Source organism: Vulpes lagopus, chromosome 7, assembly GCF_018345385.1.
Source record: "Vulpes lagopus strain Blue_001 chromosome 7, ASM1834538v1, whole genome shotgun sequence".
Classification (NCBI taxonomy): domain Eukaryota; kingdom Metazoa; phylum Chordata; class Mammalia; order Carnivora; family Canidae; genus Vulpes; species Vulpes lagopus.
This window is the reverse complement of record NC_054830.1, coordinates 10,369,249-10,441,337: the sequence shown is the minus strand read 5'-3', so window position 1 is coordinate 10,441,337 and position 72,089 is coordinate 10,369,249. Positions and strand designations below refer to the sequence as shown.

Sequence of the window (72,089 nt, the reverse complement as noted above, 5' to 3'; positions counted from 1 at the left end):
TTCTCCTCTAGGATTTTGATGGAATCTTGTCTCACGTTTAGATCTTTCATCCATTTTGAGTTTATCTTTGTGTATGGTGCAAGAGAGTGGTCTAGTTTCATTCTTCTGCATGTGGATGTCCAATTTAAATTCCAGTTAGTTAACATACAGTGCAACACTAGTTTCAGGTGCAGAATTTAGTGATTCAACACTTCTATACAACACCACAAGTGTCCTCCTTCATCCCCATCAGCTATTTCACTCATCTCCTTCCTCTCTCCCCCAGCAACCCTCTGGAGGGTTCATAGCTAAGAGTCTTTTTCCTGGTTTGCCTCTATTTCCCCCAACTGTTTTAATTTGCTTTGCTTCTTAAATTCCACCCAAAAATGAAATCACATGGCATTTGTCCTTCTCTGACTTATTCACTTAGCATAATACACCCTACCTCTATCCAGTTAATTGCAAATGGCAAGACTTAATTCCTTCTGATGGGCTAAGTAATACTCCATTGCATATACATACTACAACTTTTTAATACATTTTTAGTTTATGGTCATTTGGACTCTCTCCATAGTTTGACTATTGTTAATAATGCTACTATGAATATCACGGTGCATAACCCTTCAAATTAGTATTTTTGTATCCTTTGGGTAAATACCTAGTAGTGCAACCTATGAAATGTGAGAAGATATTTGCAAGTGACAAATTAAATAAAGGATTAGTATCCAAAATCTATAAAGAACTTATCAAATTCAACACCAAAAAAACCCCAAATAATCCAATTAGCAATAGGCAGAAGACATGAATAGACATTTCTCCAAAGACATACAGATGGCTAACAGACACATGAAAAGATGCTCAGTATCACTCATCATCAGGGAAATACACATCAAATACACAATAAGATATCACCTCCCACCAGTCAGAGTGGCTAAAATTAACATCACAGGAAACAACAGGTGTTATCAAGGATGCAGAGAAATGGAAATCCTCTGCATTGTTGATGGGAATACAAACTGGTGTGGCCACTCTGGAAAACAGTATGGAGGTTCCTTAAAAGTTAAAAATATAACTGCCCTAGGATCCAGCAATTGCACTACTAGGTATTCACCCACAGAATACAAAAATACTAATTCAAAGGGATATGTGCACCCAAATCTTATTAGCAGCATTATTTACAATATCCAAACTAAGGAAACAGCCCAAGTATCCAACAATAGATGAATGGATGAACAAGATGTGACATATACACACACACAGATGTATATGCCCACATACATACAGCGGAATGTTACTCAAAAAATAAGATGAAATCATGCCATTTGCAACAACATGGATAGAGCTAAAGAGATTATGCTAAGAAAAATAAGTCAGTCAGAAAAAGACAAATACCATATGATTTCACTTATATGTGGAATTTAAGAAACAAAACAAAGTCCAAAGGTAAAAGAGAGAGAGAGGGGGAGAGAAACAAGAAACAGACTCTTAACTACAGAGAACACACTGCCTTTGCCAGAGAGGATGTGGTGGGAAGATGGGTCAGATAGATGATGCGGATGATGGAGGGCACTTGTGATGACCACCAGGTGTTTTATGGAAGTATTGAATCATTATATTGTCCACCTGAAAAAAATATTACACTGTACCTTAACAAACTTGACTTAAAATAAAAACTTAAAAATGAAAAATTATTATGTTATTTTTTTCTTTCCCTGTAGTCACCTCTACCACATGGAAGCAGACAATGACACAGGAATTTCAGAGTTTCTTCTTCTGGGATTATCAGAGGAGCCAGAACTACAGCTCCTCCTATTTGGGATGTTCCTCTCCATGTACCTGATCACTGTCTTTGGAAACCTGCTCATCATTCTGGCTGTCAGGTCAGACCCCCACCTCCACACCCCCATGTACTTCTTCCTCGCCAACCTGTCCTTTGTAGACATCTGTTTCACCTCCACCACTGTCCCAAAGATGCTGCTGAACATACAGACTCAGGGCAAAGTCATCACCTATGCAGGTTGTGTCACACAGATATACTTTTTTCTACTCTTTGCAGACTGGGATGACTTTCTCCTGGCTGTGATGGCCTATGACCGTTTTTTGGCTATCTGTCACCCCTTGCGCTATACAGTCATCATGGATCCATGGCTCTGTGGACTGCTGGTTCTGGTGTCATGGATCATGAGTACCCTGAATTCCTTGTTACAGAGCTTAATGGTGTTGCGGCTGTCCTTCTGTGCAGAGGTGGAAATCCCCCATTTTTTCTGTGAACTCAATCAGGTGGTTGGACATGCCTGTTCTGACACCTCTTTAAATAACATAGTGATATATTTTGCAGCTGTGCTGCTGGGTGGGGCTCCCCTGGCTGGTATCATATACTCTTACTCTAAGATAGTTTCCTCAATACTTAGGATCTCAGCAGCTCAGGGCAAATATAAAGCATTTTCCACCTGTGCATCTCACCTCTCAGTTGTCTCCTTATTTTATGGTACAAGCCTAGGAGTGTACCTGAGTTCTGCTGCTAACCACAGCTCTCACGAAAGTGCAGTAGCCTCGGTGATGTACACGGTGGTCACACCCATGCTGAACCCCTTCATCTACAGCCTAAGGAACAGAGACATAAAGAGGGCTCTGAAAAGAATAACTGGGGTTCCAGTAATGTAAGGGCCAATCATCAGGGGGCTGAAGAAGTGCCCATGATTGCAGGGCTCACAGCCTCAGAGCCAGGAACTGCCATTCTATGATTATATTGTGGAAGTAGAATCTGTTCCTACTACTTATTTCCTGGAATGTCCATCTTTTTGAATTCAACTTCTCCATACATTTAAGTCACTCATGTTATTAGATTTCTGCCTTGTCTGATTCATATACAGATAGTTTCCCCTTTGATCTATTTCATCCATTCCGATGTTTTCCTTTGGATCACAAATGCCTAGAAATTTCTGTATCTTACCTGAGACACGTTGGATTTCTTAAAACTAATTTCATTTCAAATGAATTATCTCATGCCATGTAAATTTTCCCTGTATTTCCCAAAAGAATAATCATGGGTTGTATTCTTCATATGGAAAAAAACTCCATTTGGCCACTAAGGCTTTCACATGACTTTATTTAGAGGAGATACAAAACCTCAGTTTTCAAGAGTTTGTCGATCTTTTTCCATCACTACCTTCACTACTGTTCCTGTTAATGTGGACTCTATCATTGTTCTGTTTATATCTCAGGCTACTTACATGGATACTCAGGCTAAGAAAGCCTGGGCACCCTCCTGTATATGTGTGCTTGTGGACATTCCCACAGATGGTTCCCTCACCAGAGCCTCTGCTGTGGCTGCTCCTGCCCTTGGGTTCTTACTGTGATTGCATGACACACCTCAGCAACACCCATCAGAGAACTCTAGCTACACCAGGTTTATTACTCACAGGTCTGGAGTGCACAGGGATGCCCAAAGGCCATTCAGGGACGTCTCAGGGCGGGTATAGAGAGGCATTGAGAGGTAGAGAGAGAGAATGCCACTGAGGGATCAACCTTTATCAGGGACCATGGGCAGAGTGGTTAGGGGTTTGTGGTTCATGTTATATTGGAGATTTTTATATGATTAGAATGTGGATGCTGAAGAGGAAATCAGGGTCACTTGTGCATTGGTATCAAGGTTACCCAGGGCTTTCTGAAGAGGTACTTCATGGCTGGGGCAGCCTGAGGGTTTATCTGGTAATTGTGTCCCACACCTGATACTGTGTTTACTCATTATGGTTGTCTCTGAACTGGATGCCTCAGAAATCAAAAGCTTAACGCCAGGCACTTATAGTCTCTTCAATAAATGAGGTTGGAAAAACTGGAAAGCCACATGCAGAAGAATGAAACTGGACCACTTTCTTACAACATACACAAAAACAAACTCAAAAATGGATGAAATACCTAAAGTTGGAACAGGAATCCATCAATATCCTAGAGATGAACACAAGCAGAAACCTCTTTGACCTCAGCCACAGCAACTTCTTGCTAAACATATCTCCAAAGGCAAGGGAAACAAAAGTAAAAATGAACTATTGGACTTCATCAAGATAAAAAGCTTTTGCACAGCAAAGGAAACAATCAACAAAACTAAAAGTGAAGCTACAGGATGGGAGAAGATATTTGCAAATAAAAGGCTAGTCTCCAAAATCTATAAAGAACTTATCAAACTCGGTGCCCAAAAAAACAAGCAATCCAATCACAAAATGAGCAGAAGACATGAACAGATATTTCTCCAAAGAAGACATACAAATGGCCAACAGACACATGAAAAAAATGCTCCACATCACTCAGGATCAGGAAAATACAAATCAAAACCACAATGAGATACCACCCTACACCAATAGCTAAATGGCTAAAACACAATTACTAAAACAAACTGCTCAGGAAGCAACACATGTTGGCAAGGATGCGGAGAATGGGGAATGCTCTTATACTGTTGGTGGGAATGCAAGCTGGTACAGACACCCTGGAAAAAAGTATGGTGGTTCCTCAAAAAGTTAAAAAGTAGAGCTACCTACGATCCAGCAATTGCACTACTAGGTATTTATCCAAAGGTTACAAATGTAGTGACTCAAAGGGGCACATGCACCCCAATAGTTGTAGCAGCAATGTTCACAATAGCCAAACTATGGAAATGGCCCAGATGTCCGCTGACAGACAGATGAATGGATAAAGAAGGTGTGGTATATATATACACATACACAATGGAATATTACTTAGTCATCAGAAAGAATGAAATCTTGCCATTTGCAATGACACGGATGGTATTATGCTAAGCAAAATAAGTCAGTCAGAGAAAGATAAATATTTGATTTCACTCACATGTGGAATTTAAGAAACAAAACAGATGAACATAGGGGAAAGGGAAAGAAAAATAAAAAGATGAAAATAGAGGGGGAGGTAAACCATAAGAGTTGCTGAACTCTAAGAAACAAACTGAGGGTTGCTAGAGAGGAGGTGGGTGGATAATTGCATAATGGGCATTAAGGAGGGCACGTGATGTGATGAGTACTAGATATTACATGCAACTGATGAATTACTAAATTCTGTCCCTGAAACTTATAATACAATACAGCTTGACTAAATTGAATTTAAATAAAAAATTAAAAAAATAAGTGAATCTTGTAAGAAAAGAATTTTGAAATGCAAGGAAATTAACTTTTTCCTCTTGAGAAAACATTCCAGTGTAGTGGTTGTGCCGTGTGTGTGTGTGTGTGTGTGTGTGTGTGTGTGTGTCTTATATACATTTTTCTTTCAAATAAGAATGCTCGCCACCTGTGTACACACAGATGATCTATGATTTCATCTTTTATGTTGAAAGGAAACTTGAGGGGAAGTTGGAGAAATTAGCACTGAAAAGAATGAGTGATGGAATCAACATGAAACAAAAGGATGCAGAAATGTAGACACAAAATTGTAAATTAAAGTGAGTGACCTTAATTTTGATCATGAGTCCCTTTCCTAAGTCCCTGCCTCAAAGGCCTCAGAGTCAGATCACACACACATTTACGCCATGAGGAATTCACTGTACCAGCTGATGGCACAGAATTTCTCCAAATCAATTTATTTTCTACTTAATGTGGGTTCCTAGTTTGATTGATTGATTGATTGATTGATTGATTGGTTTTTCCTTCAAGATTTTACTTAAATTCAAATTAGTTCAAATATAGTACAATATTACTGTCAGAGGTAGAATTTAGTGATTTATCAGTTGCATACACTACTCCGTGCTCATCACATCACGTGCCCTCCTTAAAACCCATCACCCAGTTACCCCATCTCCCACCCACCTCCTCTCCAGCAACCCTCAGTCTGTTTTCTATTGTTAAGAGTCTCTTATGGTTTCCCTCTCTCTCTGTTTTTATATTTTTAATTTCTCCTTCCCTTCTCCTATGTTCATGTTTTGTTTCTTACATTCCACACACTAGTGAAATCGCACGGTATTTGCAACCACGTAGATGGAACTAGAGTGTATTATACTTGGTGTGGGTTCTTTAAATATAAATGCCCTTCCCCAAGGGAAGCTGATGAATGAATTTAAAGGCTTAAATTCCATTTTCTCAAATAATTTTATTGAGTATGTCCATATGAGATTCCTCCAGCTGCTGTAAAATATCTCCACCCTACTTGCTTAAAACAAATACACACATGTTTTTAGGGTTCTGGAGTTAGAAGCTTGAAAAAAGTCTCATAAGGCTAATAGCAAGATGTCTGCAGGGTTGAGCTCCTTCCAGAGGCTCTAGGGAGAATCAGTTTCCTTTCCAATTCCAGTCTCTTTTGCTGGTCACCTGTGTTCCACGGCTAAAGATTTTTCCTCCACATTCAGACCCAGGAGGGCAGCATTTTCAAAGTCTAACACCGACTCTTTTGTCTCCTTCATCAACATTTGGAAGACCATTGTGATTACCATAGTCCCACCTGGACAATCATGGCTAATCTTTTTATGTTATTGATAGCTGAATAGCAATCCTATTCAATCTACTACCTTAACCCTTCTTTAATATAACAAATGACACCTTAAAGGAACTAGGGATTATAATGTGGGAGGGCCCATATTTGGGAGGATCTTCTTCAGTTTACTACTACAAAAGTTTTTTCCTATGTGTATTATTTTGATCACTTATGAAAGCAATAAATACAGACTTCACACAGCCTGAAGAATGAGAACATACACACTTCCTTCAAAATTCCATGCAATGACAATATTTGGTGCAGAATACCTAAAACCACCTACACCATCTCTAACAAAGGATCACAGCCTGACTAATTGAAGAATAGTCCACACATCAACATCTCCCAGGAGCTTGTTAGAAATGCAGACTCTCTGGGTCACCCAGGACCTGTGATTAAATTCTGTATTTGTAGTGGGATCCATGTGGATTCACAGGTATATTTATGCTGGTCTAGGTGGGTTTTTCACATTTTATGGCTGACGTTTGTGGAAAAATAATAATATTTTGGGGATGCTTTCCTTTGGATTGTAGTAATTCAGCAGCATCCCTTCAAAGATTGTGAGTTGTAACCTGAAGAAATTCATTTCTTGTTGAGAATCACTGCCTCAGAGCTTGAGAACTAGACACATCCTGATATAATGACACTCATGGCCCACCATATACTCATATATTAAATGTGGACAGATCACTAGATAACATCAAAGACCATTTCTAAAATGTAGAGGGAGGTCATAAATGTAATTCCTCAGGGAGAAGATGCTTACAAAAATTAAATCAAATAATCTCTATGAGATATGAAATTCAAGTTATAGTACATAAACAGATCTAAAGACATTTGTTAAAATAAATTACCATTTTATAATAAAGCTATAAATCACAGCTCTTAAACTATGTAGAGTAAAAATTCCTAATTGTAAGGGAAAATGTGTTTTGAAGCTAATGTGTGTTGTGGCCAAGGTTAATTATCAGAATAACACACTTCTCCACCTAACTGAAAAGAAGAATGGACCCTGTTGGAAATAGCAGGGCTGGGTCTTCACCACATGTCAATGCTTTGAAGATAAAGACACCTAATCCAGGTAGGATCCTAGAGCATAGACATGAAGAAAACTGTAAGTCAGAGCCAAGATAAGGTGCTAGGAGATTCACACATCAGGAAGGGGCCAAGTTCAGGGAAAACAAGTAAAACAAACAAAGAACTGGATTCACTTGACCTCTAACCCAGTCTTTTGGGTACCAAGACTCATTAGGAAAACATTTGTCACAAATGCTAAGGAATGGGAAATGAACAGTATTAACATCATCCATTTCCTATCTCCTTCCTGCTCAGAAATCCCTTCCCCCTACATGATCACAGGAGAGCTAGGCGTCCTGCCAGTTGTGTGGTTCAGGGTCACCAGGTCTTCTACACAAATGTGCATGTCCTCCAAACTGTCCCAGTGACTCTGAAGGTAGCCCACATAGAGTCACTTGTTCAAGTCATCAGAAATAAACTGGAATAACAGATGATCGTGACCACTCTTCTTATTTGTCACATCATATGCTACAAATTAAAAAGGGGAGGCAGCCCACAGAGCACCTGGGTGGCTGAGTCAATGAAGCATCTGCCTTTGGTTCAGATCATGATCTAAGGGTACTGAAATCAAGCTCCCAGAAGGGTTCCCTGATCAACAGGGAGTCTGCTTCTCCCTCTCTCTCTGGCCCTCCCTCCATTCATGCTCTCTCTCTCTCTCTCTCTCTCTCTCTCTCTATATATATATATATATATATATATATATATATATATATCAAATAAAATCTTTTTTAGAAAAGCAGCACATGCTTTACCTGCCTCAAGTCTGTTCACTTGGATTATTGTATCTGTCAGCTCTTGCTATAAACAAGCTGTCCTTGGCAAGTGGGATACCATCCTGATGCGGGGTAGCTGAATACAGTTGTCAAGAAAGAATTCTAAAGACCTTTTATGATTCAAAAAGATGCTTTAGAGACAGGACCTGTGGGCAGAAAGAGCTACACCGTGATTGTGAGAAGTCACTTATTCTATACTTTTAAGTTAGTGGAGGGATGGAGAAAAGACTACCCCAAGATTGCTAGAACTCATACAGCAATTTGGCAGTGTGGCAGGATACAAAATCAATGCCCCGAAATAAGTGGAATTTCTATACACTAACAATGAGACTGACGAAAGAGAAATTAAGGAGTCAATCCCACTTACAATTGCACCCAAAAGCATAAGATACCTAGGAATAAACCTAACCAAAGAGGTAAAGGATCTATACCCTAAAAACTACAGAACACTTCTGAAAGAAATTGAGGAAGACACAAAGAGATGGAAAAATATTCCATGCTTATGGATTGGAAGAATCAATATTGTGAATATGTCAATGTCACCCAAGGCAACGTACACATTTAATGCAATCCCTATCAAAGTACCATGGACTTTCTTTAGAGAGTTAGAACAAATCATCTTAAGATTTGTGTGGAATCAGAGAAGACCCCACATAGCCATGGGAATATTAAAAAAGAAAACCATAGATGGGGGCATCACAGTGCCAGATTTCAGGTTGTACTACAAAGCTGTGGTCATCAAGACAATATCATGGACTTCCTTCAGAGACTTGGAACAAATCATCTTAAGATTTGTGTGGAATGAGAAAATTCTCGAATAGCTAGGGGAATACCGAAAAAGAAAACCAGAGCCAGGGGGCATCACCATGCCAGTTTTCAGGTTGTACTACAAAGCTGTGGTCATCAAGACAGTGTGGTACTGGCACAAAAACAGACACATAGATCAATGGAACAGAATAGAGAACCCAGAAATGGGCCCTAAACTCTATGTTCAACTAATATTCAACAAACGAGGAAAGACTATCTACTGGTAAAAAGACAGTCTCTTCAATAAATGGTGCTGGGAACATTGGACAGCCACATACAGAAGAATGAAATTAGACTATTTTCTTACACCATACACAAAGATAAAGTCAAAATGGATGAAAGATCTAAATGTGAGACAAGAATCTATCAAAATCCTAGAGGAGACCACAGGCAACACCCTTTTTGAACTTGGCCACGCAGCTTCTTGCAGGATACATCCATGAAGGCAAGAGAAACAAAAGCAAAAATGAATTATTGGGACTTCATCAAGATAACTTAAGTTTCTTTTTTTTATAATAAATTTATTTTTTATTGGTGTTCAATTTGCCAACATACAGAATAACACCCAGTGCTCATCCTGTCAAGCGCCCCTGCTAAGTGCCCGCCACCCAGTCACCCCCACCCCCCGCCCTCCTCCCCTTCCACCACCCCTAGTTCGTTTCCCAGAGTTAGGAGTCTCTCATGTTCTGTCTCCCTTTCTGATATTTCCTACCCATTTCTTCTCCCTTCCCCTCTATTCCCTTTCACTATTATTTACATTCCCCAAATGAATGAGACCATATGATGTTTGTCCTTCTCCGATTGACTTACTTCACTCAGCATAATACCCTCCAGTTCCATCCACGTCGAAGCAAATGGCGGGTATTTGTCATTTCTAATGGCTGAGTAATATTCCATTGTATACATAAACCACATCCTCTTTATCCATTCATCTTTCGATGGACACCGAGGCTCCTTCCACAGTTTGGCTATTGTGGACATTGCTGCTATAAACATCGGGGTCCAGGTGTCCCGGCATTTTATTGCATCTGTATCTTTGGGGTATTTCCCCAGCAGTGCAATTGCTGGGTCATAGGATAGCTCTATTTTTAACTCTTTGAGGAACCTCCACTAAGTGTGGGTTCTTTAAATGCAAATTGCTCTGCTCCAAGGGAAGCTAATGAGTGGATTGATAGGCTTAAACTCAGTTTCCTCATATAATCTAATTGACTATGTCCATATGAGATTCTTCCTGGAGCTGTAAAATATCCTCATACTAGTCGCTTAAAACAAACACAAACCTGTTCTTATAGTTCTGGAATAAGAAGCTTGATATCTGTAGCTTTGGGTTCCCTCTAGAGGCTCAAGGAAGAATCTGTTTCCTTTCCAATTCCAGTGTTTGTGGCTGGCAGCTGCATTCCTCAGCTTATGGCTCTTCTTCCACTTTCAGAGCCAGCAGGGCAGCATTTTCAAAATCTCTCTGACACCAACTCTTTTGTCTCCCTCCTCAAGATTCCAAAGACCATTGTGATTACATTCATCCCACAATGAAGAAATGATTCATCTGCGATGAAAAAAGAAATGGTTTTCCATGTACAATCATCTTTTTATCTTAATGGTAGCTGATTAGGCACCCTGTATAATCTGCTACCGTAACTGTTCTTTGCTATAACAAATAACATGTTAAGGCTCTGGGGATTAGGGTGTGGACATATTTTGGAAGGTCTTCTTCTGCCTACTACAAAGGGTTTTATTTGGTCATTAGTGTGTTATTTGGTCACTTTTTATAAATAAATTTGCCAACATATAGAATAACAACCAGTGCTCATCCCGTCAAGTGCCCACCTCAGTGCCCGTCACCCAGTCACCCCCACCCCCCTCCTACCTCCCCTTCCACCACCCCTATTTCGTTTCCCACAGTTAGGAGTCTTTCATGTTGTCTCTCTTTCTGATATTTCCCACTAATTTTTGATAAAAGCAATAAACACAGACTTTACACAGCCTCAAGAATGAGTGAATACACTATTCCTTCAAAATTTCAGCAATGACAATATTTGGTGTAGAAGACCTAAAACTACCTATACCTATCTCTAATACATGATCACAACCCTGTTAATTGAGGATTAGTCCACAACCAGATGCTGGTCTAGGTAGGTTTCTCACCTTTTATGGCTGACATTTGAAGAGTGCTTTCCTTTGGGTTGTAGTTGTTCAGCAACATTCAATCAACATTGCCAGACATCCCCAGGGGTAAATTCATTTCTGGTTGAGAACCACTGCCCCAGAGCTTGAGAACTAGACACATCCTGACAGATTGACACTTAGTGACCACCACCTACTTAGATACTTAAGGCGAACAGATCACTAGACAGCACCAAGCATCATTTCTACAATGTACGATGGAGTTCATAACTGTAGAATCTCAGGGAGAAGATGTTTATAAAAATTAAATCAAATAATCCCTGTGAGATGTGACACTCATGTTATAGTACATAAAAAGATCTAAACACATCTGTTAATAATCATCAACCATGGTATAACAAGGGACTAAAGGACAGCTTTTAACTTGTGGTAAAGTAAGAAATTCCTCATTGTAATGGCCAACATGTCTTGAAGCCAATGTGTGCAGTACCCAAGGTTTATTATTAGAATTAACTTCCTTCTCTGCCTTATTGAAAAGAAGACTAAAATCTGTATGAAGATAGCAGGGCTGGGTCCTCACCACATGTCAATATTTTGAAGATAACGAAACCTAATCCAGGCAGAATCTAGAGCACAGACGTGAAGAAAACTGTAAGTCAGAGTGAAGATAAGGTGCTAGAAGATTCACACATCAAGAAGAGGGTCCACTCTGGATTCTCTATTCTGTTCCATTGATCTTTGTGTCTATTTTTGTGCCAGTACCACACTGTCTTGATGACCACAGCTTTGTAGTACAACCTGAAATCTGGCATTGTTATGCCCCCAGATATGGTTTTCTTTTTTAATATTCCCCTGGCTATTCAGGGTATTTTCTGATTCCACACAAATCTTAAAATAATTTGTTCCAACTCTGAAGAAAGTCCATGGTATTTTGATAGGGATTGCATTAAATGTATACATTGCCCTGGTTAACATTGACATTTTCACTATATTAAATATTCCAATCCATGAGCATGGAATATTTTTCCATCTCTTTGTGTCTTCCTCAATTTCTTTCAGAAGTGTTCTGTAGTTTTTAGGGTATAGATCCTTTACCTCTTTGGTTAGGTTTATTCCTAGGTATCTTATGCTTTTGGGTGCAATTGTAAGTGGGATTGACTCCTTCATTTCTCTTTCGTCAGTCTCATTGTTAGTGTATAGAAATTCCACTGATTTCTGGGCATTGATTTTGTATCCTGCCACACTGCCAAATTGCTGTATGAGTTCTAGCAATCTTGGGGTGGAGGCTTTTGGGTTTTCTATGTAGAGTATCATGTCATCAGTGAAGAGGGAGAGTTTGACTTCTTCTTTGCCAACTTGAATGCCTTTGATGTCTTTTTGTTGTCTGATTGCTGAGGCTAGGACTTCCAGTACTATGTTGAATAGCAGTGGTGAGAGTGGACATCCCTGTCTTGTTCCTGATCTTAGGGGAAAAGCTCCCAGTGCTTCCCCATTGAGAATGATATTTGCTGTGGGTGGAAGGGGAGGTGGTTGTGGGGTGGGGGTGACTGGGTGACGGGCACTGAGGTGGGCACTTGAAGGGATGAGCACTGGGTGTTATTCTATATGTTGGCAAATTGAACACCAATAAAAAATAAATTTAGGAAAAAAAGAAGGGGGCAAGTTCAAGGAAAATGAGTAAAACAATCAAACACACAAACAAACAAAAGAACTGGATTCACTTGACCTCTAACCTAGTCTTTTGGGAACTGAAGTTGATTAGGAAAACACTTTTTTTTCCTAGAGGGCTTTTCCACTTGGGAATCATGTGCTTAGCGATTGGAGTCCAAGAGGGAAATGTGTCTAATGAGCAGACAGGGAGGTGTAAATACCTCCTCATCTCTAGTCCCTCAGCCCCTGCAACCTTTGATGGGAAGGGCCATGCTTCTTGTCTGTTTATTCCAAGTCCTGATTCTTGCTGGGGGCTGATGCTTCACTCCTTCCTGCTGCCTTGGCTTACGACAGAGCTTGAGTCCATATCATCTGCTGTCCAGGGAGGAAGTCAGACTTCTACAAGGTGACCTTCCTGTCAAACACTGCAGTCAGGTGAGTCCAACCCCCCAGTGGACTGTGGATGACAGGGTCAGAGAGAATGGAAGCCAAGAACATGGACCCATCATCATCTGAGATCCAATCCAACTTAGCCCAGAACCAGTGATCACTGTGTTCTTCATTTGCTTGATTAGGTAATTAAAGTATTAATTCAGTGCTAATGTCAATTTCACGGAGTGACTGCTACTCACACTTTGATGGTATTTCATAGCCTTCATCATTAAATTGCTATTATAGCAATGCTACAAAAAGTATATTGAGATTGTTAAATTCAGTGTGTGGTTCTAATTGGGTGTCATTTTGTCCCCTAGGGCTCATTGATCACTGTCTGGAGCCACCTTTGCCTATCATGCCTATCATGGAGAGGGGTGGGTGGAGGCCAGGGATGCTCTAAATACCCTACCACACACAGGACACACCCCACTCCAGGGCAGGCTCTGGCCAGAATGTCCTTGGTGCAAAGACAGAGAAACCATGAATTAAAGACTGCCAGTATTTGGAACACAGCTGCCTTCAACCTTGTAATGCTTATTTTCTGCCAGAAAAATTCACTATAACACTTTGGCCACCAGTTTAAAAGTTCTAATCACAAAGAATATAACAGCTCTATTAAGTTTTTTTTCCCCAGACTGCTAGTGATAGAGATGTTTCTTGTTGTTTTCTTGAACTATCTTTCAGTTTTACCAAACTTTATATATTTATGACCATTCTGATTGGCTTTTATTATTATATGCTAACATATTACTCCCCTCCACCATCTTTTTTTTAAATAATACATTTATTTTTTATTGGTGTTCAATTTGCCAACATACAGAATAACACCCAGTGCTCATCCCGTCAAGTACCCCCCTCAGTGCCCGTCACCCATTCACCCCCACCCCCTGCCCTCCTCCCCTTCCACCACCCCTAGCTCGTTTCCCAGAGTTAGGAGTCTCTCATGTTCTGTCTCCCTTTCTGATATTTCCTTTTTTTTAAATTTTTTTAATTTTTATTTATTTATGATAGTCACAGAGAGAGAGAGAGAGAGAGAGAGAGAGAGAGGCAGAGACATAGGCAGAGGGAGAAGCAGGCTCCATGCACCGGGAGCCTGATGTGGGATTCGGTCCCGGGTCTCCAGGATCGCGCCCTGGGCCAAAGGCAAGCGCCAAACCGCTGCGCCACCCAGGGATCCCTCCCTTTCTGATATTTCCTACCCATTTCTTCTCCCTTCCCTTCTATTCCCTTTCACTATTATTTATATTCCCCAAATGAATGAGAACATATAATATTTTTCCTTCTCCGATTGACTCATTTCACTCAGCATAATACCCTCCAGTTCCATCCAAGTTGAAGCAAATGGTGGTATTCGTCATTTCTAATGGCTGAGTAATATTCCATTGTATACATAAAGCACATCTTCTTTATCCATTCATATTTCCACAGGCTCCTTCCACAGTTTGGCTATTGTGGACATTGCTGCTATAAACATCGGGGTGCAGGTGTCCCGGCGTTTCATTGCATCTGCATCTTTGGGGTAAATCCCCAGCAGTGCAATTGCTGGGTCGTAGGGCAGGTTAACAGCATTTCAAATGATTTCGTCAGATCATTACTTCTCAGTTGACTTTTGGAATATACTTTGACCAAAAAATTCTAAATTTTATTTAAATATACCCATCTTCTTACCTCTGAGCTTTTTACTTTATTTAACTGATGCTTCCCACCTGTAATTTTGTATGTAGTTTTCCTGATATTCTACTATATTGTATGGTTAAACTTACACTGGATTCATAATCGTCCTGAATTTTGTAAAATGCCTGAGAAAGAGGACCAATTTCATAGTCTTCTAGGTAGATGTCCCTTTATGCTAGCATTTATTTAGCAATTCAACCTTTCCCAACAAAATTGAAATACAATCTTGCCATGTGGTAAATGTCCTTATACATGGAGATCTAATTCTTGACTTACTTCACAAATACAAAATGAGCATCTGCCATGGGCCAGAACATTCTAGGAACATTACATGTTGTATTCTTTCATGATTAGGCCTTTACCAGTTGAATTATTAATCCAGGTTGATATCACTAATTATTGCTATTTTACATCTATTTCAGTTCGTTTTGACTTTTCATAGAATTTGGCTTATGACAGTTATTTTGAAACTACTCATTCCAATCTGGTTTGGTGATACCTTGATTCTTTTCATTCTATAACTTTTCATATTCTTATATCTTTTTATACTAAACATATTCAGATGACTTGGTGAAAAAACAAAAATGAACAAAGAAGGTGAGATCCTTGCTCTTTTGGATGTTGCATTGCAGCAGCTAGGATGGAGTACGATGAAATAAATGTGTGTAACCATATGGCATCATCATAAGAAGCAAGTAATTCAGCATAAAAGATAGAGTGTGATAATGTGGGCATGATTACAAAGCATGGACTGGGGAGGCCTTTGCATGTTGGATGAAATGCAGAATGAGGATTAGAGTGTGCTCAGTGGGTCTATCAAAGGAGAGATCAATATCCAAATCACAAGAATATCATGGAAAAGACACAACATAAAAGAAGGGAGGAAGGGGCTAACCTCATTCCCCATCAGACCACATAGAAATGAATCTGCCAAACAATGATGCAGGAGGGGCAGGAAAAGTAAGTCTTCTATGCTTGAAATAAAAATGCCCCCTTTTGTTCTGTTGTGTATATTTCCTTTTGTCAAGTGTTGGTGTATCCTTTGCTCATTGTCTAGAATTTATAATAAAAGTATATATGAGTTAGTATTCACACTTATTTATATCTTTATTGATATAGTTTTGTGTAAATATATCATAAAGATATCCCTAACTATCTTTTGAACAAGTTTATTCTCTTCCCTTGTTTTTGCTGGGCATCAGGGGATGTAATCAGAAGTGGAAAGTTGCCAGAACCAAGGGGGATTATTCTTCTACAATCCATCTCTCAGGGACACCTGAGTGTAATAGGTTATTCTTCTCATTTTTCATTTCATTCCCACCTTCATCTCACTCTGTGTCTCTTTTTTTATTGATTCGATTTCTATGTTTGCGTAAATCACAGCAGAAAATGGCCATCCCAAATGGAGCCCCCAATTTATTTGTCCATGGGAGGTGTAAGAATTGGCATTTCTGGGAGCCATTTCTGCACATTGCAGGGGAAGGATCACTGATCTGGCCTATTTGAGTAGGATACATTCCTGACATCACCAGGATAAAAGGGGCTAAGAAAGACGGGAATAACACAACCCAGGAGGCCACAGTATCCTGCAGATGTGTGACTTGTAGGGTGTCAACAGTCCTCACAGTACAGTGCCAGGATTCATAAATCCCATGGTGACACAATCCAGGGGCCAGAACTCAATCAAAGGACGCCACTAAGAATGGAGTCAGGATCAATACCTGGGATGTCTTTGCAACATGATGAACACAGTGGGAGAGGAAATGTGAACAGGGAAGTCCCCTGTGCCTTGAGGCTTCAGAGGTAGCAGAGAGGCCACTTTCCTCCTCAGCATGTCTGACAGTGTCTCTCGTCAGTCTCCCTCCTGCTTATTTCCCTTGTAACACTGGCTGTGCTTCTTCAACCTGAACATTGGAGACAACTATCTTCCTCAGAGCCTTCACACAGGCGATTCTCTCTGCAGGCACACATGTCCACATATAGTCTTATATCTACCTCTCTGTCTTAATTGAGGTCTGTGTTCCAATGTCACCTCATTTGCAGAATTTTTCTAAATACCCACAAAAAATACAATGTCTGATTGGCTCTCTGCTTCATCCTTGTTTTCCTTTTCTTCCTACCACCCTTCACCATCTCCAAGATTATATGACTCTCTTATTTCCTTATACATTCTGTCTCCATTCACTGCAGGGACTTTTGTCCTTTAGCACCCTATGTTCCTTGTGTACATAGTGCCTGAAACCTGATCATCAGTCAATTTATATTCCTGAAATACTTGAAAAATTTCTCAATAAAATTATAAAATATATGACTTCTTAGGAAAGAGGATGGCGAAAAAAAACTATATTAGACATGACACAGAGGATCCTCTAAAGAGGAACATATCCATGAACAACATATTAAAATGAATTCCTGGACTGCAAATTTAAAACAGTAACATTTCGGGGATCCCTGGGTGGCTCAGCGGTTTAGCACCTGCCTTTGGACCAGGGCGTGATCCTGGAGTCCCAGGATTGAGTCCCACATCGGACTTCCTGCATGGAGCCTGCTTCTCCCTCTGCCTATGTCTCTGCCTCTCTCTCTCTCTCTCTCTCTCTCTCTCTCTCTCTGTCTCTCATGAATGAATAAATAAAATCTTTAAATAAATAAATAAATAAATAAATAAATAAATAAATAAATCAGTAACATTTCAAATATGTGAGTAATACAAGTGTGTGTGAAAATAAGTAATGTTATTTCCCTTTTTCCCAGAAGTCACCTCCACCACATGAAACCAGGAAATGATACGCAAATTTCAGAATTTCTTCTTCTGGGATTATCAGAGGAACCAGAACTTCAGCCCCTCATCTTTGGCTTTTTCCTCTCCATGTACCTCATCACTGTGTTTGGAAACCTGCTCATCATCCTGGCTGTCAGCTCTGATTCCCACCTCCACACCCCAATGTACTTCTTCCTGGCCAACCTGTCCTTTGTGGATATCTGTTTCACCTCCACCACCGTCCCCAAGATGCTATGGAATATCCAGACTCAGAGCAAAGTTATCACCTATGCAGGCTGCATCACACAGATTTACTTTCTCATAGTCTTTTCTGTGTTGGATGTGTTTCTCCTGAGCATGATGGCTTATGACCGGTATGTGGCCATCTGTCACCCCCTGCAATACACAGTCATCATGAACCCTCGGGTCTGTGGACTGCTGGTTCTGGTGTCCTGGATCATCTGTGTCCTGCAGTCCTTGTTACAAACCTCGATGGTGTTGCGGCTGTCCTTCTGTGCAGTGGTCGAAATCCCCCACTTTTCCTGTGAACTTAATCAGATGATCCAAGTTGCCTGTTCTGACACCTTCCTTAATAACTTGATGGTGTATTTTGCAGCTGTCCTGCTGGTTGGTGGTTCCCTTGCTGGGATACTTTACTCTTACTCTAGGATAGTTTCCTCCATACTTGGGATCTCATCAGCTCAGGGCAAGTATAAAGCATTCTCCACCTGTGCATCTCACCTCTCAGTTGTCTGCTTATTTTTTTGTACGAGCCTAGGAGTATACCTTAGCTCTGCTGTTTCCCAGAGCTCCCACTCAACTGCAGTGGCCTCGGTGATGTACACAGTGGTCACACCTATGCTAAACCCCTTCATCTACAGCCTGAGGAACAAAGACATAAAGAGGGCTCTGAAAAGAACCCTTGGGATTCCAGTGATGTAAGTGCCAGTTGTTCTGAGGCTGAAGAAATGCCCATGATTGGAGGGCTCACAGCCTCAGGGCCAGGAACTGGTCTACTTGGATCAGACTATGTAAGTAGAATCTCCTCCTTCTACACACATTTAAGGAAATCACTATGTCTGTATCTCAAATAGGACAAGTTGAATTCTTAAAACTAATTACATTTCAAATGATTTATATCATGCCAAGTTAATTTTCCCTAGATATCTCAAGAGAATAATCATGAGATGTATTCTTCATATGGAAGAAACTCTACTTGGCCACTAAGCCCTTAACATATCTTCATTGTAAAGGAGAAGATGAAACTTTAGTTTTCACCTTGAGTCTGCCGATCTTTTTCCATCACTATCTTCATGCCTCTTCCAGACAATGTGGACTCTTACACTGTTCCCTTTACATCTCAGGCTACTGACAGGGATGCTTAGGCTGGGAAAGCTGGGGCACTCCCCTAAGCCCATGTGCTTATGGACATTCCCACAGATGCTTCCCTGGCCTCTGCTTTGGCTGCACCAGCTCTTGGGCTCTTATCGTGATTGCAAGATATGCCTCATCAACACCCATCAGAGATCACTAACAACACTTGTTTTATTAATCACAGGTCCTGGAGGGCACATGGGATGCCCAAAGGCCAACTGGGGAGGTCTCAGAGTGGGAGAAGGCATTGAGAGAGGGAGAGAGAGCACCACTGAGGGATCTGCCTTTATTGGGGTCCATGGCCAGTTTGGTTAGGGGTTTGTGCATTCACACATTATTGGAGAATTCTATATGAATTGAATTCAGCTGCTGTAGCATAAAAGCAGAGTCCCTCATGAGTCAGTAACAAGGTTACTGAGGGCTTTCTGAAGAGGTGTCTCATGGCTGGACAGCCTGAGGGCTTCTCTGGTGATTGTGTCCCACACCTGACAGTGTGTTTATTCAATATGGTTGTCTTTGAACTGGATGCCTTGGATCAAAAGCGTAATGTCAGGCACTTACTCTACAAACATGCTCTTGTGTTTCTTAACTGGTCTCCTTCGTTTACTCTGTGATTCACCTAGATGTCCAGAAAGCCTACCATAGTCCCTGCAAACACTGATTAGCAAGTATGTATCTCCAAGTGGAATCTACGGGGAGACAAATCTGAGTAAACAGATGGACCTGGTATGTTATGGACCTGGTATGTTCTTAGTGTCAGGATGACCATAAACCTGACAAAGCAAAATTTCCAAATACTCATTTTGTTACTACACAAAATATTTCATTTTTCTTTTTCCTTTTTTTTTTTCTTACATCAGAGTTCATGCTATGCATCTACTGGTTGAAGCATGGAAGATTGGTTCCACAACTGAGGAAGTTTATTCATTGAGGTGAAGGGTTGGTTAGTTCATTAATGTTTTATCACTGAATTATCTTCCTGTTTCTATAGAAAATTCACATGGTTACATGAGTCTTTCTATTGTTCATGAAATAATTCCTTTCCTAATATTTGTCACAAATGCTAAGGAATAGCAAATGAACAGTATCAGCATCATCCATTTCCTTTCTCCTTCCTGCTCAGAAATCCCTTCCCCCTACAGGATCACAGGAAAGCTGGACGTCCTCCAGTTGTGTGGTTAAGGGTCACCAGGTCTTCTGCACAAATGTGCATGTCCTTCAAACTGTCTCAGTGACTCTGAAGGTAGCCCATGTCACTTGTTCATAAAGCCATCAGAAATAAACGTGGATAACATGATCACAACTGCGCTCCTCATTTGTCACATCATATGCCACAAATTTTAAAAAAAAAAAAGGGAGCACATGGGGCACCTGGGTGGCTCAGACAATGAAGCCTCTGCTCAGGTCATGGTCTAAGCATTCTGGGATCAAGCTTCAAATCTTGCTCCCTGCTCATCAGGGAGTCTCTTTCTCCCTATAACTCTGTCCATCCCCTCTGCTGTGCTCTCTCTCTCTCTCTTTCTCTCTCTTTCTGTGTGCTAAATAAATAAAATCTTTAAAAAAAAAAGAAGCACAGGTTCTAACTGTCTTAGGTCTGTTTGCTTGGATTATTGCATCAGTCAGCTCTTGTATAACAGGCTATCCTTGTCAAATGGGATATCATACTGATGCAGGGTGGCTGAATGCAATGGTCAAGAAAGAATTCTTAAGACATTTTATGATGCATTTTATGTGCATTTTATTATAACACAAGGACAAGATCTATGGGTAAAGAGCTGCACTGGGATTGTGAGGAGTGACTGATTCTGTACTTTTTAGTTTGTGGAGGGAGGGGATAGAGATAACCCACATTTCTAAGAAATTTCTGTAGGTTGAAAATGAGGTTTACAGGACCTTGCAGGTCTGACTATTGACAAGATAAGCTTTCCATAAGTCTCTAATAAAACATCAACATTAAGGCAGCCATGAGTTCCTGGAGAAGCCTCATGCTAGGATTAAGGGCAAGCTGGCAGAGGAGTAGGGTCCCCAAGTCACCTGGCCCCACCAACTTACCTAGATTACTTTCAAACCATCCTGAAAACCTACAAATTCGACCTGAGATTTAAAGAGAGAACATAGAGATGCAGTGAAATGCCAGAACACCTGCACCCCGATGTTTATAGCAGCAATGTCTACAATAGCCAAATTGTGGAAGGAGTCTCAGTGTCCATCGAAAGATGAATGGATAAAGAAGATGTGCTCTATGTATACAATGGAATATTACTCAGCCATTAGAAAAGACAGATACCCACCATTTGCTTCCACGTGCAGGGACCTAGAGGGTATTATGCTGAGTGAAATAAGTCAATCAGAGAAAGACAAACATTATATGGTCTCATTCATTTGGGGAATATAAAAATTAGTGAAAGAAACTAAAGGAAAGGAGTGAAAATATCAGTGAGGGTGACAAAACACGAGAGACACCTAACTCTAGAAAAGAACAAGGGGTAGTGGAAGGGGTGGTGGGTGGAGGTTGGGGTCACTGGGTGATGGGCACTGAGGGGGGCACTTGGCGGGATGAGCACTGGGTGTTATGCTATGTGTTGACAAATTGAACTCCAATAAAATTTTTTTAAAAAAATAAAGAGGGAACAGCTGGAACGTGGCAGAGAGAAGGGTTTTCGCTTCTAACAAGGTAGGAAGGTGGAAAAAAATAAAAAAGAATCAAGTTGGGGAGGGGCCCGCGAGGAGCTAGGCTAAAGCCCTCCGGCGAAAGCCTCCGGGATGGGAAAGTGCAGCCCTGGAGAAGCAGCACTTTTAAAACATCCACACGGGATTCTTCCTGGATGGAAAGGCGCTTAGCAGGGAAATAGAGGAAGTGCGCCCGGGGGAGAGCGCCCCACACACCGCCAGCCGAGCTCGATAAAGGGCTGGAGCGCCCGCCAGGCGGGGCCTCGGAGGAGAAGCAGGGGGGTGGGGGGGACGGTTAGGAGGGGCCTCTGGGCGGAGGGGGCTGCACCTGCTGCCTTCTGGAGATGAGCCCCAGGAGCCGAACTCCAGCAGCGCAGACCCCGGATCCCAGGGCGCCAGGGGACACAACCCACGATCCTGTGCTCCCCTCGAGACAGGCAGAGGACCGGGAGGACACAGGACAGTGAGGACGCTCCTGCTACCCCGCGGCCAGGAGCTGTGCATACCCGCGGCCCCTGCCCCCGGAGCATCCAGGCCCTGCGGACTGAGAGCTGCAGTAGTTACTGCGCAAGCTGACTCTAGGTCTGGAGAGCTGGCCGCCGCCACTGTTGTTGTTCCTCCTGGTGTCACCCTGTGCCTGGGACTCAGCAGGGCCGCCAGGCAGCAGGGGCCTCATAGGATAAACAGTGGAGCCGTACACCGTGGCAGGGGGCAGGGGCAGCTCCCCCAGGTGCACACACCTGAGAATCAGCACAGCAGGCCCCTCCCCCAGAAGACCAGCTGAAAGGACAGGGGAAGAGCAAGGTCTTGGCCAAGCAGCGCTGGAAATCTCCAGGGGAAGCTGAAGGATTTATAGTATATAGAACAGAGGGTACCCATCCTATTTTTTTGTTTGTTTTTTGTTTTTCTTCCTTTTTCCAGTACAACTCGTTTTTATATCAGACTGTAAATTTCCTATTGTTTTTCTCTTTTCCCACCTTAACTACAATATTTTACCACCTCTTCATTTTTAAGAGTCTTCCTTTTTTGCTTTCATACTTCTGCAATTACAGGTCCTAGATATATTTTCCACTTCCAGATTCCCTTCAACATACTCAACTTAATTTTGGGAGATAAACAAGATATGGGTTTTTGTTGTTGTTGTTGTTTTGCATTTTTTATTTTCTCTGCCTCATTTTGCTCTACAATGGTGGAAGTTAATACTATCTAAAACACGAGCTAGGATAAGGTGCTAGGAGATTCACACATCAGGAAGGGGGCAAGTTCAGGAAGAATAAGTAAAACAAACATCATGGAAACAAAAGAACTGGATTCCCTTGTCCTCTAACCTAGTCTTTTGGGAACTGAGGTTCATTAGGAAAACACACTTTCTGTCTATAGGACTTTTCCACCTAGGAATCATGTGCTTAGAGATTGGAGTCACAAAAGGGAAATGTTCTTCACAATTATGGACTCAATGACAGCTCTTTAATTCCTAAGTATTTAGCAAATATGTCATAAAACTGATGTCTGTATTTCCTCAAAGTTCATCTCAAAGAAATAGTTTTCCTCACTGATGAAAAGGAAAACAGCAATTTTCTGTAGATGGCAAGGCTGTGTCTCTACCAAAAGTAGTTGAGTTCTGAAGAAAGAATAATTAACTCTGGATTCACTCACTTATAACCTGGTCTGTTGAGAACACACCATCTCCAGGAAGACTTTCCTTTGTGTCCAGACCACTGTCCCACAGGGAAATCATGTGCTTAGAGATTGGTGGAACAGGAGGGAAATATGCCTCATGAATAGACTGAGGAAGCTCTAAATATCCCCTGAGTGGCAGTCCCCCTGCCTGTGCTACCATGGGCTGGATGGAACCTGCTTGTTGCCTCTGGAAACTTAAGTTTGGCTAGGAGGTTAATGCCAGGACTCCTTCTTGCCATCTTGTGTGGGGACAGTTTAGTCACCATCATTCCCACCCAGGAGGAATTCAGACTGCCACATAGAGACTCCCTCAGAGTTCCTGTGCAGGTGAGTCCCAGAGCCCAGCAGGTCCTGTACGGAAGGGTCAAAGACAATCCAAACCTGAGGTCAGCAGACAGCCACCAGTCTTGGCCAGAACCTAGATATCTCTATGTTCATTTGCTTGCCTGATGAAATAATTAATGAATTCATTGATGATATTAAAGAAAAAAGTAGACATAGAGCTAGGAGCACATGGGTGATTATTGACAATGAAGTAAGGGGATAAAGTACTTCCATTAAAGTAGAACACAACCTGTGAGTATTACAATTAAAGGGAGTAGGAATATTAGGGATGGAGGGATGTTCAGTTAAGTCAAGGCATTTCTATTTCTTCTTTAAAAATGGGGCTTATTGGACTCTGTTTCCATACTGATGAGAAAGGCCTAGACAAATTCATTGCTTGCAGATATGACCTTGCAACAGTAATTCATGATATCCATTTTCACAGCATCCCCTGTTACTCTGGATATTCACATTAAAACAATTATGTGTTTCAAGTTTTCAAGTGAAAACTATGTGAAAGACTGTTGCTTTGCAATGATTTCATTACCAGAGAGCTGAATATACTTGTGGATTATTTATTCATTGGTTTTCTGTATTGTGTATTGTCTCTACCAGGTCTTTGCATTTGTACAGTGGGGCCCGGGGGGGGGGGGTTATTCCCTTTTATGATTGTATTATATCAGACAGGAATTGGAGGAGGGTTTTGTTTTTGTTTTATGAACTTTGCTGTTTGCATTGAGTTCTATTGTGTATGTGTATATATATGCGGAATTGTGTTTATTAGTAGTATGCTCAAACCTGTCAGTTATATAGTGTTCTCTACATTGTTTTTTAATTTTATTATTCTTACTGAAAAAATGAACTGTCACTTATATTCTTCACTTGCCAATCCTTGTGATAAGAAAATAGAAAATAAATGGTATTTTGTAAACTGATAATAACTCACTTCTATATATATTTCCCACTTCGTTCACTTCTCTGTCATTCCTCATGGATCCTTTTGGCTCTTTGTGATGAGATCTATTTCTAAAAGTCGTATCATCTTTATCCATCATCGCTTCTTTACATTTGACTGAAGATCACCTGTACCTTCCATAAGCATACCTGAATCCATATATCTTTATGTAAGAAAAATATTATCACTTAGATACTGCTTCCTCCCCAGCTATAAAGGTCATTCTCTCATATTCTTTTATTTCACATGTTTGGACATTTAGTCTGGAATTAGCAACCATCTTGATAGGACTCAATTATTCTTTTATGTCTTTATATACATTATTTTAGATCCTCATATAATTTTGTTTCACACAGTTGTTTTGAAGCCACCATACTTGACCTAATTTCATTCCTTCCAACAAACTTTCTTCCTTAAGTTTTTAGTGTCTTTTAAAACTTCTGCTCCTAGATGGTGCACACACATTCACATTCACACACCATACAAATGGATTAGTATCCTGTGCTCATCATGAATGCTCTTAAAGATCTGGGTCAGTCTTGTTTTCTACCTGTGCCAATTCCTACATCTTACTCAATGGTACCCCATGCACTTTCCTCAGTCAATGAGAGTAATGCTGATTTGTAATTTCAGGGTCAGCATAATATTTCACTATGTGGCTCTGCTACACATACTTTTGAAAGCTTCTTCTATTCTATCTCAATACCTTGATCGCTATTATAGCAATTCTACAAAAATATTTTGAGATTGTTATGTTAAAAATCTTGTTCTCCACGGGAGGAGATATTGTTCCCCAGGGGGACACTGAGCAATTTGGAGGTCATATGGGAGGTGTCAGGAGAGGCCAGGGATACTCTAAACATCCCTACAAAGCCCAGGACATACACCACCATGGAGAATGGACTGGAACAGAATATCAGTAGCACTGAGATTAAGAACTGCTGAGTTAAAGAATATGTGTATTTTAATATTTACGTCTGCCTTCATTTTCCCAACATTGTAACAGTTCGTGTTTCTCCCAGAAAAATTAGAGAAACTTCTTTTGCTACCTGTTTAAAAATTCCAATCCAAACAGTGAGAGAGATATTTAACCTTGTCTCACAGGCTGATGGATGTGCAAGTGATTTCTTGCTGTCTTCTTAAACCATTAATAAATTTGAGCAAATATTTATATATTTGATCACCAGGTTCATTGTTAGATACCTATGATTATCATATGTCCATAAACTCTATGCATATTCTGCAGCTAGCAGCATTATTGTTCAATGACTTTTGGTTGTATATATTGTCCATAAAATTTTTAAATTTTATATAGTTAAATATGTCTCTCTCCTTACTTCTGATTTTCCTGTCTTAATTACAATGGTTTTATTCACCTGTAGCTTGTATCTGTATTTTCCACCTTCACCTGAATGAACTGTTCCCATTTACACAGAGGTCTGTAATCCCTCTTAATTGTTTTTGATGTAAAAGTCTAGGAACCACTTTATTTTCTTTCAGATGGATAGCATATGTGCCAGCTTGTATGAAACAAACTTTACCAAATAAATTGAAATACAACCTTGTCATATATGAAATGCCCATGTGCACCGAAACCTAGTTGCTGATTCCCTCAACAAAATGAAGATAGCACCAGCTAAGGCTAGAGAGTTCTAGGAAATTTCTATTCTTTATTCCCTAATGTCAAGATCATTGCTAAATTAATTACTGATCCATGTCAACATTGTTCAATTACTGCTATCGCACATCACATCTTAGTTCATTTCAGTGTTTCACTCAGTTTTGTCTAACATGGTTGCATGAAACCACTCTACATAGCTAGCTTTGATGCCTCTGCCCATCCTTTTAGGTCAGAACTTCTCATTTTCTCAATTTGTTTCCCTGTGAGTGTGCATATGCTCACATCTCATTTTGAAATCTACAGTGAACAATGTTGGTGAAGGCCCTGCTCCTTTGGTGCTTGCATAATGATGGTGGAGTCACAGTACTAGAGTTTCAGGTGTGAATCTTATGGAGATGGTCATTTAGAGCCAGAGGACACAGATGGGTGCACAATTTTGAACAGTGAGGTCTGAACTGGACTTTGGATATTGTGCAAAGACCAGAAATGGGGCCAGAGTGCACACACTGTGTCCAAAATCCAGCAGAATCCAAATCCCAGGAAAAGCCAAGAAAAGATGCTACATAAGGAAAGGGAGATGGAAGTCCCCACCCCCTTGAAGATCCTAAAAGGCATCTTGGTCAAATAAATTAGAGAGAGACATAGACAAAACAGTCTCCTCCTGCTCATCCTACCATGCTGGACCATGCTGTGCTTGGCCTGTTTCCTCTGCTAAACTGCTGGTTTCTCCCCTTAGCACAATTTCCTCTCAGCATATTCACTCTCTAAGGCAAATGACACCATGAAGATACCACTACTTTTGTCTTCTGGCTTAATTTAATTTTGCTCCTCTATTATTTTTTCAGGGGCATCTGGGAGATACAAGAGTTGGAATGTTGTCTGAACCAGGGAGGCTTTCTTTCTCTTGGTCTCTCAGGTTTCAGCAACCACCTGAACCATTAGATCTTTTTGCCACCTTTGTTTGATTTCTCTCTCTCTCTCTCTCTCTCTCTCTCTCTCTCTCTCTCTCTCTCTCTCGTTTTTGAGCAGATTGTGTTTCTTTAAATACAGTATAGAAAATGAGTATTCTGGGATGATTTGTCCATTTTTATGTCCATGGGAAACTTGCCAATTGGACTATCAGGTAGCATTTTGCATTGTTTAAGGGAATAATCACTGACCTGGCCAGCTTGAGTTACCACTGCTCCAGCTTCATCATTGGAACTAGGGATGAGGAGTCATGGTAAGAACACAACCCAGGGAGTAATGATCTGGAGTTGTGTGTGTGCACACATGCATGGCAGCATATGTACTTGCGCATGCATGCATGCCACTTGTGGAGTGAGAACAGTCTTCAGAGTGGGGGTACATGGTCTAATATATTCTAAGGTGACTCTTACAATACAGAGTCCAGAACTCAATTGCCTAATGGTATTCAGGAGGGGCTCTATATCAATTTACAGGACTCTTTTGCAAGTAGATTATAAAATACAAGAAATATGTAATGTGCGTGAGTGATTCTTTTTATTGAAGTTTAACCAGCAGCACTGTTGACACCAGCTCTGATCGCTCTCCTGCTTATTCCCCTTCCCACACTTGCTTCCTTTTTTGGATTTGAGTAGTTCAAAGTAATATAGTCCTCAGGGGCTCTGCAGAAGCCAATCCCTCTGTCTGCACACATTTCACCAGACATGCTCATGGCTCCTGCCCTCTCTTCCTTGGGGTCTCTGTTCAAATGTCACCTTGTTTACTGGTCTTCCCTAAACACCAATTACAGAATAATAGTCATATCCACTCTCTCCTTGATACCTACTCTTGTTCTCCTCATAGCACTTGACACCCTCTGATATATTATTATTTTATTTGTTTCTGTTCTTTTTTCCATAATTGGATTATAGTGGTTTTTAGCTTTCAGTGTCCTGTACTTATTGTCTAGACATAGACATTGCCTGGAACATGTTTGACACTCAATACATACTCCTTGAATGCATGAAATATATTCCTTTTTTAGGGAGAGAGAGAGATAGAGACAAAGTGTGAACAGGGGAGGGACAGAGGGAATGGTAGAAAGAATCTAGAGCAGACTCCACACCCAAAGCAGAGCCTAATGTGGGGCTCGATCTCACTACCCTGAGATCATCACCTGAGCCACAATCAAGAGTCAGATCCCTATCTGACTGAGCCCAAGTATCCTGAAAGATACTCTTAATAAAACAGTAGATTGAATGACCTGTTGGGGGCAATGGGGAAAATGAAAACAAAAAGCCTAACTAGAGATGGAACGGGACAGAATCTCTTCAAGGGCACAATCCCTACACAAGATACTGAAATTAATAATTGACTGAAAAATATAAATAGTAGCATTTCAACTATATAAGCAATGCTGTTCATGTGAAAACAGATCATGTCTTTTTCCTCTTTCCTGGTAGTCAGTGCAACCACATGCAACCAAACAATGATACGTGGATATCAGAATTCTTTCTTCTGGGATTTTCAGAGGGACCAGACCGGCAGCCACTCATATTTGGGCTTTTCCTTTCCATGTACCTGATCACTGTGTTTGGAAACCTGCTCATCATCCTGGCCATCAGCTCTGACTCCCACCTCCACACCCCCATGTACTTCTTCCTCGCCAACCTGTCCTTTGTAGACATCTGTTTCACCTCTACCACTGTCCCCAAGATGCTGCTGAACATCCAGACTCAGAGCAAAGTCATCACCTATGCAGGCTGCATCACACAGATGTACTTTTTCATAATCTTTTCAGGGTTGGACATCTATCTCCTGGCTGTGATGGCTTATGACCGGTTTGTGGCCATCTGCCATCCCCTGCACTACATGGTCATCATGAACCCCCGGCTCTGTGGACTGCTAGTTCTGGTGTCCTGGATCATAAGTGTCTTGCACTCCTTTTTACAGACCTCAATGGTGTTGCAGCTGTCCTTCTGTACAGAGGTGGAAATCCCCCACTTTTTCTGTGAACTCAATCACATGATCCAACTTGCCTGTTCTGACATATTTCTTAATAACATGATGATATACTTTGCAGCTGTGCTTCTGGGGGGTTTTCCCCTGGCTGGGGTCCTTTACTCTTACTCTAAGATAGTTTCCTGCATATATAGAATATCATCAGCTCAGGGTAAGCATAAAGCATTTTCCACCTGTGCATCTCACCTCTCAGTTGTCTCTTTATTTTATTGTACAGCTTTAGGAGTGTACCTTAGCTCTGCTGCTCCCCAGAGCTCCTACACAAGTGCAGTGGCCTCAGTGATGTACACGGTGGTCACACCTATGCTGAACCCCTTCATCTACAGCCTGAGGAACAGAAACATAAAGAGGGCTCTGATGAAATTATCTGGGCTGGAAGCTATCAAAAGGCCAGTTTTCCTATTGCTGAATAATTTCCCATAATTGTAGGCCTCAAAGCCTTGGAGGCAAAAGTTAGGATTATTTTTTAAGATTTTTTTTATTCATTTATTCATGAGACACAGAGAGAAGCGGGGGAGAGGCAGAGACACAGGCAGAGGGAGAAGCAGACTCCATGCAGAGAGTCCGATGTAGGATTCGAACAAGGGACTCCAGGACCACACCCGAAGCCGAAGGCAGGCGCTAAACCACTGAGCCACCTGGGGATTCCCAGAAGTTAGGATTTTTAAAAGAATATTGTGGAAATAGAACTTGCTTCTTTCATTTATTTCCTGGAATTTTAATTTTTTCAACTTCTCAGGACAACTTACTCATGTTATTAAGTTTTTCCCTTAATTTTCATCCTTTATTTCTTAATTTATTCCCAATTTTTTATATTAAAAAGTTACTAATTCCCATTTATCTCATGGAACTGCTTGGATTTCCTAAGAATCATTTCTTCCCAAAGGACAAAAATCTCCTCAAGTAATATGTCTTAGTTTTCCTAAAAGAAGTCATGAGTTACCACTATGATGGAAAAAATTCTATTTGACAACTGGGTCATTTCTTTAATATTATGTTACATTACAGATCTGAGACCACAGGTTTTCACTTTGTGTCTGTCATTTTTTTCTTTATCACTACCTTAACTGCTCTTCTTAATGAAGAAAATACTGGTGTGTTTTATAACGTTCATCGGCTTTATTCTCCCAACTAGGATACCATTCTCTGCTCAGGCTCTATGTCCCCATTGCTTACATTAGTCACTGGCAGACCTGATTATCAAATACATATCTACCAATGGAGTCTACATGGAAACAGAAATTTGAATAAACGGAATGATTTTTTTTAATATTTACTTATTTGAGAGAGAGAGCATGAGTGGGAGGGGCAGAGGAAGAGAGAGAGGGAGAGAATCTCAGGCAGACTCAATGCTAAGCACAAACTCCCCACATGGGACTCAATTCCAGAATCATGATGTCACAACCTGAGATGAAACCAAGAGTCAGTTACTCAACTGACTGTGCCACCTAGGTGCCCCTGGAATACATAGGATGATTTAATATGAACTTGGAGTCAAAGATGACCTCGAATATGATAAGGCAAATTTTAAACTGTCCCTTGTATCACTATGCACTACATTTCTTTTTAAGCTGTACATCTCTCAACCAAATATGAAATACAGTGGCAGTGTGTGTGTAAGGAGATTTACTCACTGGGATGAACAATTGATTAGAGACAAAGGGCTTATAAAGAAAAAAACACAAAATATTGCTTAAATAAATTAAAGAAGACATAAATATGGTATGATAGGCTGTGCTCATGCTTGGAAAATTTCAATTTAAAAAATCTTTTTAAAGGTTTTATTTATTTATTCATAGAGACACAGAGAGAGAGAGAGAGGCAGAGTGAGAAGCAGGCTCCATGCAGAGAGCCTGACATGGGACTCAATCCAGGGTCTCCAGGATCATGCCCTGGGCTGCAGGCAGCACTAAACCACTGCGCCACCGGGGCTGCCCTTAAAATTTAATTTTAGGATGGGATTTTAAAAAAATTTTCCCCCAAACCCCCTCTTTGTTATTTTCATATTGTTGATGAATCTGTAGATATTTTGGGTAGTGTTGCCATCTTAAAACATTAAATTTTAATTTAAATTCCCTCTAACAACACCTAACTCTGGGAAACAAACAAGGGGTAGTGGAAAGGCAGGGGGTTGGGGTGACTGGGTGATGGGCACTGAGGGGGGCACTTGACAGGATGAGCACTGGATGCTATGCTATATGTTGGCAAATTGAACTCCAATAAAATAAATAAATAAATAAATAAATAAATAAATAAATAAATACCTCTAACATTGCTTTGCTCTCAAACTGTGCTCCACAGACCAGGACCTACAGCATCAACGGCATGGGGAGCTTGTTAGAAATGCAGTCGCTGGGCCCCTGGGGTTTGATGAGTCAGAATTTGCATTTCAACTACAATCCCTGGTGAACTGTGTGCACAGAAAGGTTGGAGAAGGTTTCCTCACCTTCTCACCATTGACCCTTGGAACTGGATAATTAATTTTGTTGGATGCTGTCCTGTGGATTGTGGTATTCGACAGCATCCTTTCAGATATGGCCAATAACAAGGGCATCTCTGCTTGAGGACCACTACCCCAGATTTTCAGAACTGGAAGCATCCTACATAATTCCAATTAAGACTATATCCCTTACTTGGTTTATGCCTTGGAGAACATTAAATCCCACTGAGCCCCATTTCTCCAATAGAGAATAGAGCTCATAAAAGTACTATTTCATAGATTGAACTGTGCAATCTTGGCCTGGACAGGACATTGTTCTTTCTTTGGAGCCCTAAGTCTGGTTGGGAGACCGACGCCTCACCCCTTCCTCCTGTCTTATATGGGACAGAGCTTCAGTCTCCAATATCAGCCTCCAGGGAGGCTATCTTGGCTTCCTGCCTGCTTCCCTCACTTAGGTTAATTATTCCTAGCTTTTGATTTAAAGTGAGAAATTGTCTAACTCTTTCTTTCACTTGAACACTTGCAGGCCATTGTAGGGTTGTTAATGGGCCTAATATCAATATTGTCGTGTCTTGGGGAACAGGGAGACCTGAGGAGAGGGGAGGAGATGGAGAACAACCAGTCAGTGGGAGCATCACAATACACACCATTTGTCCATTAAGTTTTCTCTCTTATGTGTATAGTTTGTGAAGCCCCAAAACAATTACAATAGTAATGTCAAAAATCATGGATCCCAAATCATCATAACAAATATAGCAATGAAAAAGTTTGAAATATTGCAAGAATTACCCAATTCTGACACAGAGACACAAAGTGAACAAATGTCATTATATAATTGGTACCAATAGACTTGCTCCATGTAGGCTTGTCACAAACATTCAATTTGTAAAAAATATAATATCTGAAAAGTGTTAAAAAGTGCAATAAAAAAGTCACACCTGTTTGTGCTGTCATATATATGTCATATGATTTCCAAAGTCACACATACAAATGACATGAAATTCCAAGTTAATGACATAAGTGACTAGGTCAGAATTCCAAGTCAAGTGAATGTATTCGTTGGTAGATTACTGTCAGCAAAACACAGGACTATTGTGTGATTTTCTACACTATGGAGGAAAAGACCTAAGAAGTGTGGAAACATATCACTGAGGGATAGATTTAGCTGGGGACAGTAAAAGCAGAGAAGAAAAAACCTGTACAAGGACAAGCCACTTAGGACATATTAGGAAGCAAAGGTGATAATATGGGGTGATGCTAACTAATATGGGGTGTGCAAAGTGAGTAGAAATTCTGGCTGAATCTTTTTTGGGTCTCTCTTCTGACTTTCCCTAGCATCACTAAAAAGGATAAGGAAAAATTTCCCAAACTGAGACACTGGATTACAGAATTTCCTTGAGGCAATTCCAGATGGTTTGGATAGAGATAACTGACTGTGATTGACCTCAAGTATTAAAATCTAGTCCCTAACCTGGTCTATCTAGTTAGAGCACTGATCCTTTCCTTTCCTTTCCTTTTTACATTAGTAAAAATGAAGGGATATTGTTAAGGATCTAAAGACAGAGTGGGTTGCTGTCCATGAACTTAAATAAGGGAAATAGATTGCTGGCTGAGTCAGGTAATAAAATCAAGAGTTATAAAGTAACTATCATAAATTCTGAGCACCCTCACTCTGCCCAAAGTACACATGTTCCCCTTCCATACCCAACACAATGCCTGGCACCTTGAGATATGTGTTATGGACTGAATTGTGTCCCTTAAAATTCATAGATTGAAGCTCAAATCCCCAGTATGATTGTATTCACAGATTTCAGGAAGTGATAAAGTTAAGTAAAGTCAGAAGGGTGGGCCCTAACCCATTTGGGTTGGGTTGCATTGGTGGGTTTATAAGATGAAAAGATCTCTCTCTCTCTCTCTCTCTCTCTCTCTCTCTCTCTTCCTCTCTCTCTCTCCTCACATGCGCTGAGAAAATAACAGTTGAAAACTAATCCTGAAGGCATCTGCCTACAAGCCAGAAGGAAATCTCTCATCAGAACCCAACTATAAATAATAATAATAATAATAATTTTAGACTTAAAAAAAAGAACCCAACCATAATTGCACATGATCTTTGACTTCCATCCTTCATAAATGTGAGAAAATAAATAAATTTCTGTGATTTAAGCTATCCAGTCTCTGGTATTTTCTTATAGCAGCTCAAGCTGACTAATACAATGTGTACACCTACTTAATGAATGAAAGAGTAAATTTCCTTTAGGTAAATTACCCAAATGTTATTAATTTCTGAGCATTACATGTTTTTTACAGAAATCTTTGTCTTTTGATGAAAAGATTGTATAAGTATAAGTATAAGGCAGTAATATATTATGAGCCCTGACTCTGGTTCTCACTCCTAGGGGAAGCTTTTCTTATTTCCTCAGAACTATACTCCAGGAAGAATTCTCTCCTTTTGTAGAGTATTATCCATAGAAGTCATTCTCCTTGGACAGTCAGTGGGCTGAGCTGAAACTCATGTACAGATTTGGTCCTATATAGAGGCTCCCCTAAAGCCCCAATCCAAGGACTATCAAATATCTAAAAGATATGATTTCTTCCACTGTTCCACTGTGTTTATTTTTAAAACATATATATGTATATGTGAGATATCATATCATATCATATGAGAGGAAAGATGAGTAGACAGGAAGAAGAGGGCAAGAATCCCAAACAGACTTCACAATGAATGTGAAGTGTCCTACAAAACATGAAGGAGAATTTCAGACATTCTCAGATAAACAAAAGCTGATCCAGTTAAATTCCTACTAGACCCACCCTCCAAAAAAGCCAAAGGGAGTCCTTCACGTTGAAATGAAAGGACACTAGACGGTAGTTTGAAGTCATATGAAGCTATAAAGATCTCTGTTAAAGTTAAATATATGACCAAATACAAAAACCAGCATTTTATAATTTTGGACTTTAACACCACATTTGATGTGTGGATTTACAATGCGACTGCTAAACAATAATTACATGAATTTCAATTGATAAAATGATGGATGGAACTATATGCGTAGAGTTTTGTATATGGCTGAAGTCAAGTTGGTGTCAGCTCAGATTAGATTGTTACAAGTTTATGATGTTGCATGTAATCCTCATGGTAACAAATAAAATACCTATAAAGTACAGGCAAAGAAGAAATGAGAAGGAAATCAAAAGTGTCACTACACAAATCAAATCAAAACTAAAAAAGTCTTGAAAAAACAATTCCCTATACATTTTTAAGTTGAAATTACTCCAAGTATCTTCTCCAACCACAGGGAATTAATCTAGAACTCAATATAGGAGGGAAAAGTGGAAAATTCACAAATATGTGAAAAATTAAACAGCACACTCAAACAACCAGTTGGCAAAGGAAGAAATCAAAGGGAAATTAGAAATTACCTTCAGATAAATGGAAATAAAGTCACAGCATACATAAGTTTATGGGATTAAATAAAAGCAGTGTTGTGTGGATTTATCTTCTATGATTCAACATCTAAACTCCCAAGAATGCCTTAGGAAAGGGGTTGGAGACTGTAGTATTCATCAAAAGATTGAGAAATACCTTGGTGAGGTTTGTGACACCTCTGAAGAGCTCCATAGTGGTTGTCCCCTGCATGACAAAGCTAACATACCATGGGAGATGCTGAGATTGAAATAGGTTTATCCTAGGTTCAATAGTGTGGCATCCTGAACTGGCAGAGACCAAGTGGATGTCATGCAACGTAAGAGGCAAGGAATTTATTATTAACCTAATATGTAGAAGGATCAATATTTTAATCAAAATTGATTGAACCACAGGGATTTTTGAAAAAGACAATTGACTGTGATGCCCCCATGAATAAAAGTGAAGAGCATCTTATTAAGATCCCATCCATTTATATAAATAAGAAAAATTCTAGTTCTTATAAAAAGAAACGTGGCCCAAATCACCACAATTAAGAGTCACAATCACTCACTTGATTCTCAGACCTGAGAGTGTTCACTGATACTGACCTTCAAATGATGGGATCAGCTCACCTTGAAAGAACACTAAAACTGCAACAGACTTTAAGCAAAGATGCTTCTCCCGACTTTAAACAAAGATGCTTCTGTGTTGGATCTGGCTCCTAATGGGTTATGAGGTCTGACTGTGCACATCTCATCCCATTCTATGTTGGTAGAAACAAAGTATGGGAAGTTTAAAATTGGCCAAGGTGAGAGATTTATACTATGGAAACTGGAAAATACTGCAATTAGGCATTTTTCTACCTTTCATTTTCTTTTAAAAATATTTTATTCATGTATTTTAAGAGAGAGTGTAAACAAGGGAAGGGGCAGAGAAAGAGGGAGAGAGAATCTCAAGTACCTTTCATTGCTGACCATAGAGGGCTTGATCTCACAACCCTGAGATGATGACTTGAGCCAAAATCAGGAGTAGGAATCCCAAATAGGCAACTACCATTATGGCATACAAATTAGTGAGGTCAATTCTGGGTGAGGTGATGATAAATGATAAAGCCTTACTTAACTTTACTTATTCTGTTTCATAAAGCATATTTCAGGTCCATAGCTATATCTTGTTATTAGGACAGAATTCTGGCCTGCCAAGATGGAAAAGTCATAGACGGCAATTGGCGAAATACCCACGATGCTTTAATAATCTGAGCAAGGGGCATTATGGCAGGAGTTACTACGATAAATCTCCTTATAGTGTTCTTGCCTACCAAAATATTAAGAATAACAATGCATCCTGGGGAACTTACAAAGATTAATAATATGATCAATGCTTGAATGTCAGGGCTTGTCATTTCTATTGTGCTACACTTATGTTTTGAATGGTGCAGAAGAAAATTAGATCTTAGAAAATGAATGTGGATTATTGCAAACTTTATCCAAGGGTGGCCCCAATTCCTTCTGCTATTGCCGTGTGCTCAATTCCTTCTGATATTGCCGTGTGCTCAATTCCTTTTTTAATTTTTTTTATTTTTTATTGGAGTTCAATTTGCCAACATATAGCATAACACCCAGTGCTCATTCCGCCAAATGCCCCCCTCAGTGCCTGTCACCCATTCACCCCCACCCCCCGCCCACCTCCCTTTCCACCACCCCTAGTTCATTTCCCAGAGTCAGGAGTCTCTCATGTTCTGTCTCCCTTCCTGATATTTCCCACTCATTTTTTCTCCTTTCCCCTTTATTTCCTTTCACTATTATTTATATTCCCCAAATGAATGAGAACATATAATGTTTGTCCTTCTCCAATTGACTTACTTCACTCAGCATAATACCCTCCAGTTCCATCCACGTTGAAGCAAATGGTGGGTATTTGTCGTTTCTAATGGCTGAGTAATATTCCATTGTATACATAAACCACATCTTCTTTATCCATTCATCTTTCGATAGTTATAAATCTGTTATCAACATATGAGTTGCAAAATAAAAAATATTTTCAAATATTGTTTGATATGATTTGAATTGATATTTCTCCAAAGAAATGTATACAAATGATCTATCCGCAACAACAGAAATATAACTTATTGAAACAAGAGGGATCCCAGAAATAAACCCTTTTATATATGATTGAATGATTTTTGACAAGAGTGCCAGGACAGTTCAAAGGGAAGTATATGGCAGCCTATCCAAGAAATGGTGATGGAAAACCAGAATATCCATGCAAAAAATAAGGGCAGCCCGGGTGGCTCAGCGGTTTAGCGCCACCTTCAGCCCAGGGCATGATCCTGGAGGCCCAGAATTGAGTCCCACTTCAGGCTCCCTGCATGGAGCCTGCTTCTCCCTCTGCACCTCCCTCTGCCTGTGTCTTTGTCTCTCTCTGTCTCTCTTTTTCATGAATAAATAAATAAAATCATTTAAAAAAATAAGAGTGACCCTTCCATTCACATCTACAAACATGACTCCAAATGGATCATAGATCTAAACACAACGAGTAAAACTGTAAGTACTTAGAACAAAACACAGAAGTACATCGCCATGACACTGGATTTGACTAAGATTTCCTGGATATAACACCAAAGACATAGGCAATTAGAGAAAAAAAATACTTCAGCAAAAGTAAAAATATCTGTGTGTCAAAGAGAATTATTTCTCCAGTGAAAAGGCAACAGTCAAAAGGAGAAAAGATTGGCAAAATACATATTTTGTAATAGATTAATATCCAAAATATGTTCAAAAATTTCACAGCAAAAAACTCAACTCAATTTTTAAAAGGCAATGTGTTTATTTCAATTCAAGTTAGTAACATTCCAGTATTATTAGTTTCAGGTGTTCAATAGAGTGATTCAACACTTCCATAATAAAAACATTTTAAAAAACTGACGTCATCTACAAAGAGTGAAAAACGACTTTTTCTTTGCTAATTTGCAGGCCTTTTTTTCTCTTTGTTGTCTGATTACTGAGGCTAGGACACGATACTCTATGTAGAAAACCCAAAAGACTTCACCCAAAAATTGCTACAACTGATAGAGGAATTCAGCAAAGCTGTAACCAAAGCACAGAAGTCATTTACATTTCTATACACTAACAATGAAGCAGAAGAAAGAGAAATCAAGGAACCAATTCCGTTTATAATTGCACCAAAAACCATAAGACACCTTGGAATAAACCTAACCAAAGAGGTAAAGGATCTGTACTCTGAAACTATAGAACACATATGAAAGAAATTTAGAAAGACACAAAGAAATGGAAAAACATTCCATGTTCATGGATTGGAAGAATAAATATTTTTTAATTTTTTTATTGGAGTTCAATTTGCCAACATATAGCATAACATCCAGTGCTCATCTTGCCAAGTGCCCCCCTCAGTACCCATCACCCAGTCACCCAACCCCCCACCCACCTCCTCTTCCACTACCCCTTGTTCATTTCCCAGAGTTAGGTGTCTCTCATGTTTTGTCACCCTCACTGATATTTTCACTCATTTTCTCTCCTTTCCCTTTATTCTCTTTCACTAATTTTTATATTCCCCAAATGGATGAGACCATATAATGTTTGTTCTTTTCCAATTGATTCATTTCACTCAGCATAATACCCTCCAGGTCTCTCCATGTCAAAGCAAATGGTGGGCATTTGTCGTTTCTAATGGTTGAGTAATATTCCATTGTATACATACACCACATCAGGAAGAATAAATATTGTGAAAATGTCTATGCTACCCAGATCAATCTACAGTGCAATCCCTATCAAAATACCATCGGCATTTTTCACAGAGCTGGAACAAATAATCCTAAAATTTGTATGGAACCAGAAAAGACCCCAAATAGCCAAAAGAATGTTGAAAAAGAAAACCAAAGCTGGAGGTATCACAATTCCAGACTTCAAGCTGTATTATAAAGTTGTAATCATTAAGACAGTATGGTACTGGCACAAAAACAGACTCATAGGTCAGTGGGACAGAATGTAAATCCCAGAAATGGATCTTCAATGCTATGGGCAACTAATCTTCAACAAAGCAGGAAAGAATATCCAATGGAAAAAGGATAGTCTCTTCAATAAACGGTGATGGGAAAACTGAACAGTTACATGCAGAAGAATGAAGCAGGACCACTTTTTATATTCACCTCAGCCACAGCAACTTCTTGCTAGACATGTCTCCAAAAGCAGGATGGCAGGGTAACTTAGTGGTTGAGCATCTGCGTGTGACTCAGGGCATGATCCTGGAGTTCCAGATTGAGTCCCACATTGAGCTCCCCGCCGGAAGCCTGCTTCTCCCTCTGCCTATGTCTCTGCCTCTCTCTCTCTCTCTCATAAGTAAATAAAAATTTTAAATAAAAAAAGACATGTCTCCAAAGGCAAGGGAAATAAAAGCAAAAATGAACTATAGTTACTTCATCAGGATAAAAAAAGCTTTTGTACAGCCAAGAAAACAGTCAACAAAACTAAAAGGCAACCTACAGACTGAGAGAAGCTATTTGCAAATGACTTATCAGAAAAAGAGCTAGTATCCAAAATCTGTAAGAACCTATCAAACTCAACACCAAAATAAGAAGAAGAAGAAGAAGAAGAAGAAGAAGAAGAAGAAGAAGAAGAAGAAGAATCCAGTGAAGAAATAGGCAGAAGACATGAATAGACATTTCTGTAAGAAAGACATACAAATGGTCGACACATGAAAAAATGCTCAACATCACTCCTGATCATCACTCATAAATACAAATCAAAACCACAATGAGATACCACTTTACATCAGTCAGAATGGCTAAAATTAACAACTCAGTAAACCACAGATATGGTGAGCATGCAGAGAAAGGGGAACACTCTTACATTGTGGTACGAATGCAAACTGATGCAGCCACTCTGGAAAACAGAATGGAGGTTCCTCAAAAAGTTAAAAAATAGAACTACCCTACAACCCAGCGATTGCACTTCTAAGTATTTATCCAAAGGATACAAACATAATGATTCAAAGGGGCACATGCACCCCAATGTTTATAGCAACAATGTCCACGATAGCCAAACTATAGAAAGGGCCTAGATGTCCATCAACAGATGAATGAATAAAGAAAATGTGGGATTTTTTATTTTTTTAAGATTTTATTTATTCATGAGTGACACACACAGAGAGAGAAAGAGAGAAAGAGACACAGGCAGAGGGAGAAGCAGGCTCCAAGCAGGGAGCCCAATGTGGGGCTCGATCCCAGGACTCCAGGATAAAATGTGGTATATTTATAATGGAATATTACTCAGCCATCAAAAATAATGACATCTTGCCATTTGCAATGACATGGATGGAACTAGAGGGCATTATGCTAAGCAAAATAAGTCAGTCAGAGAAGGACAAATACCATATAATTTCACTCATATGTAGAATTTAAGAAACAATACAAGTATGCCAAGGTAAAAAAAAAAAAAAAAAGAGAGAGAGACAGAGACAAACAAGAAGCAGTCTCTTAACTACATAGAACACACCGATAGTCAACAGAGGGAAGATGAGAGGAGATGAGAGGGGATGGGCAAAATAGATGATGAGGTTTATGAGGCATTTGTGATGAGCACAGGCTATTGTATGGAAGTGCTGAATCACTGTATTATACACCTGAAATGAATATTACACTGTATGTTAACTAACTAAAATTAAATTTAAAAAACAAAACCCATGGTGAGAAAAAATAAACAGCCAATGGATAGGAATAGACCTTTTTCCAAAGAAGATATAGGATGGCTAATTAGCACATGAAAGATGCACAATATCACTAATCATTAAGGAAATGCAAGCCAAAACCATAATGTGACACCACCTCACACACATTAGGATGGCTAACTTCAAATCTAAAACAGAAAATAAAAGTTGGCAAGGATGTGGGGAAATTGGAACCCTGTGGTGCTTTGCTGATGAGAATAAGAAGTGGCACAGCTGCAACAGGATACAGTGTGCCAGTTCCTCAAAAATTGAAACAGATTTATCATATGATCCAGTAGTTTCACTTCTGGGTATAGGCCTACTTATAGCCCCCAAAGAATTTATAGCAGTGACTAAAACAGATTATTTGTACGCCAACTTTCATAAAATTTTATTTACAGTAGCTAAAATGTGGAGATAGCCTGAATGTCCATCAATAAAATCACAGATGAACAAGCGTAGCACATACAGTGAAAAATCATTCAGCCTGTAAAACGAATGAAACTCTGGTACAGGCTACAACATGAGTGAACCTTGCAAACATTAGGCTAAGTGAAAGAAGCCAGTCACAAAAGGACAAATATTATACCACTGCATCCAAATGAGGTACCTAGAGGACTCTGTTTTAGTGAGAGAAAGCAGGATGGCGGAAGCCAGAGTCTGGACTGGGGAACAATGGGGAGTGAGTGTTTCATGGGGACAAAGGTTCAGTTTTAGATGATGAGAAAGTTCTGAAGATGGATAGAGGCTGTGCTTGCATGATGGGGAGAAAATCTTTAATGCCACATAACCGAATACTTCAAAGTGTTTAAAACAATAAATTTTATATATATTTTACCTTGACAAAAAAAAGGATTAAAAATGATTGGCATACTCTAAAAGACTGTCAGTGTCAATGATATCCTCATATGATATAGAGGAAGGAATCCAAAGTACAGGACATAAGGACATTGTAATGGTTTATGTTGTGTGATTCAATACCTCAACACCAAAGTATACCCAAAATAAGGGTTCAGGGGACATAAAACTCAACATAAGGACATTGAGAAATACTTTGGTGAGGCTGTAATGTCTTCCTTGACAAACTCTACAGAGTTGTACAACCCTATATGATACAATTCCCATGGACATGATCAAATTGAAATGAACTTGTCCTGAGGTGAACCCACCCTGAACTGGCAAAGGCCACATCAGCAGTCCAAAACCATCTAAGGTATGGTATTCAGAGTTCATGTAAGAGTTCATCATTCACATCTAAATTGTATGAGCCACAGGGATTTCTCAAAATGGCAAATTCCACATAGTGGCTCTATGAAACAGAAATGATGGGCAGCTTATTAAGAGCCCATCCAATTTTAGTAAACAAAACAATAAAAAAAATTTAAGAAAATCTAATTCTCATGAAGAAAAACTTTACCTGAGTTACTACAGTAAAGGGTCATAATCTCACAGGCCCAGATCCTAGATTTGTGGAACCAGTTACCCCTGAGTGAAGACTCTAAAATGGCAACAAATAAGTTACATTTTCCTCCAAACCCAATTCAAAGAAGCTGAAGTAATGGTGCTAGCCAGCTTAAAATGGCCCATGAGGACTGTGCTCTGAACTAAAATTGATTGCTTGAAATTGAACAAGATAAGGTTGCCTGTGTAGGGCAATTGGTTAAGCAAACAATTCAATTTCAGCTCAGGTCATGATCTCAGGGTGGTGAGATCAGCATGGAGCCTGCTTAAGATTCTCTCACCCACTCCCACTCCTTCTCCCTCTGCCCCTCTCCCCTGGTGTCTCTCCCTCTGTCTATTATAAATAAATAAATCTTTTTTAAAAAGAGGGATCCCTGGGTGGCGCAGCGGTTTAGCGCCTGCCTTTGGCCCAGGGCCCGATCGAATCCCATATCGGGCTTCCGGTGCATGGAGCCTGCTTCTCCCTCTGCCTATGTCTCTGCCTCTCTCTGTGTGTGTGTGTGTGTGTGTGTGTGTGTGTGTGTGTGTGTGTGACTATCATAATAAATAAATAAATAAAAATTTTAAAAAAAGAAATTGAGCAAGATGAGAGTAATTACACCATGGAAACCGACAAGTACTACAAGTAAGTACTCTTGGTTTTTCCCCCTTTATCTTATTTTCTTCCTTTCTTCATGCTTTCATTTCTTTCTTTGTGTTTTCTTTTGAGAGAGAGAGCTCGTTAAACATTTAACTAAACACTAGTGTTCAAAGGGACCTGTGGAGTTTTACCTGGAAAACTGTGAACCAGGTAATAGGAGATTACCATGATGAGGTATACATTCATCTTACTCAACTCATAAAGCGCAAGTGAGATCCATAAGGATATCCTGCTATTACTGCCTAATTTCTGCGATGTATCATTACAAAGACTTAAGGCCATAGGCAGACTTTTCACATTGATTTTATTATCTGTGAAAGGCCTATTATGGCAGGAGGTGTTGAGGGAAATCACCAGATAGTGTTGCTGCCTACAAAAATACTAAATGAAAAGTAATAATGCATCCTCGGAGTAAGCACCATAAAGGTGAAAATTCAGGAGTTGTTTCTATTACCTACACAATTTATGTTTTTATCTGTGCAAGGGAAAATTATATATTGCATAGTGGATGTGAATTATTGTAAACTTCACCACACAGGGTTCCAGATGCCTCTGCTGTTGCAGATTTGCTCTCTTTCTGGGGTGGATTAACAGAAAACCCTGGAAACTGTTACATAGCCTCTACTATGTTAAATGGATTTTCTCCCAGAGCAGATATTCTAAGGAATGGCTCCTTTCATCCAAGGGAGGAAGTATACCACATTTATTCCTCCGGCTCTTCCTAACATTATAAGTACCCAATTACCTGTACTATTTATCTGCTGTAGAAATCCATGCAGTGGAATTAATAAGATATCAAAAAAATTTCAATAAATAGGAACACCTGGATGGCACAGTCAGTTAAGTGTCCAACTCTTGGTTTCAGCCCAGGGTTGTGATCTCAGGGTCATGAGTTTGAGCCCAGCATTGGGTTCCATGCTCACCTGGAGTCTTCTGGAGATTCTCTGTCCTTCTCCCTCTGCCCTACCCACTTGCACTAACTCTCTCTCGCTCTCTTGCTCTCTCTCTCTCTCTCTGAAATAAATAAATAAATAAATAAATAAATAAATAAATCTTTTTTTAATAATAAATTTATTTTTTATTGGTGTTCAATTTGCCAACACCCAGTGCTCATCCCGTCAAGTGCCCCCCTCAGTGCCCGTCACCCATTCACCCCCACCCCCCGCCCTCCTCCCCTTCCACCACCCCTAGTTCGTTTCCCAGAGTTAGGAGTCTCTCATGTTCTGTCTCCCTTTCTGATATTTCCTACCCATTTCTTCTCCCTTCCCTTCTATTCCCTTTCACTATTATTTATATTCCCCAAATGAATGAGACCATATAATGTTTGTCCTTCTCCGATTGACTTATTTCACTCAACATAATACCCTCCAGTTCCATCCACGTTGAAGCAAATCGTGGGTATTTGTCATTTCTAATGGCTGAGTAATATTCCACTAGTTTCCAAAATCTATAAAGAACTTATTAAACTCAACAGCAAAGAAACAAACAATCCAGTCATGAAATGGGCAAAAGACATGAAGAGAAATCTCACAGAGGAAGACATAGACATGGCCAACACGCACATGAGAAAATGCTCTGCATCACTTGCCATCAGGGAAATACAAATCAAAACCACAATGTGATACCACCTCACACCAGTGAGAATGGGGAAAATTAACAAGGCAGGAAACCACAAATGTTGGAGAGGATGCGGAGAAAAGGGAACCCTCTTGCACTGTTGGTGGGAATGTGAAATGGTGCAGCCATTCTGGAAATAAATCTTTTTAAAACAATTTTGAGGAAATAGACCATAAAACAGACTCTTAACAATGGGAAACAAGCAAGGTTGTTGGAGAATAGGTGGATAGGATAGGATAGGATAGGATAGGATAGGATAGGATAGGACAGGATAGATGAGTGATGGGTATTAAAGAGGGCTTCTGTTGTGATGAGCACTAGGAGTTGTACATAAGTGATGAATCACTAAATTCTATCCTGAATCTAATACTTCACTATCTGTTAACTAACTAGAATTTAAATAAAAACTTGAAAATGAAATAAAAAGAAATAGTTGATCATTGTGTGTGAAAAAAAAGAGACCGAATGCTGTAGAAAGTTATGTTACAGACTGTCTTTCTATAATACAAATATCATGATCTAGGTCTTCTAGGGTTTTGAGCCCTGTTACTTACATCTTTATCTTGAAACAAAAGATTCTTCTATGCAGAGAATGTCTCTCAGCTAAAGAGTTTTCTTAGGGCCTGCTTTAAGTCTCTGTTCCTCAGACCATAGATAAAGGGGTTCAGCATGGGCGTGACCACTGTGTACATCACCGAGGCTATGGCACTTGCTCTGGAGTTTTGCAAAGCAGCAGAACTAAGATACACCCCAAAACCTGTACCATAGAATAAGGAAACGACCGAGAGGTGAGACCCACATGTGGAAAATGCTTTATACTTGCCCCCAGAAGATGAAATTTTCAAAATGGAAGCTACAATTCTAGAATAAGAGAAAAGGATACCAATGAGTGGAAGAACCCCCAGAAGTCCACTTGCAAGATAAATTGCCAGGTTATTGAGGAAGGTATCAGAGCAAGCAAGTTGGATCATCTGTTTAAGTTCACAGAAAAAGTGAGGGATTTCTAACTGTGTACAGAAAGACAATTGGAAAACCATTAAGTCATGTAATAGAGAGTCCATAGCACTCAATAACCAGCATGCCAGAAGCAGGATGCCACAGAACTTGGGGTTCATGATGACCATATAGTACAGGGGGTGACAGATGGCCACAAACCGGTCATAGGCCATCACTGTCAAGAGAAAGTTGTCTAATCCTCCAAACAGCATGAAAAAATACATCTGGCTGAGGCAGCCTTCATAGGTGATCACTTTGCTCTGTGTCTGGATGTTCAGCAGCATCTTGGGGATGGTGGTAGAGGTGAAACAGATGTCTACAAAGGACAGGTTGGAGAGGAAGAAGTACATGGGTGTGTGGAGGTGGGAGTCCATGACAATGGCCAGGATGATGAGCAGGTTCCCACTGAAGGTGATCAGGTACATGGACAAGAACAGCCAAAAGAGCAGTGGCTGTAGTTCTCCCACCTCTGAAAGTCCCAGGAGGATAAATTGTGAAACACGGCTTTGATTTCTTTGTTCCATGTAACTGCTGAACATGGCTGGAACAGAGAAAAAAGCTTTCTGAGGGCACAAGCGGTGATCACAGAATTAAAAGAAATGTTGCAATTTGTGTTTTCAACGTGCTTTATTCATTAATTCTTATACATTTCCTACCAATCCAGAATATTTAGTTGAAAATTTCAGGGAATCCCAAATGCTCCATGAGGCTAAAAATGATTAATAATCCTTGTCCTGAATCAAAACATTTACCCAAGGGCAATGTTTTTCTCTATACATTACCTAAGAGTTGTTTTATTCATTCAACAAATACCTTGTGGTAAGTATTGTTGAAAACATTGTATAAAGTAGTGATGTGTGTTTGACCTTAACAAGATTGAGCCTAAATATGTGTGTGTCAGAGGGAGCAATAGAATATTAATGAATGAGTAAAAGAAGTTTCAAGTGGTGGTCACCACTAATAAGTAAAATAATGCAGGACAAGGTAGACCTAAAGTGAAAAGAAATCTTTCCATTGTATCCTCTCTGATAAGATGCTTTTGAGCAAGAAAGCTGAGAGCAGTGGATTCATGAACCATGTCGATAACTTTGAAAAGAACAATCAAGGCAGGGAAATAGCCTGTGCAAACCCCCTTAACAAACCATTGGGCAACATCAAAGAGAAAGTTGGAGCAGAGTGTGTAACGCAACAGGAACAGGTGTTGGATGTAGAAGAAGAAAGAGGAGGTTAAAGCCTTCTGCTTCTTTGGAAACATCCTAAGGCAATGGACACTGTCATTTTTATATGTATATATTATATATGATGTCTACAACAGCATAAATTTTACATAATCAAACCACAAAAGACCCCAAATACCAAAGGAATGTTGAAAAGGAAAACCAAAGCTGGGGACATCACACTGTGGGTACAAACTCTATTACAAAGCTGTAATCATCAAGACAGTATGGTACTGGCACAGAAATGGACACATAGTTCAGTGGAACAGAACAGAGAATCCAGAAATGGACCTCAATTCTGTGATCAATAATCTTCAACAAAGCAGGAAAGAATATCTAATGGAAAAAGGACAATCTCTTCAATAAATGGTGCTTGGAAAATTGGACAGCCCATGAGCAGAAAAATGAAACTGGACCAATCTCTTACACCATACACAAAGATAAACTCAAAATGGATGAAAGACCTAAATGTGAGACAGGAATCCATCAAAACCCTGGAGGAGAACACAGGCAGCAACCTCTTTCACCTTGGACACAGCAACTTCTGGCTAGACATGTCTCCAAAGTCAAGGCAAACAAAAGCAAAAATGAACTATTGACACTTCATCAAGGCAAAATGCTTCTGCACAGCAAAGGAAACAGTTGACAAACCAAAAGACAACCTACAGAATGGGAGAAGATATTTTCAAATGACATATCAGATAAAAGACTAGTATCCAAGATCTATCAGGGGCTTATAAACTCAACACCCAAAAAACAATGACTCCAGCCAAGAAATGGGCAGAAGAGATGAGATAAGAAACAACAAATGTTGGTGGGGATGTGGAGAAAAGGGAACCCTCTTATACTTTTGGCCAGAATGCAAGCTGGTACAGCCACTCTGGAAAACTGTTTGGCGGTTCCTCAAGAAACAAAAATAGATCTACCCTATGACCCAGCAATTGCACTACTAGGTATTTACCCTAAAGATGCAAATACAGTGATCCGAAGGGGCCACTGCACCCCAATGCTTTTTAACAGCAATGTCCACAATAGCCAAACTGTGGAAAGAGCCAAGATGTCCATCAACAGATGAATGGATGAAGATAGAATATTACTCAGCCATAAGAAAGAATAAATGGAATATTATTCAGTCATCAGAAAGAATAAAATCTTACCATTTACATTCACATGGATAGAACTGGAGAGTATTAAACTGAGGAAAATAAGTCAATCAGAGAAAGTTACTTATCATATAATGTCACTCGTATGTGGAATATAAGAAACAGTGCAGAGGATCATAGGATAAGGGAGGAAAAACTGAATGGGAATTCATCAGAGTGAGAATATCATTAGATTGCTGGAGAGGAGGGCGGGGATGAGGTAACTGGGTGATGTACATTAAGGAGGACACATAATGTGAAGAGCCCTGGGTGTTATACACAACTGAATTATTGAACAGTACATTAGAAACTAATGATGTGTTATATGTTGGGTAATTGAATTTAACATTAAAAAAATAAAAGGGTTATGCATCATTACCAAGTGGGATTCGTTCCTTGAAGGAAAGGATGGCTTGACTTATAAAAACTCCTCTCTGTAATACAACACATTAACAGATAGGGAGGCAAGTGTATAATTAACTCAACTGCTGCAGAAAAAAATTGACAAAATTCAGCATTCTTTCATGTTAATAGTAACATTGAAGAAACTAAGAACAGACGGAAACTTTCTCATCATGATATAGGTCATATATGAAAACCCACCTCTAGCATTATTCTCTATAGTGAAAGGCTAAAAGTTATCCCTAAGATAAAAACAAGACAAACATTTCTGCTTTAATACCTTTTACACACATGGCATTGCAAGTTCAAGAGAGCAATTAGCTGAAAGAAGAAGGAGGGGGAGGAAGGGGGGGAAGGAGAAGGTGAAAAGAAAAAAACAGAAGGGAAATAAAAGTCATCAATACATTTTTAACTCTTTGAGGAACCTCCACACAGTTTTCCAGAGTGGCTGCACCAGTTCACATTCCCACCAACAGTGTAAGAGGGTTCCCTTTTCTCCGCATCCTCTTCAACATTTGTGGTTTCCTGCCTTGTTAATTTTCCCCATTCTCACTGGTGTGAGGTGGTATCTCATTGTGGTTTTGATTTGTATTTCCCTGATGGCAAGTGATGCAGAGCATTTTCTCATGTGCATGTTGGCCATGTCCATGTCTTCCTCTGTGAGATTTCTCTTCATGTTTTTTGCCCATTTCATGATGGGATTGTTTGTTTCTTTGGTGTTGAGTTTGATAAGTTCTTTATAGATTTTGGAAACTAGCCCTTTATCTGATATGTAATTTGCAAATATCTTCTCCCATTCTGTAGGTTGTCTTTTAGTTTTGTTGACTGTATCCTTTGCTGTGCAAAAGCTTCTTATCTTGATGAAGTCCCAATAGTTCATTTTTGCTTTTGTTTCTTTTGCCTTTGTGGATGTATCTTGCAAGAAGTTACGGTGGCCGAGTTCAAAAAAGGATGTTGCCTGTGTTCTCCTCTAGGATTTTGATGGAATCTCGTCTCACATTTAGATCTTTCATCCAGTTTGAGTTTATCTTCGTGTATGGTGAAAGAGAGTGGTCCAGTTTCATTCTTCTGCATGTGGATGTCCAATTTTCCCAACACCATTTATTGAAGAGACTGTCTTTTTTCCAGTGGATAGTCTTTCCTCCTTTATCGAATATTAGTTGACCATAAAGTTCAGGGTCCACTTCTGGGTTCTCTATTCTGTTCCATTGATCTATGTGTCTGTTTTTGTGCCAGTACCACACTGTCTTGATGACCACAGCTTTGTAGTACAACCTGAAATCTGGCATTGTGATGCCCCCAGCTATGGTTTTCTTTTTTAAAATTCCCCTGGCTATTCGGGGTCTTTTCTGATGCCACACAAATCTTAAAATAATTTGTTCTAACTCTCTGAAGAAAGTCCATGGTATTTTAATAGGGATTGCATTAAACGTGTAAATTGCCCTGGGTAACATGGACATTTTCACAATATTAATTCTGCCAATCCATGAGCATGGAATATTTTTCCATCTCTTTGTGTCTTCCTCAATTTCTTTCAGAAGTGTTCTATAGTTTTTAGGGTATAGATCCTTTACCTCTTTGGTTAGGTTTATTCCTAGGTATCGTACACTTTTGGGTGCAATTGTAAATGGGATTGACTCCTTAATTTCTCTTTCTTCAGTCTCATTGTTACTGTATAGAAATGCCATTGATTTCTGGGCATTGATTTTGTATCCTGCCACGCTACCAAATTGCTGTATGAGTTCTAGCAATCTTGGGGTGGAGGCTTTTGGGTTTTCTATGTGCAGTATCATGTCATCTGCGAAGAGGGAGAGTTTGACTTCTTCTTTGCCAGTTTGAATGCCTTTTATTTCTTCTTGTTGCCTGATTGCTGAGGCTAGGACTTCCAGTACTATGTTGAATAGCAGTGGTGAGAGTGGACATCCCTGTCTCATTCCCAATCTTAGGGGAAAGGCTTCCAGTGTTTCCCCATTGAGAATGATATTTGCTGTGGGCTTTTTGTAGATGGCTTTTAAAATGCTGAGGAATGTTCCCTCTATTCTTACACTCTGAAGAGTTTTGATCAGGAATGGATGCTATATTTTGTCAAATGCTTTCTCTGCATCTATTGAGAGGATCATATGGTTCTTAAAGGAGAATTGGAGGGGCATCTGAGTGGCTCAGCCAGTTAAGTGTCTGCCTTCAGGGGCATTTGGGTGGCTCAGTAATTAAGCATTTGTCTTCCTCTCAGGTCATGATCCTACGGTTCATTGAGTCCCACATCATGCTCTGCATGGAGAGACTGCTTCTCCCCTACCTATGTCTCTGTCTGTCTCTCTGTGTGTGTTTCTCATGAAGAAAAAAATAAAATATTTTTTTAAGTGTCTGACTTCATCTCAGGTCTTGACTCAGGGTCCTGGGATTGAGACACACATCAGGCTCTCTGCTCAACAGGGAGTCTACTTCTCCCTCTCCCTCTTTGTTCTCTCTCTTGCTCTCTATTTCTCAATGTCTCTCAAGCAAATAAATAAAATCTTTCTAAAAAATGAAAAATAAAAGAGAGTTGGAGCATTCAGTATGAACTTGTTTTAGCTTAACATGGATAAAGACAGTTATATAGATATATGCATAGCTGTCTGCAAATACACAGAGTGATATACACTCTGCCAGTGAGTGGAGGGAATATAGAGGCCCTGGTAACAATTAGCACATCTAACACCCAGATCTTGGTGCTCATCCCATGAGCCAATAAAATAAAAAAGGACTCCTTTCAGGAATCACTGGTTCTAGGACTCAGGAGGGAAATACAAGAAGCTGAAGCATATTTTACTGTAGATAGTAATGATATATTACCACCAAAAAGCCAAGAATGATAGGGACATGCCAAAGAGACAAATCAGCTGATTGAAGGAGCTCTCCATTGCCAAAGCAGGAGCAATCTGTGCAGTAAAATGAATTAGTATCAGGTTATAATGCAGACTATATAATCAATATCAAGGAGTATACACCAATGTAAATAAGGGGAAAATAAATAGAGAAAACACACACTAGAGGGCAAAAGAATACCAACGATGTACATAGGTATTCTACTCTCCAGGAGGTGGAAGATAACTCCTACTCCTTAGGAATGGGGCTGCACATGGAAAGCCCCTACAAGACTGCAGTAGGGAAAGAAGAGGGACTGAGTAACCACGGTGGAGAAATCTGGCAAACTTCATGACAGTGAGGACACCAATATCAACACCAATGAGGGTCAGTCACGTTGACAGGGTGTACCCCTGATGTTGTAAGATGAGCATGGCAGTTTACTTATCTGGTCTTCCTGTCCAACATCCATAGTCCTAGTCTACTCAGCAAGAAAAGAGTAATATGGCATGTCCAAAAGAAGATCATTTTACAGAACACCTTACCAGTACTCCCCAAAGCTGTCAATTCTTCAAGAACAAGGGAAGCCTGAGAAAAAAGTTGCTGCGTGTGGAAGTTGAGCAAATATGAGGATTACACATAACATGTATAACAGATAGTATGTGTTCCTAAGCAGAAACAGGGAAGGGAACTTATGAGAATTATCTCAGTAAAAAGACTTTTGATAAATGTATAACTACTCAAAGACTAAAGTTGCTTAATCTCAAAATTATTAATGAAACACAAAAATCTTTGGAAACACTGAGCTCTAAGCATGCACCTAGGCTCCACTATATGTTTTCTATAAGCAGGATCACTACTATCAGGACACCTTCCATTCATAATATTAAAGAGTGATACCAAATTCATAGTTTTTGGAAGATTTCAATAAAATGATGACTTTAATATGTCTGGCATTGTTTGTAATATTAATTAATTCATACAAATGATGAAGAGAAAATGTCTGTTCTAGTTTCTAGTAAAAATGTAATAATGAGTGGGGATGCCTGGGTGGCTCAGTGGTTGAGCATCTGCCTTTGGCTCAGGGCATGGTCCTGGAGTCCTGGGATCAAGTCCCACATCAGGCTTCCTGTATGGAGCCTGCCTCTTCCTCTGCCTGTGTCTCTGCCTCTCTCTGTCTGTGTCTCTTATGAATAAATAAATAAATAAATAAATAAATAAATAAATAAATAAAATCTTTTTAAAAATATAATAATGAATGAAAAATCATGTGAATTTTTGTACCTATGATGTCCATACCTTCAGGGACCCATCACTGGACTCCCATCTCACACTCATGGTGTTATTTCTATCCCTCAATGTCCCCCCTCACACTCTGAACACAGCAATTATTTGTTCCTCACATTAACCTGGGTCACTTTTCCACAGAGCAGGCCTATTCATAGCTGTCCCTACCTTTAAAACCTGCACTTACTCTTCACTTTAATTTCAGAATTAAATGTCAGCCTTGTAGCCAAAACACTCCATTCTGTGTTATTCTGACTGTTTCCTACAAGGCCAGGCTCATGCTGATTCATTTTGCATTCCCTGATACTGATTGTTGCTCAGATCAGTAAAAGGGGATTCTGACCTCAGCACAACTTCCGTTTTACTTAATCTCTACATTTCCTCCTCTGCTGTTTCTTCCTGGATTGTTCACATTCCTTATCCCCCTTGGAAGGATTCAAACACCTCCTTCAAGGCTCAGTATGATTATAAGCTTGTGTATGAAGCCTTCACTAACTCCCATGAAAGAGTCAACCGTTTGAAAAAAATTAAAATAAAGAGTCAACATTTTTGGATACTTCCACAGATTTCAATGCAATCTCACGATATCACATTTTTTTTATTTTTACATCTCTCACTCCATTTACAAAGTGAGTACCTTGAGAGAAGAAACGTCTTAGTCATTTATTAAAGCCCAGAATAAATTATAGTGCCTATGACTGCAATAACAAATGGTTTAATAACAACAAGCAGACACTCTCAACAATGAAAAAACAAGCAAAAAAAATAGAGAAAATACTGTTGATGAATGACATCCTATCATTAAGCACCACTCTGGACAAGACAGATCAGGGAAAGATGATTTCGTGTACCCAGAGAATCAAAGCTTTACTGGGCAAGACACAGTATTAGTAAACCTTCCTTTACTTATTGTCCTTTGTTAATGCCCCCAAAATAACTAGGATAGAAGCATCCCTCCTACCATAACACATGTCCCCAACACTTGTGAAGATGTTGTGGCTCACCCAGATATTATCACAGAAGAGCAGGAGATCACTGACCCAGTTACTCCCATGGATGATTGATGAACTTGAAAGTCATGCCCACAGGAAAGGAAGAGACATTGCCCCACTCATGAAGGGTCTGGAAAACACAGTTATTTCTCAGATCACCTGAGATTAGAAGAGACTCAGTAAGTACAGCAGAGACTTTCAACTTCTGTAGGTGTAGAGGCTGAATTCCTATGAGTCTCATTAATGAGATATTCTTTTGTTTTGCTTCCCCTTAGGACACTTGGTGCTGTGGAGCTAGGACTTAAACATAGAATGCAAACTGGTCCCATGGTTGGTATTGAGACACAATCTGGCCATTGCATGATTGTCTCTTATCTCATTTAACTCTTTTATCCCACAAGGAGGTCTCTGCTCTTTAGAGAATCTCACTAATAAGTCAGAGTACCCCTAATAAGCATCCAACTGTTGACTTGAATTAGAGATTCTATGTGCCCTCAATCATCAGGACCCCCTTCTGTTTGCTCATGATCATGGATTTCCCCAGGCCCCAGAATGCTTCTTCTGTTCTCCTGCTTCTCCCTTCTTTTTCATTGTATACAATGTCTGTTTAACATCACTCAACCATTTGCTTCTTTATGCATCTTACAAACATTTATGCAGCCTTGAGGATATGATAGTAACTCAGCTACATGAAAAGTGTAATGAAGAATGAAGAAAAGTGTAAGACAAGGTTCCTTCTCCTGAGGAGCTCACAGTTGAACGGGTGATGAGTGAGATGGATGAAGGGGATTAAAACTACACTTATCTTGATAAGCACTGAACAACATATGGGATTGATGAATCATGAAATTGTATACCTGAAGCTAAAAGAACACTGTATGTAAGTTACACTTCAATAAAAAATTGCTAGGGAGGTGATATTCAGAGTTACCACATTATACTTTTAACTATCCATTTTCAATAGCAGCAACAAAAACAGAAATATAAATCACTGGAAAAGGGGGAGGGCAGAAATAAATTCAGTTTACAGGGTGAAATGGTTTTTGACAAAAGTGCCAGGATACTTCAATGGTAAATAGACAAATTTCCCAAGAAACGGTGATGGGAAACCAGGATATAACCTGCAAAAACATGAAGGCAACCCTTCCATCCACCATCTACAAACATGACTTCGAATCGATCATAGATCTAACTACAAGAAAAAAAACTGTAAGGACTAAAAGAAAGCACTGAGGTGTATCTCAACACACTGGATTTGACCAAGATTTTCTGGATATAGCACCAAAGACACAGGCAACCAGAGGAAAAATAAATTCTTCAGCAAAATTAAAACTATCTGTGCATCAAAGGTACTATTACTCAAGTGAAAAGAACCCACAAGTGGAGAAAAGATTGGAAAACCACATACCTGGCAATAGATTAATATCCAATAAATGTACAAAAATTCCACAGCACAAAAACCAAACAACTCAATTTTCAAATGGCAATTCTTTTTTTTTTTTTTTTTTATTGGTGTTTAATTTACCAACATACAGAAAAACACCCAGTGCTCATCCCGTCAAGTGTCCACCTCAGTGCCCGTCACCCATTCCCCTCCAACAGCCGCCCTCCTCCCCTTCCACCACCGCTAGTTCGTTTCCCCAAGTTAGGAGTCTTTATGTTCTGTCTCCCTTCCTGATATTTCCCAACATTTCTTTTCCCTTCCTTTATATTCCCTTTCACTATTATTCATATTCCCCAAATGAATGAGAACATACACTGTTTGTCCTTCTCCGATTGACTTATTTCACTCAGCATAATACCCTCCAGTTCCATCCACGTTGAAGCAAATGGTGGGTATTTGTCGTTTCTAATGGCTGAGTAATATTCCATTGTATACATAAACCACATCTTCTTTATCCATTCATCTTTCGATGGACACCGAGGCTCCTTCCACAGTTTGGCTATTGTGGCCATTGCTGATAGAAACATCGGGGTGCAGGTGTCCCGACGTTTCATTGCATCTGAATCTTTGGGGTAAATCCCCAACAGTTCAAATGGCAATTCTTTTATTTAAATTCTAGTTATTTAACCTACAGTGTAATACTAGTTTTAGGTGTACATTTTATTTTTTTAATAATAAATTTATTTTTATTGGTGTTCAATTTGCCAACATACAGAATAACACCCAGTGCTACATTTTAAAAGATTTTTTACAAAAGAAACAACAACTTTTGGTGATGTTTTGGAGAAAAGGGAACTTTCTTTCACTGTAGTTGGGAATGGAAACAGACGCTGACACTATGGAAACACTATGGAGGTTCCTCAAAAACTAAAAATATAACTGCCTTATGATCTGGTAATCAAATCACATTACTGGGTAGGGGAGGGAAGATGGCTGAAGAGCGGGGGACCCATGTTTCATCTGGCCCTTGAATTCAGTTAGATACCTATCTCATCATTCTGAACACCTGTGAATTCAACCTGAAATCTATGGAAAGAGTTGCTGCAATTCTACAAATACAAAAGTAACCAGTTTTTGCAAGGTAGGAGTTGCAGAGAAGTGATTCTGAGGGGATATATTGGAAGATAAACCACGAGTGGAGGCAGCCCTCCTAGCAGCAGAGCACATCATCAGAACTTCTAGAAGTCTGCTCCAGTGAGGCATATCCCAACCTAAAAGGTGCGCAGGTGATAAAGTGTGGCAGAGTCCTAGGCAGGACAATGTGGTCTCAGGATCCCCGGGGTCACAAAAAGAATGAGGGTGCCTGAGTGTGGCAGGGTTTCCAAGCACTGGACTGAGGAAGCAGGCCACAATCAGCAAAGAAGGGACTGGGTTCTCAGCTCGATGTTGCCATATACATGAACTGTAATATGAGTGGGCAATCACTCCAAGAGCAAAGGCCCAGCAAGTGGAAGAACTGAGATGGGATCCCCCTCCTCCCCCAGTGGAGATTGACTCAGGTGCTCACCACAGGAGTCTGGGGAGTTTGGTGCACACAGAAGTGATTGATTGCTTTTACCCAGTGGTGCACTGAAGAGTGGGGACCTCAATATTTCAACTCTGGGGCAGGAGATTGGGGCACCACCATTTTTCCCCAATCCTCTGAAATGGCACAAAAAGACTACAGGGAGCAAAATCCACATAGAGCAGCTTACACTGAGAAAAACTGAGAGCTATTCCTCTAAGGTCAGAAACATGACAGGGATGCCCACTCTCATCACTGTTGTTCAACATAGTTCTAGAAGCCCTAGCCTCAGAAATCAGACAACAAAAAGAAATAAAATGCATTCAAGTCAGCAAAGAGGAAGTCAAATTCTCACTCTTTGCAGATACCATGATATTTAATGCAGAAAACACAAAAACTCTACCCCGAAATTGCTAGAGCTCATACAGCAATTTAGAAATATGGCAGGATACAACATCAATGCACAGAAATCAGTTGCATTTCTATACACGAACAATGAGACTGGAAAAAGAGAAATTAAGGAATTAATCCCATTAACAATTACACCAAAAACGATAAGATATCTAGGAATAAACCTAACCAAACAGGTAAAGGATCTGTACTCTAAAAACTTCAGAACACTTGTGAAAGAAATTGAGGAAGACACAAATAAATGGAAAAACATTCCATGCTCATGGACTGGAAGAATACAAAATGTGAAAATGTCTATGCTACCCAGAGCAATCTACACATTCAGTGCAAAACCTATCAAAATACCATCAACATTTTTCGCAGAGCTGGAACAAATAACCCTAAAATGTGTATGGAGCCAGAAAAGACTCCAAATACCAAAGGAATATTGAAAAAGAAATCCAAAGCTGGGGGCATCACAATGCCAGAGTACAACTCTATTACAAAATTGTAATCCTCAAGAAGGTATTATGTTGGCACAGAAAAGGACATGTAGTTCAGTGGAACAGAACAGAGAATCTAGAAATGGACTCCAACTCCATGGTCAACTAATCTTCAACAAAGCAGGAAAGAATATCTAATGGAAAAAGGACAATCTCTTCAATAAATGGTGCTTGGAAAATTGGACAGCCATGAGCAGAAGAATGAAACTGGACCAATCTCTTACACCATACACAAAGATAAACTCAAAATGGATGAAAGACCTAAATGTGAGACAGGAACCCATCAAAACCCTGGAGGAGAACACAGGCAGCAACCTCTTTCACCTTGGACACAGCAACTTCTGGCTAGACATGTCTCCAAAGTCAAGGCAAACAGAAGCAAAAATGAACTATTGACACTTCATCAAGGTAAAATGTTTCCACACAGCAAAGGAAACAGTCGACAAACCAAAAGATAACTACAGAATGGGAGAAGATATTTGCAAATGACATATCAGATAAAGGGCTAGTATCCAAGATCTATCAAGGGCTTATCAAACTAAACACCCAAAAAACAATGACTCCAGCCAAAAAAATAGGCAGAAGAGATGAACAGATATTTCTCCAAAAAAGATGTACAAATGCTCAGCAGACACATGAAAAATACTCCACAGCACTTGTCATCAAGGAAATACAAATCAAAACCACAATGAGATACCTCTTAAGTGACAAGACAGGAAACAACAAATGTTGGTGAGGATGTGGAGAAAGGGAAACTCTACTACACTTTTGGTTGGAACGCAAGCTGGCACAGCTACTCTAGAAACTGCATGGAGGTTCCCCAAGAAGTTAAAAGTAGAGCTATCTCGTGACCCAGCAATTGCACTACTGGATATTTACCCCAAAGATACAGATGAAGTGAAATACGGGACACCTACACCCCAATGCTCATAGCAGCAATGTCCACAATAGCCAAACTGTAGAAAGAGGAGAGTTATCCATCGACAGATGAATGGATAAAGAGGATGTGGTATATATATCCAATGGATTATTACTCAGCCATCAGATAGGATGAAATCTTACCATTCACATCTATGTAGATAGAAATAAGTCAACCGGAGAAGGACAAACATTACATGGTCTCATTCATTTGGGGAATATAAATAATAGTGAAAGGGAATAAAGGGGAAAGGAGGCAAAATAAGTGGGAAATATCAGAAAGGGAGACATAACATGGAAGACTCCTAACTCTGGGAAACGAACTAGGGGTGGTGGAAGGGGAGGAGGGCAGGGAGGTGGGGGTAACTGTGTGGCAGGCACTGAGGTGGGCACTTGACGGGATGAGCACTGGGTGTTATTCTGTATGTTGGCAAATTGAACACCAATAAAAATAAATTTATTTAAAAAAATAAAATAAAAATTTTTTTTTAATTAACTTTTATTGGTGTTTAATTTACCAACATACAGAAAAACACCCAGTGCTCATCCTGTCAAGTGTCCACCTCAGTGCCCGTCACCCATTCCCCTCCAACACCCGCCCTCCTCCCCTTCCACCACCCCTAGTTCGTTTCCCCGAGTTAGGAGTCTTTATGTTCTGTCTCCCTTCCTGATATTTCCCAACATGTCGGAGAAGGACAAACAGTGTATGTTCTCATTCATTTGGGGAATATGAATAATAGTGAAAGGGAATATAAAGGAAGGGAAAAGAAATGTTGGAAAATAAAAAATTTTTAAATTAAAAATAAATAAATAAAAAAGAATTGGAGGGTATTATGCTGAGCAAAATAAGTCAATCAGAGAAAGACACTTCTCATATCATTTTACTCATATGTGGAATATAAGAAACAATGCAGAAGATAATGGGGGAAGGGAGGGAAAACTGAGTAAGACGTCATCAGAGAGGGAGGCAAATCATGAGAGACTCTTAACTATAGAAAACAAACTGAGGGTTGCTGGAGGGGGGTAGGTGGTGGGATGGAGAAATCAGGTGATGGGCAGTAAGGATGGCATGTGGGTGTTCTATACAACTGATAAATTATTGAACACTACATCTAAGCCTAATGATGTACTAAATGTTGGCTAATTCAATTTAAATTTTTAAAAAATCACACAGCATATTGGGTTATTACCCCCAAAATACAAAAACACTAATTGAAAGAGATCCATGCTCCTCTATGTTTGCTGCAACCTTATCTATGAGAGCCAAAATAAATAAGCAGCCCAAATGTCCAGTGATACATAAGTGGATAAAGAAGATGTGGTATGTATATACACAATATGGAATATTACCCAGCCACAGAAAAGAATAAAATCTTGCCACTTGCAGTGATGTGGATGGAGCTAGAGAGTATTATGTTAGGTGAAACATGTCAGTCAGAGAAGGACAAATATGTGATTTCACTCATATGTACAATTTAAAAAACAAAAACAAACAAGCAAAGGGAAAATAAAAGAGAGAGACAAACCAAAAATAGATTCTTCACTATTGAGAACAATCTGGTGGTTATCAGAGGGGAGGTGGGAAGCGGATAGTGAAAATAGGTGATGAGGATTAAAGAGGGCACTAGTCTTGATGATCAATGAGTGTTTTATGGAAATGTTGAATCACTATATTGTACATCTGAAACTAATATTATACTGTATGTTAACTAAACCAGAATTTAAATTTTAAAATAAATTTAAAAATGAAATTAGTGGTGAAAAAAAAAAAACAAGCAATGGACCCAAATAGACATTTCTCCTAAAAAAAGATAAAGGAATGACTAGCACATGAAAGATGGGTAACATGGCTGATCTTTAGGGAAATGCAAATCAAAACCATAAAGTAACACCACTTCACATGCACTAGGATGGCTATTTTCAAAGCTAAAACAGGAAAAAAAAAGTGTTGGTGAGGGCATGGGGAAATTGTAACCCTGTGGTGCTTTGCTGATGAGATAAAAAGTGGCACAGCTGCTGTAGGAAACAGTATGCCAGTTCCTCAAAAACTGAAACATGGAATTATCATATGATCTTTAGTTTCACTTTGGGGTTTGTACCTACTTATGTGACCCAAAGAAATTTAAAGCCATGACTAAAACAGATATTTGTACACCAATTGTCATAAAGTTTTATTTACAGTCGCCAAAATGTGGACACAACCCCAATATCCATAAAAAAAATCACAGACGAATAAAGTGTGGAACATCTTTCAGCCCGTAAGAAGAATAGAATTCTGGCACGTGGTACAACATGAATGAACCTTGCAAACCTTATGCTAACTGAAAGAAGCCAGACACAAAAGGACCAATATTACACAATCATATCTATATGATGTGCTTTGACTGCTCAGTTCTAAAGAGAGAAGGTAAGATTGTAGGAGTCAGAGGCTAGGCTGAGGGACAATGGAGAGTTAGTGTTTCATGGAGAGAGACGGTCCATTTGAGGTGATGAGAAAGTTCTGGAAATGGATAGGGGCTGTGGGTGCATAATAGGGAGAAAGTACTTAATGCCACATAACTTAATACTTCAAAATGTTTTAAATCATAACAAAAAAAAGCATTATAAAAAAAGATTGGCATACTCTAAAGAATGTGAGTACCATAAATAGCTTCATATGATGTAGAGGAAGGAATCCAAAGTACAAGGAGACAAGGGCATGGTGACAGATTTATCTTGTGGATTCAATACCCCAACCCTAATGGATACCCAAAATGGGGTTAAAAGAACATAAAATTCATAAGAACACTGAGAAATAACTGGGTTAAGACTGTAATGGCTCCTTGTGAAGCTCTACAGAGCTTTTCTCCTATAGGACAGAGTTACCATGGACATGCACAAACTGAAATGAATTTGTCCTGAGATCAACCCTTCCTAAACTGGCAGAGGCCATGTCAGCAGTTCAAAACATCTGAGGTATGGTGTTGAAAGTTTATGTAAGAGTTAATTATTCACATCTAAATTGCGATAGCCACAGGGATTCCTTGAAATGGCAAATACCTAATGGTGTCTCCATGAAACAAAAAAGATGGGAAGCTTACTAAGGATCCATCCAATCTGAGAACTAAACAAAACAAAACAAAACAAAAACAAGTAACAAAAAACTCTAATTCTAATGAAGAAAATCATGACCTGAGTCATCACAATAGTGGGTCCTAATCTCTACTTGACTCTCAGATCTGAGTCAGTTCACTGACCGGCAGATCTTTAACTGATGGATCAAGCAATGGGTCACTCCTGATCCACTCAATGGATCACTCCTGAAGCTCTAAAACTCTAAAACTCTAAAACTCCTGAAGCTCTAAAACTTTATGTTTTCCTGCAAACTCAACCCAAAGACCCTGGGGTGATGGTGCTAGCCAGCTTATAATGACCCAAGAGGACTGTGGTCTGAACTAAAGTTGGTAGCTTGAAACTGGGCAATATGATGGGCACCTGGGTGGCTCAGTTGATTAAGCAACTGACTCTTGGTTTTGGCTTAGGTCATGATCTCAGGGTTATGAGATCAGCGTGGACCATATTTATGATACTCTCTCTATCTCTCTCCCTCTGCTCCTCCCTCAAATCTATCTATCTCTCTATCTCTCTTTCTCTCTCTCTCTCTGTCTCTCTCTCTCTCTCCCTTTAATAAATAAATGTTTTTTTAAAATAAATTGAGGGTCACCTAGGTGGTTGAGCATCTGCCTTTGGCTCAGGTCATGATCAAGTGTCCTGGGATCGAGTCCTGTATCAGGCTCTGCACAGGGAGAGCCTTTTCTTAAAAAAAAAAAAACTCTCTCTCAAAAGAAAAGAAATAAAGGAGAAAGGAAGGAAAAAAATAAGAAAAATGGACCAAAGGAGAGCACTTACTTGTAGCATCTGCCAGTTTCTATGGTATAATTATTCTCATCTTGCTCAATTTGCAAAATATTTTATTTCATTTATTCACAAGAGACACACAGAGAGGCAGACACACAGGCAGAGGGAGAAACAGGCTCCCCATGGGGAGCCTGATGTGGGACTCGATTCCAGGACCCCAGGATCACACCCTGAGCTGAAGGCAGACATTCAGCCACTGAGTCACCCAGGTGCCCCTGAAAGAACTCCTTAAACACTTATCTAAATACTGGTGTTCCAAGGCATCTGTGGACTTTTACCTAAAAAACTGTGAACCGTGTAATAGGAAATTACCATGATGGCCTACAAATTCAAGTGGAAGTTTCTGGGATCAGATGATGCAACATTCATCATACTCTGTCTCACAAAGCTCAGGTGAGGTGCATAAGTATATTCTGCTATTACTGCCTAATTTCTGGGGTGCATCATTACAAAGACTTAACTGACAATAGGCAGACTATCTGCATGGCTTTTATGATCTGTGAAAGGTCTATTATGGCAGGAGGCGCTGAGGGAAAACACCAGACAGTGTTGCTGCCTACCAGAACACTAAAAGAAAAGTAATAATGCATCCCTGGAGGAAGCATCAAGAAGGACAGCATCAGTGCCTGAAAAATCATGAGTTGTCATCTCTATTACTTATACACTTACTTTTTGTTTCGGACTGTGCAGGGGAAAATTAGATACTGCATTGAATGTGGATTATTGTAAATTTCATCACACAGGGTTCCAGGTGCCTCTGCTGTTGTAGATGTGCTCTCTTTCAGAGATGGATTGGCAGAAATCCCTGGAAACCAGTATATAAATTCTGATATGTTAAATGATTTTTCTTTCCAAACAGAATACTTTAAAGGATAGCTGCTTTCATCTGAGGGAGGTAGCATTCCACATATATTCTTCTGGCTCTTCCTAACACATTATAATTACCCAATTTTCTGTATTCTTAATTTGCTCCTAAAAATCCGGAATTTAATGAGAGCTCTAAATATTTTTAAAAGAAATGCAAAATAAATAATTGTATCTTGTGTATGAAAAATTAAAGAGACTGAAGTATGTAAAAAGATAAATTGCAGATTGTTTTCCTATGAACTGATACAAACATCATGATTTAGGTCTTTTAGAATTTTGAGCTCTGTTACTCAAGTTTTCATCTTGAAACAAAAGACCCTTCTATGGAAAGAAAGTCTCTTGGCTAAAGAACCTTCTTAGGACCTTCTTTATGTGTCTGTCCTCAGACCATACATGAAGGGGTTCAGCATGGGTGTGACCACGTGTACATCACCAAGGCTATGGCATTTGCCCTGGAGTTTTGCAAAGTAGCAGAACTAAGATATACCCCAAAGCCTGTACCATACAATAAGGAAACAACTGAGCAGTTAGACCCACACGTGGAGAATGCTTTATAGTTGCCCCAAAAGATGAAATTTTCATAATGTAAGTTATGATTCTAGAGTAAGAGAAGAGGGTACCAATGAGTAGAAGAACCCCCAGAAGTCCACTTGCAAGATATATCATGGAGTCAATGAGGAAGGTGTCAGAACAAACAAGTTGGATCACCTGCTTAGGTTCACAGAAAAAGTGAAGGATTTTCAACTCTGTGCAAAAAGAAAGTCATAAAATAATTAATACATGTAATAGAGAGTCTATGACACTCAATAACCAGCATGCCAGAAGCAGGACGCCACAAAACTCGGGGTTCATGATGACCATGTAGTGCAGGGGGGTGACAGATGGCCACAAACCTATTATAGGCCATCACTGTCAAGAGGAAATTGTCTAATACTCCAAACAGCATGAAAAAATACATCTGGCTGAGGCAGCCTTAGTAGGTGATCACTTTGCTCTGTGACTGGATGTTCAGTGACATCTAGGAGATGGTGGTAGAGGTGAAACAGATGTCAGCAAAGGACATATTGTGGAGGAAGAAGTACATGAGGGTGTGGAGGCAGGAGTCTGAGCAGATGGCCAGGATGATGAGCAGGTTCCCACTGAAGGTGACCAGGTACATGGACAGAAACAGCCAAAACAAGAGAGGCTGCAGCTTTGCCTCTTCTGAGAGGCCCAGGAGGATAAATTCAGAAATTTGGGTTTGGTTTCCTTGTTCCATGAAGCTGAAGACACTACAGAAATGGAAACAAGAGGTATTCAAATTTAGCCACAAGCAGCAATCAAGAAAGTAACAGGAAGGAGCTAAGGCAGCCTTCAGTAGGTGAATGGATAAATAAACTGCAATGTGTCCAGACAATGGAATATTATTCTGTGCTTAAAAGAAATGAGCTATCAAGCCATAAAGAGATATAGAGGAATCTTAAATATATATTACTAAGGGAAAGAAGTTTTTTTATTGGAGTTCAATTTGCCAACATATAGCATAATACCCAGTGCTCATCACATCAATTGCCCCCCTCAGTGCTCGTCACCCAGTCACCCCCAACCCCCGCCCACCTCCCTTTCTACCACCCCTTGTTCATTTCTAAGGAAAAAAAGTTTATGTGAAAGAAGCTGGATACTGTATGATTCCAACTACATGAAATTCTAGAAAAGGCAAAACATGGAATAAAAGATAAGTGGTGACCATGGGATGGAGTAGGAGTAAAAGGAAAGTGGAGCACAAAGGATTTTGAAGGCAGCGAAAATACTCTGTATAATACCATAAATATGGATACATGTTTTTTGTGCCAGTCCCAGCATATCTTTTGCCAATGTTGTGACTGTACCAGTCCTTGTGGTTCTTACTATAGTTGCAAGACACCCTCAGCAATAACCATCAGGAAATTGAAAAAATGTATTGGGACACTGTGGGGTGGCTCAGCTGGTTGAGCATCTGACTCTTTTTTTTTAAGATTTATTTATTTATTTATGATAGACATAGAGAGAAAGAGAGGCAGAATACAGGAGGAGGGAGAACCAGGCTCCATGCCGGGAGCCTGACGCGGGACTCGATTCCGGGACTCCGGGATCGCGCCCTAGGCCAAAGGCAGGGGCCAAACCGCTGAGCCACCCAGGGATCCCCAAGCATCTGACTCTTGATCTCAGCTCAGGTCTTGGTCTCATGGTTGTGAGTTCCAGCCCCACATTGTGATCCGTGCTGGGCATAGAGTCTGCTTTTAAAAAATGTTCTGGGTACACCTGGGTGGCTCTGCGGTTGAGCATCTGCCTTCAGCTCAGGTCCTGATCCCAGGATCCAGGATCAAGACCCACATCGGGCTCCCTGCAGGGAGCCTGCTTCTCCCTCTGCCTAAGTCTCTGCCTCTTTCTGTGTGTCTCTCATGAATATAAATAAAATCTTTAAAAACAATCCAGTAATGAAATGGGCAAAAGACATGAAGAGAAATCTCACAGAGGAAGACATAGACATGGCCAACAAGCACATGAGAAAATGCTCCGTATCACTGGCCATCAGGGAAATACAAATCAAAACCACAATGAGATACTACCTCACACCAGTGAGAATGGGGAAAATTAACAAGAGAGAAAACAACAAATGTTGGAGAGGATGCGGAGAAAGGGGAACCCTCTTGCACTGTTGGTGGGAATGTGAACTGGTAAAGCCACTCTGGAAAACCGTGTGGATGTTCCTCAAAGAGTTAAAAATAGAGCTACCCTATGACCCAGCAATTGCACTGCTGGGAATTTACCCCAAAGATACAAATGCAGTGAAACAGCAGGACACTTGCACCCCAATGTTTATAGCAGCAATGTCCACAATAGCCAAAGTGTAAAAGGAGCCTCGGTGTCCATTGAAAGATGAATGGCTACAGAAGAGGTAGCCATATCATTGTCTATGATACAATGGAATATTACTCAGCCATTAGAAACGACAAATACCCACTACTTGCTTCGACATGGATGGAACTGGAGGGTATTATGCTGAGTGAAGTAAGTCAATCGGAGAAAGACAAACATTAAAAAAAAAAAAAATTCTGCTCACAGGTCCTGGAAAGCACACAGCACACCTGGGCCCACAGAGATAGAGTGTGAGCATGGGCCTGGTGTTCTGCTTTTATTGGGGTGAGGGTGGGGGCCTAGGGTTTTACTGGTTCACTATTTGCAAATGTAAAACATAAGAGCAGGAATTTAAGTATGAAAGAGAAAAAGGGGGAACTTTTAAATTAAATTAGTTTTAAAAAGCAGTTTTAGATTCACAGCAAAGTTGAAGAGAAGGTACAGAGATTTTCCATATTACCCTTCCCCCACACAGGCATAGCTACCCTCATTATCAACATTGCCCACCACAGTGGTGCATTTCTTACAACTTATTAACCTACACTAACACATCTTTAATCAATCAAGATCCATAGTTCACATTACAGTGCATGCAAATTGGTGCAGCCACTCTGGAAGACAGTATGGCGGTTCCTCAAAAAGGTAAAAATAGAGCTACCCTACAACCAGAAATTGCACTACTGGGTATTTATCCAAAGGATACAAACAGTGATTCAAAGGGGCACTTGCACCCCAATGTTTATAGCAGTAATGTCGACCATAGCCAAAATATGGAAAGAGCCCATATGTTCATTTACAGATGAATGGATAAGGAAGATGTGAGATATATTTATTACCCAGCTATCAAAAAAATGAAATCTTGCCATTTGCAATGCCGTGCGTGGAGCTAGAGTGTACTATGCTAAGTGAAATAGGTCAGTCAGAGAAAGATGAATACCATATGATTTCACTCATGTGTGGAATTTAAGAAACAAAACAGAGGTGAAGGGAAGGAAAGGAAAAATAAGGTGAAAACAGAGAGACAAACCATAAGAAACTCTTAACTATAGGAAACAAACTGGAGGTTCCTGAAGGGGAGGTGCATGGGGGATGGGGGATGGGGTAACTAGGTGATGGGCATTAAAGAGGACACTTGATGTAATGAGCACTGGTTATTAGATGCAACTAATAAATCACTAAATTCTACCTCTGAAACTAATAATACACTATATGTTAATTAAGTTGAATATAACTTTAAAAAGTAAATATATATACATAAGAACAATAAACAAAAACAAATAAAAAATAAGTTAATTTTCAAAGGCTTAAAAATGAATAGAAATACTGATTTTATTTTAAACACATGTAATTGACTAATTCCTATATATTATCCATAAATCCAGTTCCTGTTAGCTAAAAATTCCAGGGAATCCCAAATTCTCCATCTTCTACTTGATGCTGAAACTGCTCAGCCACTCTTGCCCTTAATCCAAACATTTTCACAAGGCATTATTTTCCTCTGCAAATCTCCTGGGACTTTCTTTTGTCCATCAACAGCTAGCTTTGACCAATTATTTTGTGCTGATTATGGTTGAAAGCACGGAGAATGAACAGTAAAATTAATTTTAAAAAATCTTTATCCCTAGTTAGTTTCATTCCAGGATATGTGTGTGCCTGGAGGAAATAGAATATCGATGAATAAGTAAACAATATTTCATGTGGTGATTATTGTTAAATAAAATCATACAAAGTGATGAGATTGTAGAGTGGAGAGAAAACTGTACTCTTAATATTTACTTTTAATTAAAGACCACTGAGAAAAAAATCTGGTCATTGGGATGCAAGCCCAGGATTATCCATGAGAAGAGCATTTAATACAGAGAAATATCCAGTGCAAAGCCCCCTATATACGAGCATTCCTGACATCATTGAAAAACAGAAAGTCACTGCTATTTTGATTTGTGAGGCCATGGATTAATGTTACTTATTTTAAAATCTTTTATAATTACATGCAAGTAACACGTTTCTTCTTTCACTCTGTTATGTTTGTGAAATTTATCTGTGTGTTAACAGGTAACTATAGTTCTTTTTTTGTTTTTGTTTTTAAGTGGGCTACATGCCCAGTGTGAAGGCCAATGGTGGCCTTGAACTCACAGCCTGGGGATCAAGACCTGAACTGAGATCAAGAAGGAGCCTCGGTGTCCATCAAAAGATGAATGGATAAAGAAGATGTGGTCTATGTATACAATGGAATATTCCTCAGCCATTAGAAATGACAAATACCCACCATTTGCTTCGACGTGGATAGAACTGGAGGGTATTATGCTGAGTGAAGTAAGTCAATTGGAGAAGGACAAAGATTATATGGTCTCATTCATTTGGGGAATATAAAAAATAGTAAAAGGGAATAAATGGGAAAGGAGAAAATGAGTGGGAAATATCAGAGAGGGAGACAGAACATGAGAGACTCCTAACTCTGGGAAAGGAACAAGGGGTTGTGGAAAGGGAGGTGGGCAAGGGGTGGGGGTGACTGGGTGATGGGCGCTGAGGGGGCAATTCATGGGATGAGAACGGGGTGTTATGCTATATGTTGGCAAATTGAACTGCAATAAAAAAAGAGAGATTTAAAAAAAAAGTCACTTAACCAACTGAGCTACCCAGGCACTCTAGTTTGTTCCTTTTTATCGCTGGGTAGCATTCCATTGGAAAAAAAAACACAATTTCTTTGTTCGTGTTACTGTTTCTGATCATTTGGATTATTTCCAGGTTTTTTTGTTATTATAAATCAAACTTCCATAAATATTCCTGTACAGTTTTTGATGCACTCATGCACTCAATTTTTGGGCATTCATAAGAATGAAATGATAGGTCGTAGGTTACACATAATTTTGGTAGACATCACTAAACACTTTTCTAAATTGTTTCTACTAGTTTATATTTCCATCATCACTGTGAGAATTCCAGTATCCACATTTTCTGTAATACTTACCATTTTTCTTCTTTAAATTCTAGCTATCTCAGCAGGTATGTAGTGGATGTGAAGCATTTTCTCATTTTTATAATTTCTAAAAAATAGACATCATTTTGGAATAATTTTAGATTTCTAGAAAAGCTGTGCAGGTAGTATAGAGAATTTCAATATGCCTTTCACTCAGCTTTTCCATATTAGCATATTACATAACTATGACACATTTGTCAATAATAGAAAATTAATATTTATTAAAACCACAAGAAGTATGTTACTGTTCACTGCAGACTTTACTTGGATTTCACCATTTTTTCCCCACTAGTGGCCTTTTTCTGTCTTGAAATCAAAAACAGGAAACTTGCTCCCATTTAGGGTTTTCATGGTTTTTATCTGCATTTTTCTGGTGATTAATGATGTTACATATACTGATCAGTTTCATATCCTTCTTTGTGAAACTCAAAACTTTCCCCCAATCTTCTCTTCTCTTTTTTTTTTTCCCCAATCTTCTCTTGATTGTGTTTCTTTTCTGTTTGTGGAAGTTCTTTTTTTATTAAAGATTTTATTTATTTATTAATGAGAGACACAGAGAGAGGCAGAGACATACACAGAGGGAGAAGCTGGCTCCATGCAGGAAACCTGATGTGGGACTTGATCCCGGGACTCTGGGATCACACCCTGAGCCAAAGGCAAACGCTCAACTGCTGAGCCACCCAGGGGTCCCTGTGGAAGTTCTTTGTATAGTAAGAAAAAGATAAATTAAACACATTTCTTAGAAACCATAATTCATTAAAATTAATCCAAAAAAGATATAGAAAATTTACAGCCGTAGATTTTCCAGCTTTATGATGGTATAATCGACAAATAAAATGTGTATATATATTTTTTAAGATTTTATTTATTTATTCATGGGAGACACACAGAGAGAGAGAGAGAGGCAGAGACACAGGCAGAGGGAGAAGCAGGATCCATGCAGGAAGCCTGATGTGGAACTCGATCCGGGCCTCCAGGATTATGCCTTGGGCCGAAGGCAAGCGCCAAACCGCCGAGCCACCCAGGCTGCCCAAATGTATATATATTTAAAGTACACAATATGATTCCTTAATATATGTATACATTGTGAAATGATTACCACAATCAAGCTCATTAATATACCCATCACCTCACATAGTTCTTTCTTTGGTGAGAACAATCAAGGTCTCCTCTCTGAGCAAATTTCTAGAATACAATGCAGTATTGTTGATTATACTTGCTATGCTGTACATTACATCACCAGGAATTACTCATCCTGAATTACTGAAACCCTATACCCTTCGATTAATATTTCTCCCGTTGCCCCTGCCTCCTGCACCCGCTAACCATTTATCTACTGTCTGGTCCTCAAAGATCAACATTTTTAAATTCCACATGTAAGTGAGATCATGCACTATTTGTCTTTCCATGTCTGTCTTAGCAGTTGTCCTCCAGGTTCATCCATCTTGTCACAAATGATAAATTTCCTTCATCTCTAAGGTTGAACAATATTCCATTGTGTGTGTATACCCACATATATTCACATATACCCACATTTTCTTCATCCATTTATCCATTGATGGACACGTGGTTGTTTCCATATCTTGACTATTGTGAATAAATAAAAATGAGAGTACAGATATCTCTTTGAGATACTGACTTAATTTCCTGTGGATACATACTCAAAATTAGATTGCTGTCGTATGATAGCTATACATTTTTCAAATTTTCATGTTATTTTCCATAAATGCCGTACCAATTTATATTCCCTCCAACATCCCTGCCAACATGTATTACCTTTTGTCTTTTTAAAAGTAGCCATCCTAATAGATGTGAGGTAATACATCATTCTGTTTTAAATTTGCATTTCCCTAATGACAATGATGCTGGGCAACTTTTCATATATCAGCTGGCCTTTCAAATATCTTCTATATATATGTCTATTCAGGTTCTTTGCTCATTTTTTAATTGAACTTATTATTATTATTATTATTATTATTATTATTATTATTTTGCTATTGAGTTCCATGAGTTCTTTATATAATTCAGTTATTAAACCCCTTAACAGATACAGTTGACCTTGAACAACACAGGCTTAAGCTGCATGAATCCACTTATACATAGATTTTTTCCATAAACATATGTCCAGTACTGTAAATATATTTTTTCTTCCTTATGATTTTTCTCTTTTTTTAAGATTTTATTTATTTATTCATGAGAGACTCAGAGAGAGGCAAAGACATAGGCAGGGGGAGAAGTCGGCTCCCCGTGGGGAGCCCAATATGGGACTCAATCCCAGGACCCCTGGATCATGCCCTGAACTGAAGGCAGATGCTCAACCACTGAGCCACCCAGGTGTCCCCCTTATGATGTTCTTAATAACATTTTCTTTTCTCTAGCTTACTTTATTGCAAGAATGTAGTAAAAAAAATACATTTAACACATAAAATATGCATTTATCAATGGTTTATGTTAACAGTAAGCTATTAGTCCTTAAGTTTCGGGAGAGTCAAGTTTTGGGATCAACGCCCCTAACCCCTACTTTGTTCAAGGGTCAATTGTACATGGTTTGCAAATATTTTTCCCATTCTATAGGATGTCTTTTCACATTCTGATGTCTTCTTTTGTAGTATGGGAGCTTTTTGGCTTAGTGTAGTCCCACTTGTTTATTTCAACTCTGTTGCTGTGTTTAGGTGTCATATCCAAAAAAATCTTTAACATTAATTCATGTCAAGGGGCTTTATTCCTGCTTTCCTCTAGGAATTTTACAGTTTCACGTCTTACTGTACATCTTTTCTCCATTGAGTATTGTTGGCTCCCTTGTTAAATATTAGTTGAGCATATACTTGGGTTTCTTTCTGGGCTCTTTATTCTGTTCCATTGGTCTGTTGTCTGTTTTTATGCCAGTACCATACTGTTTTGATGACTACAGCATTATAGCATAGCTTGAAATCAGGGAGTGTGATACCCCCGCTTTTGTTCTTTTTTTTCTCAGGGCTTCTCTGGTTATTCAGGGTCTTTTGTGGTTCCATATAAGTTTTAGGAATGTTTTTTCTGGTTCTGGAAAAGATGCCATTGGGATCGTGATAAGGATTGCTTTGACTCTATAGATGTCTTCTGCCAGTATTGACATTTTAACAATATTAATTCGTCCAATCCATGAACACAGGATACCTTTCCATTTATATGTATCTTCTTTTATTTCTTTCATCAATGTCCTGTAATGCATAAATCT

At 39.6% G+C, this 72,089-nt stretch overlaps 3 protein-coding genes and 2 pseudogenes across 3 annotated transcripts; 3 read left to right on the top strand and 2 right to left on the bottom strand.

The window, feature by feature from the left end:
• Positions 1–1,809: 1,809 nt before the first annotated feature.
• LOC121495066 (olfactory receptor 7A10-like) lies at positions 1,810–3,338 on the top strand. The gene is made up of 3 exons (XM_041762361.1): positions 1,810–2,164; positions 2,450–2,634; positions 3,204–3,338. Exons 1-3 carry the CDS (start codon positions 1,810–1,812, stop codon positions 3,336–3,338), a joined length of 675 nt encoding a protein of 224 aa, XP_041618295.1.
• Positions 3,339–17,751: 14,413 nt separating this feature from the next.
• LOC121495357 (olfactory receptor-like protein OLF4) lies at positions 17,752–20,623 on the top strand (the record flags this gene model as incomplete). Its single annotated transcript, XM_041762697.1, has 2 exons — positions 17,752–18,656; positions 20,608–20,623. Coding segments are annotated over exons 1-2 (921 nt in total), but the record flags the coding sequence as incomplete, so codon positions are not given.
• An 8,263-nt stretch (positions 20,624–28,886) lies between these two features.
• On the top strand, positions 28,887–29,742 carry LOC121495065 (annotated as a pseudogene).
• Positions 29,743–45,217: 15,475 nt separating this feature from the next.
• Positions 45,218–46,039, bottom strand: LOC121495062 (olfactory receptor 7C1-like). Its single transcript, XM_041762360.1, has 2 exons — positions 45,692–46,039; positions 45,218–45,406 (listed from the first exon to the last, which is right to left on the bottom strand). The coding sequence occupies exons 1-2, from the start codon at positions 46,037–46,039 to the stop codon at positions 45,218–45,220; spliced, it is 537 nt and encodes a 178-aa protein (XP_041618294.1).
• Positions 46,040–63,389: 17,350 nt separating this feature from the next.
• On the bottom strand, positions 63,390–64,279 carry LOC121495061 (annotated as a pseudogene).
• Between the last annotated feature and the right edge of the window lie 7,810 nt (positions 64,280–72,089).

What these genes read in the sequence shown, in the direction of transcription:
- LOC121495062 (XM_041762360.1), bottom strand. Translation starts at nt 46,039, where the DNA reads ATGTACCTGATCACCTTCAGTGGGAACCTGCTCATCATCCTGGCCATT. An exon ending in TCCTGCTTCTGGCATGCTGG is followed by an intron (nt 45,407 to 45,691) that starts TTATTGAGTGCT and finishes TGTGGGTCTCAC; the next exon opens with CTCTCGGTCGTTTCCTTATT.
- LOC121495066 (XM_041762361.1), top strand. Translation starts at nt 1,810, where the DNA reads ATGTACCTGATCACTGTCTTTGGAAACCTGCTCATCATTCTGGCTGTC. An exon ending in TCTGGTGTCATGGATCATGA is followed by an intron (nt 2,165 to 2,449) that starts GTACCCTGAATT and finishes CTCACCTCTCAG; the next exon opens with TTGTCTCCTTATTTTATGGT. An exon ending in AAAGAATAACTGGGGTTCCA is followed by an intron (nt 2,635 to 3,203) that starts GTAATGTAAGGG and finishes TTTATATCTCAG; the next exon opens with GCTACTTACATGGATACTCA.